At 41.5% G+C, this 55,850-nt stretch overlaps 2 protein-coding genes across 2 annotated transcripts; one reads left to right on the plus strand and one right to left on the minus strand.

Annotated features, from left to right (window-relative positions):
* The first annotated feature begins 5,769 nt into the window (after positions 1 to 5,769).
* Positions 5,770 to 29,065, plus strand: LOC149309703 (CKLF-like MARVEL transmembrane domain-containing protein 6). The gene is made up of 4 exons (XM_089532881.1): positions 5,770 to 6,017; positions 17,440 to 17,616; positions 19,275 to 19,373; positions 23,650 to 29,065. The coding sequence occupies exons 1-4, from the start codon at positions 5,883 to 5,885 to the stop codon at positions 23,800 to 23,802; spliced, it is 564 nt and encodes a 187-aa protein (XP_089389007.1). The 5' UTR covers positions 5,770 to 5,882; the 3' UTR covers positions 23,803 to 29,065.
* Positions 29,066 to 30,460: 1,395 nt separating this feature from the next.
* LOC149309704 (CKLF-like MARVEL transmembrane domain-containing protein 7) lies at positions 30,461 to 52,866 on the minus strand. The gene is given in 7 exon segments (XM_089532883.1): positions 30,461 to 30,538; positions 30,540 to 30,704; positions 30,706 to 30,740; positions 35,609 to 35,690; positions 37,707 to 37,805; positions 38,603 to 38,776; positions 52,717 to 52,866. Coding segments are annotated over 7 exon segments (783 nt in total).
* Positions 52,867 to 55,850: the final 2,984 nt, after the last annotated feature.

Consider the following 55,850-nt stretch of genomic DNA (forward strand, 5'->3'; position numbering starts at 1 on the left):
CCATAAAGAGATACATAGAAATCTCAGTGTCTGAGCACATTACTTTCATTGCATTAGACTGCATGCAAGGCATAATACATTCAATCCATTACAGTATATGACAGGTAAGATGCTACACTTCTGTAAGTCTTGAACCTTTGTACCATCTCCATCTCTTTAGCAGAAACTATGCTATCTCTAAACAGGCATCTTTGGTCACACAGGTGCACCGAGAGGGTTAATATCCATGGGCAGTGCTATATCTAGCAGCATCCATTATATCTATAAACATCCATAACAGGCATCCATTATTCATAATAAGCATATCTATGTAGCACAGGCTAGTTGAGAGCAAATATTCTCTCTCTTACCAGCATGGTCTGTATCAGAATAATCTGGGTAGTTGTCAGCTAGCAACAGTCCATCTTTGAGGTTACATAGAAGCCTTCTCTCTGATAGAGGTGGATGCTCAGTTGCCTCTTGTCTGTCTCTTCTCAACTTGTTTTGTATCTTCCTAGCCTACCAGCTGACATATCCTGTCCAATAAGATAAAAGATGTCCATTGTAATCCATTTCTGAAAATATTAGTCTCTTCCTTAAAGTTAATGTAATGCTGGGTAACTTGGATCTTGGCTGTCTTTCATTAGATTACATCAGCCATCTGCACCAGCCTTTACGCTTTAATGCAGCACCTGTCTTGGGTTCATTATCAATCGATTAACTGTTGGTGTTTCTTAGTGTTTTTAGTTATGCTGGTTATGCCACTTCCCTGAGTTTGTGGGGACCTGAGCCAGGGCTGTTGAGGACAGGGTAACTTAGAGGTCTCTCTTTCATAGGATTGCCAGAAGTCGACTCGATAATGGCTAACAACAAATGCCTAGAATTAGCTAGTGTATTAGTAACACACATATCCCACCCTCCCACAATATGTAAGGCTTTCTGCTTTACATTTTATGCTTTTTAAACTCATTGTTTTATCTTCTAGGTTATGAATTTCACAAATTCGGATCCAAATCAATGCACATCCTATATCAGCTTGAATCCAGATCTACCATCTCCAAGAGTTCAACACTCACACAACTCTAAAACAGCAAAAGAATCTCGTGGCACCTTTCTGACATACAAGTTTTATTTCCCATAAACATAAACCTGACTACCAGATTGGACATGTCCACTACATCAAAGCGCTCAACAGTGCTGCTGTGGATCCACCATACGCCTTTAAACACACTAGATCTTATCTGGTTATAGAAGACAAGCATTGTCAGGCCTGGTTGGTACCTGGATAGGAAACTACCAGGAATCATCTCTAAGGATTTGTTTAAAAATAATCCTGTCTAAAACCCTGGAGAGCTGCTACCAGTGACAGTTGACATTACTGAGCTGGGTCAATGTTCTGATTTTGTACAAAGTGAGCGCCTATTAATTTCTACAGACAGTATTTTGAATGTTAATACAACACTGAAAGTGGAAGGTGAGGCCACTTAAAAGTGTCACTTCCAATTTCTGGCATTCCCTGATGTTAATATTTGTTAAGTGCCAACATGTCATAATGTGAATGTAATTGACCTGGACAGCTGGCCTTCTATATTGCTAAGTGGTATTGAGAATTCTTTCAGACCTCCATACCTGATCTGAATTTCAGAAAAGCAGCTGTGTGACCATTTTATTCTATGCCGCAAAATATTTATTTCAATGCTATTGTTGCTTTCCCAGCCTCATTCCTGCAATGAAACAGGAAAAATAACATAATCCAATGGCCACAAATACTCCACATCAAAATTATCCCAGCAATTAGTAAATTGCTATATTTGTCCCACTTTACCCATTGTGTTCAAGCAAACTATTAGGTGTTTCCCAAAGCACAACTGTACACTAATTTCAAATTAAATGCAATTTCTAACCAGTTACTTTTCCAGCCATACACTAGAATCTTACAGATTTTCATCTGCTTTCTATTCTTAACCAGTCTACCTCTTAAAAGGCCATCTCTGTAGATAATTTTAAAATCACTTTTTACATGTTCTCATGTGTGCATCTCAAATATAAAAGTTACACTGGCTAGAATGGCCTTTACATGAACAACATCTTGACCCCTTGTATCACGGTTGTCTGCCTGCAGCTGTTTCATGCATGCTGGCAAACAGAAAGGCCATAATAAAGTGAGATGCTTATCGTGTTTGAGCGCCCTTTCACATCACAGAGTTTGCATATCATGACTCTTCTTCTGCCATGGCAACATCCTGTGGTTTGTAGTGGGGGGGGGGGGGGCACTAGAGCTCTCTGGCTGACAATTCTAAATGCCCCTCCCTAAACTGCAAATCCCAGGATTTCACAGAATGTTGCCAAAGTAACAGAAAGTTGCACTATGATTTCATAATTTGATAGGGCACTGAGTTTGATAATTTGTTGCTAGGCAGTATATAGTATCCAGAATTGAAGCTGTTGTTGTTTTGGTGGAAAGCTGACCTATATATGGTTGAGGTGGAGGTTAAATTGCAAACAGGAGGCTCAAGATTGCTTCAAGCTGCAAAACACAGCAGCCAAACCGGTGTCAGGTGTGCAGGAAGACCAGATGTCATAACCACAAAAGGAGGAGAAGGCACTGCAAATGTAAGACGTTCAAGAAAAATTTAGGACATTGCAAAATAAAAGCTAGCAATACTAATATAAATATAAATTCTTTTCTTACAGTTTATTTTACATCTATATTACATATACTGCATTTTATTATGTACTTAACCATATTTTTCTGATGAACAATCGACCTCATGTATAAGCCAAGGCGGGTTTGGGGGCCACAGTTATGGATTTTGATATGACCTGTGGATGTTGAGAGTAAACCTAGGGGTATGTAACAATGGATGTAAAGTACAAAGTAAAAGAAAATACCAAAAATCATACAAAATTCCAATGAGCATAACTATTTGTGCTTACACTAAAGGCTGGACGGATCAGGATGAATCCACGGTGAATGTGCAATGTATGGGGGGAGGTGACCAGGCACAAGTGGGGCTAAGAAAATGCACATGTGTAAAAAAAAGCATGAAAAGGCAAAGCAAAGGAAACAGTGACTTTGTTAGTAGTAATCATAGACTTTAATTTTAATGTGATAACTTTGGCTGATTTTAACCCAGAAAAATGACAAATGTCTTATTCAGATCCTTAAAAGTCCAATTCATCTTGCAGCTCCTTTAAGGATTTTCCTGGCCAGGCATTCCAAAAAGTCAAAAGTGGCACCTTGACAGAGAAAGTAGAGGGGGTCAGTGCTTCTTTTGGGTGGACCTGGGATGGACTACGCTTTTGACACTCTAGTCAGAGAAGGAGATGATTCCTTTTTTTAAAATAAGAGTTAAAGTACAGTGCTTACATTGACTCATGGATAAGTCGATCCAGGGTTTTTGGGGGTCAAATTTTTGACTAAAATTTCTAGCCTTATCTTGAGTTTATACAGTATCTGCATTAAAATGCCTTACTGGCTTGCAACATAGTTATAAAAACCTGAGCAAGACAAATGCTTAAAATGTTTAAAATTGTACTTTACTAGCAACAAACCCAACTGAGTCTACATTTAAATTATTCCTTTCATTTGTCCATTGTGCTGAAATGAAGGGGGGAAAACCCTTTGCATTGTATCCCCAAGCAGCCCATTGCCGAACATGTTAGCTGTCCTTTTCCTCTCCAAGAAGCAAACACACCCTGAGCTCTGGGTGCAAGTCTTGTCAGCTGCGGCTCCTAGGAAAAATGAACTTTATCCTCCTATTTGCAGTGAGGACAGGCTGCCAAGTAGAGACATTTCTCAAAGGGGAACAGCAAAGGTGGTGCTAGTCAATGGGCTTCTTAGGTCCAAAAAATACTGCAGAAATAATCCAGTTTGAGACCACTTTAACTGTTTTGGCTCAATGCTAGGGAATTCTGGAAACAGTAGTTATGAGACATTTAGCCTTTTCTGTTAGAGAGCTCTGGTGCCCCAATAAACTACAATTCCCAGTATTTCCTAGCACTCAGCCAGGGCAGTTAAAGTGGTCTCAAACTGGATTATTTCTGCAGTGTGTTTTGGGCCTTAAGACGCATGCTCAACATGGAGGGCATTTGGGAATTTTTCCTGGACAGAAGGTTGAAATGTAAGCAAGGTGGCCAGATGTCCTTACTACAAAGGAGGACCAGGCACCGCAAAATGGAGATCATTTAAGAAAAATGGAGGACACTACCCCCCCAAAAAAAGTTAAAAACACTCATATAAATGTAAATTAATGCTGCTTAATCATGCTCAAAATGGAGGCCATTTTGATATTCCTCCTGAAGGTGGTTGAAATGTAGGACATGTCCTGGAAAAGGAGGACATCTGGTCACCCTGCAGGCGTGCAGTTTAGAAATCCTATAACACATATCCTGCAAAGAATGACACTGGCTTCCAGTTTGCTTCTGAGCACAATTCAAGGCGCTGGTGTTGACCTACAAAGCCCCAAAAGCTTTGGCCAAAGATGTCCAGATGACATCTCCTCCACTATGATAAATATTTGAGATGTTCAGAGATCTGAAATTAGGTTGGTGGGTGCACATAACAGCCATGCTCAAGGAAGTTAGGCAGGCCCCATCACTTTTTATTTATATTTAATTTTTATTTGATTTATTTCATTTCTATGTTGCCTTTCTCCCCAAAATGGACCCAACCCAAACCAGTTCTGTTCTGCATGACATTCAGCTTTTGAAATGGCTGTTTTAACTGTTTCAGAACTGGATTCTAAGAGGACTGCTTTTAGGGGCTTTTAAAAAGGAGTATTTTAATGTTTTCGTATCGTTTTAATAGGCTTCTAATTGAGAGGCGATATGCGGCCTAGTGGTTTGAGAGTTGGGCTACAACTCTGGTGACCACAGTTCGAGTCCCGCTGACTATGTGACCTTGGTCAGGTCACACTCTCTCAGCCTCAGGGGGAGGCAATGGCAAGCCTCTTCTGAACAAATCTTGCTGAGAAAACCCCACGAGAGGGTCGACATAAGCCGGAAATGACTTGAAGGTACAAAACAAACAATGCATTTTTGATTTGTTTATCACCTCAGAGGAGCTCTGGTGGCCTGAGAGGTGATAAACAAACACTTAAATAAACAAATTGTAACACAGGCTGCGCAACCTTTCTTTAGGAATGCGCCTGAGCCAGCTGCCCTGTTAGGTTTCCCCTCAGGCCCGAGGAGAAACTCTGTGGAAAATAACCATGGTGCTAAGGGACTCTGGGAGTTGTAGTCCATTCCTTTGGGCCCAGAGATTGGATTACAACTCCCAGAATCCCCCAGCCACTATGGTCACAGGTCATAAGGGCTAAGGGACTCTGGGAGTTGTCCATTCCATAGGGCCCAGAGGCTGAAGTATAACTTTGTGGAGAAAGGGCCTGTTCTTTTTTTTCTTCTCCTTCTATTTTTCTCCTCCTCCTCCTTTTTCTTCTCCTTCTGTTTCTTCTTTTTTCTCTTTGTCCTCCTCCTGCTTCTTTTTCTCCTTCTTTTTCTCTTTGTCCTTCTCTTCCTTTTTCCCTTCTTCTTTTTTCTCCTCCTCCTTGTTCTCCTTCTCCTTTTTCTTCTTTCTTCTTTTTCTCCTCCTCCTCCTGCTTCTTCTCCTTCTTGTTCTCCTCCTTGTACCCCTTCTCCTTCTCCTCCTCCTTCTTTTTCTCCTCCTCCTCCTCCTCCTACTTTTCCTTCTTTTCCTCCTCCTCCTTTTTCTCCTTCTCTTCCTCCTTCCTGGAGGCTTTCTTTCTCTCCTTCCCAGGGCCCTCCCTCTTCTCCCCGGGGCAGTCCTCTCCTCTCTTCCTCTTCCTTGGGACTGAGGCGGGGCTGCCCTTCTTCTCTTTCGCTTTCTTGCAGGACCTGCTGCTGCTGCTTCTCCTCCTCCTCCTGGCTCTCCCTGGGCGGCCATGAACGGCGGAGGGCAGGTCTACGAGGGCACCACCATCCCTGCCGAGCAGCCCCCGGGGAAGGGCACCCTCTTGGGCGGCTGCACCACCGCCCGCCTCGGCCCTTGGCGACTCCTCCTCAAGGCTGCCCAGCTGGTAGGTCAGGGGCACTCGGGGAGACCAGGGATGCATCCACACTGGAGCAATAACCCGGTTTGGCACCGCTTTAACTCTTTGTCTGGCTGAAGGCTATGGAATTCTGGGAGTTGGAGTTTGTTGTGGGGTCCAGAGCGGAGCTCTGCTCCGCTCTGGACCCCACAACAAACTCCAACTCCCAGAATTCCATAGCCTTCAGCCAAGACACATTTAAAGCTGTGCCAAACCGGGTTATTGCTCCAGTGTGGATGCCACCTGAATCCCTTTCTCTTTTTCTTTCCTCTTGTGGGGTTTCTTCTCACTCAAGAGAGACCACACTGCAGAAATAATCCAGTTCGACACCGCTTTAAACTGCCCCGGCTCCATGCTATGCAATTCTGGGGACTTTAATTAAGAGCTCTGCCTCGTCTACTGAGCAATAAAAGCCAATATTCATTAAAAGCCAATATTCTTACAAAATGTATTAGGAAAATACAAAGGGAAAAGGAAAGGGAAAGAGAAAGAGAAACAAAGCTCTTAATCTCTATTTACCAGAGATCTCAGATGCACAAGAACTTTCAGGTTGCATCTGCACTGTAGAAATAATCCAATTTGACACCACCTTAACTGTCACGGTTCTGTGCTATGGGATTCTGGGAATAGTAGCTTTGGCAGAGAAACAAATCCCCACAGGTATCTCTGCACAGAATCTCCTAAAATACTTCGGGATACGCAGTACCAAGTCGAAAATGCACAAAAGACTCTCCTCTCTGTTTTTCTCCCAGACCAGATTTGCCAAGGCTGCATCTGCACTGCAGAAATAATCCAATCTTGACACCACTTTATCCGCCATGGCTCAGTGCTATGGAATTTTGGGAAGTGTAGTTTGGTGTGGCGCCACAGCTCTCTGACAGAGAGGGTTACATGTCTTACAAAACTACAGTTTCCAGAATTGCATAGCATGGAGCCATGGCAGTTAAAGCAGTGTCAAACCAGATTATTTCTGCAGTGCGGATGAAGCCTGAGCGGGCTAATCCCTCTACTTTTGGGAATCCAAATATCTAGTTTACTCATTCCCAACAGGTTGGGCTGAATGAAGAAGGTGGCCTCTGAACCAGACATTTCTATTTCTGTTAGCGTATTTAGCTTTTCTTTAGGTCATGTCCCCCCTTTTTCTGGCATGTCCTCCATTTTGCGGCACCTGGTCCTCCTTTGTGGTGAGGACATCTGGCCACCCTGCCTCTGAGCAGTCTTCCACAACTGGCCATTGGTTTGGGGATTTAGTGTTGGAAGTCCAATAAGGCTGTCCCAATAAATGTGGTTGCCTGAGGCAGAACAGCAAATGTTGACCTTGCCTCTATGCACCCTCTCCACCAGTCAGGGAGTGTTTCAGAGGTTGTCTTGGTGTTGGAATACATCTTCTAGAGTCTCCCAGCCACCATGGCCACTGACCATGCTGGCGAAGGGACTCTGGAATTTGTAGTCCAATCTTTGAGGGCATGCTGGCTAAAAGATCCTGGGGGTTTTTCATTTCAAGACGGCAAGGATTGAACCTGGGATTATTTGTATGCAGAGCATATTCTCTACTGCTGAGCCAATGGCTTTTTGTTTTGCAAATAGAAAGTCTGTAAAGTTGTGGCCTTTCACACTGAGAAGTGCTTTGAGCTCCCTGTGTGCATTTTTGAGCCCAGGTAATGCAGCACAAAATGTCTGAGAATGGGGTGTTGATTCTGCCTAGGAAGGTGGATGCAAATCTGTATTTTTATTTAAATCCTATTTGTTTGAATATTTTTCACATGGCTGGATGGAAGTGCAGTGGGATCATGTTGACAAGCTCTTTCCTACACACAGATGTCGCTACTTGTGTCTAAACTACATGTGTTGGGCAGTACGGTTGGCCCTCCACATTTATGGCTTTGACTTTTACAGATTTGATTATTTGCGGACTTTGTTAATACAGTGGCGCCTCCGCATACGCTGTCTTTTTTTTGCGCGGCTTTGAGCATATGCGCTCAAAGCCGCGGGCGCGCGCGGGGCAGTGCGTCCCATTCAATTGAATGGGCGTGCACGCCCGTTGCACCCTGTGTGCCGCCGCGCCGCCCACGCACGAGCCCCATTGGAAACAATGGGGCTCGAGCATCGGCGGAATTCGCCTTACGTGGAGGGATCCGGAACGGATCCCCCGCGTAAGGCGAGGACGGGCTGTATGTTCTTTCTAGGAATCGCTGGGTCCTCCAGAGAAATTCTGCTTGAAGTTGGCCATAGAGTCGTGCTGGAAAACCAAAAGATTCCTAAGAAAACACTTCTCTAGGCATTTGCAGGCCCCCCAACACGATGTGATCAAATTCTGGTGGATTGTTACCATAGAGTTGTGCCAGAGGACCTAGAGAATGGGTTAAAAATAGTTTTGGCTTTCACAAGGGTCCTGTGTCCCTCACCGCCATGAATGTGGAGGGCCCACTGTATTCCAAATTTCCCAACCATGATTGCAGTGAATGGGATGGAGATTGGAGATGGGACATATTGACCTCCTTTCTCCATCTATATGTTTACAGTTTACGTTATAATAGTCCTGTGAATGTGACCATGCTGCCTGAAGCACTTTACTGATTTCCTGTTAGTGAGAAAAATAGATTGCATGACTTAGCTGAGCACCGATGACTCACTGAACATTTGCATATGAAAAAGTGATTTCCCCAGTTGCTTGTGGGTCTCCCCTTTTGCACAATTGACTGTTCACACACTTAATAGCTACACTGATCCTCCAAAATAGGAAAGATTAAGCATGTGATTGGACCAATTCTTGGTTAGAAAGCTGAGTGCCAGGTGAAATTCCTCCGCTGGCTATGCTTGAGAGCGACAAATGGGAGATCTGAATCCTGGAACACCTCTCCACCAGGTGAAAAAAAGGTTGTATCCAGTGTGAGTCTTTTGTACAATATTTGCATGGTACACATATGAGGTGCGGAGATCTAAATAGCTGACATACCAAAATGCAGTAGTATTATAATCCAGTCCTCTGATTCTATGTCTGCTCAGGCCAAATCCCACTTGAGCTTGTATAGGATTGAAGCATTAGTCTACAACTGATTCCCAAAAGGTGGAGTGTCCTTTAAAGCTCATTTTGACGAACAGGAAGGCAGAACAGCAGCACCACATACCAGTATTTTTCCTTATGGAAAATAATCCCTGGTATTTTCTTTTTTAAAAAGAAAAACACAATAATTTGAAAAGGGAGTAGCAATGTTAAGTCTGTTGCAAAAAAAGTGAATCTTGTGGCACTTTAAAGACTAACACGTTTTATTTAAATTTAAGCTCTTTGGAGGGCCATCTCAAAAGCATCAGATAGATGAAGTGGACTGGGAAGAAGTGGGGTTGCTTGTTTTTAAGGTGCCACAAGCTTCCTTGTTGCTTTTCCTTCATATGTAGGAAGGCCTGTGAAAGCGAGCATTAAATCCCACTCCTTCATGTTTAACTACTCTCTTCCATAAGGGAACAGAGGAAATATTGGGAGGGCTATTGTTCTGCTACAGTTATGTTTCTCTCCATAGCAAGGCCACTCTCAATATCATTACTTGGGAGGGTGGGGATTAGATGGTGCCACTAGGGTTTTCTGTATGATCTGTGTTTGTGCTTTCCAGCTTCTGTTGATATGCTGGTATATTTCATTACTGTTAGCAACACAAATGAAACAATAGCAGGGATTTTCGATCTTTATGAAAGAAAACAGGTTTACATGTATTTTTTTTTCTAAATAGTGAACTGCTGTGTACTCTAAAGCCAGACAAACTATGGCAAGTCACATCTCATGTATTTCTTAAGAAAGACTGGATCTTATAATGGCAGAGGTCTGTAGATGAGGTTTTGCTTTCTGGCTACAGGAAGAGATCATTGGGTGGTTGGGAGGCTTGGATTAGCGCAAAGTTTTCAACCAGTTGGCTCAATGTGTAGTGATTTGAATACTGGACTATGACTCTGGAGGCCAGGGTTTGAATCCCCTGCTCAGCCATAGAAACCCACTTGGTCACGTCACACTTTCTTAGCCTCACCCTCTTTGAGGTACACCCTCTTTGAACTAATATTGCCAAGAAAACTCTCTTTAGCCTTATCTTAGAGTCACCTTACGGTGCCTATGAATGATTGGCTTGTCTTAGGGTCGCTAAGAGTCAGGAATGATTTAAAGGCACACAACAACAACTAGGGTTATTGCTTGTTAGTTGGCTTTCTGAAGAGCTGATTTATTTATATCTGTCGAAATTAATCTAGTCACACACTCACATGTCTTACAATGCCTCTTAGTAAGACCCATGTGGGGAGCATTTCTTGAAACACACTGATATTCAATTCTGTAGGAAAAGAGGAAGGTTGCATTACAGATGCCTAGGATGGCAGGGTGATTTGGAGGTCTCTCACTCACAGGGTTGGCATAAGTTGAAGTTGACTTGATGGCAGCTAAGAACAACCTGCTTTTGGGTCTCACCACTTCTTTATGCAGTATATTTGTATCAAGGTGGAAATCCTTGGCACTCTAGATGTTGGACTGCAGCTCCCAACATTCTTCATCATTGACTAGGCTGACAAAGTCCACTGAGAGTTGTCTCTGCCAACACCTGGAGGGACACACTATTTTAAATGTTTTGCTGAAAACAAACTTGTACTCTGTATGTATGTGTGTCCTTACTGTCAGAATAATCTGTGTAATAGACGTACACCCTACAAGAAGATACCTAATATCAGAATTAGGACCTGCAACTCAGGAGCTGCTTCATGTCCATTGACAATCACCAGAATCCTGTGGCACCTTACATATGCTATTGTTTATCTTGGCATGTTTATGGAATCTAGAATTCACCACTAGTTCATGAAAGCTTATGCTAGAAATAATTTGTTATGGTGTCACAAGAATCTTGGTTCTTTTTGCAGGAAGGACTGACATGACTGCCTCTCTGCATGTGAACAGTATTTCCTACAAATGATGTACATGATTGGAGGGACTTTCCCCCAAGTAGCCGTGAACTGTTCTGATGTAGTGCCAGAGACAGTGCTTAACTTGGCTTTGTGGTTTCTGTGAATATTTCCTGAGTTGAATCACTTTTGCAAGCCATTTAAAAGCAAATGCAACTTCTTCCCACAACACCCAGCTTGCAAGTATTTTACCTGCCCTCTCATATTCCTTTGCAAGTTATTCTTTGTAATAGCTGCTGTTTTTAAAGCCAATATAATTCTAAGCCTCCTGCAGAGCATCTGGTTCACTGGCTCCATAGTTGTAGTTCTCAAGTGATAAGTGAATATCTTCACCATTGTACCAGGTGGTTGTTTGGCTTATATATCTTTGATGTAACCACGTTGCTGTAGAAAAGCATCTCTCTCATTCAGTAAAAATTCTGGAACCTTATTGAAAAATTTATCAGTTTTCTATTAAGAGGTTTTAGCAAGATCATTATGTATGGCAAGCAGCCTTGATCCCAACTCTGAAAAGAAAGCATCTATCTGGTCTATCTGGAATCTAAAAGGTGATAGGGGTTTCTAAAGATTTAGGACCACTTATTCAATTCTAAAGGTGGCTATTAAGGTACAGTTTATTGCCAATGAATGTGAAATATTTCTGGAGTTCTGTTTTGTCCATTACAGATTGTTTATTGATAAACAGCATTTTCACACAGTTCATTTCATTTTGCACATATCAGACAACCTCAAGGGAGGTTCACATTTGTGTTTTCTGACTAAGTCCCTTGCAAAACACATCCTTCCTACCCTGTCTTCACCTCCTGATATTGCTTAATGTTTTTTGTTACCATGCTGCTATAGTATTTCTGCACTTGTCATTCTTTGTTTTGTATTGTCAGCCTATTTTTGACAGTAAGTAGAATGCCAATAATATGCAGCGTTTCATTCTCAATAGAATTGTGTTGCCAGGTATAGCAGAAATGGTTAGCAATAAATAGGATTGTGATAGTTTGAAGACATTTACCATGCTCACCTGATTTACTCAACATGCTGAAATGATTTACTCAACAAATTGTTACCATTTCAGTTAAGATAAAGCTGGTTTGGGTAATTTGCAGGAGCAAGGCCCAATTTTTGGCTCGTACCCTCCTTCCCCAAGTTGGCCCAACACTTGCCAAGAATCAGGCTTAGAAATCACTGTCAGTGCAACTTCTTTTAGGAACAGGATCATACTGCTCTCTGTTTAGAGACAGAGGAGTTTATGGGGAAATGGTCCCCTTTCCAGGATTTTGTGTGATATCCTTTTTTGAAACTAGATATTGAAAGGATAAATATTTCTTTTTTGCAAAAAACTTGGAGAGATCCAGTCTGGGCAAGACTACAACGTGTCTTCTATCCCACCTGTTATCAGAGGATTTCAGGAGGACATGCAACCAAATCAATTGAAACAAATTAAAATGTAAAATACTAAGCAAGCAAGCAAGAAAACCATTTGGCCAGGTGTTCTTATTGTTATCCTGACCTGTGTATATATTATTTAATTTGGCAGCATAATTTTAAAATTTTATTGATTGATTGATATTGGTTAGGTCTGTTGTTGGGTCTCCCACACTTGTGGGATTATGTCACTGCCTCCAGGGTTGAGGCAGTGGACTGGTAACTTAGTAGCGGCTTTACAATAACAATATTTAAAACATTCCTCCCCTTATAAATTCAGTTGATAAAGAAAGTTTGGAGGTACAGCCAGACTGGAAGTGTTATTTTTTTAGACTGCAGATAGCTAACTTTTCTAAAGACTGCCAAAACAGGATTTTTGTTCAAAAGGATTATTTATTCAGTTCTGTTACTGAAAACACATTTTAAGATTGATTTGTGTTGATAACAGAGTTTGGGAAACATTATCTTTTAACGGTGTTGCCCAAATGCCTCACCTGGCATGGCTACTGGGCATGTTTGCTGACTAGATTCTGGAAGCCATAATCCAAAGAAGATGCTTTTCAAAGTCATACCTTCTTCCTTAAGTCTAAAAATATGTACACCACCACCTGAGTTGTCAGTGTGCTCCTGACTCTGAAGCTGGTGAATCCTAGGCTTCTAATAACACCCCCCCACACACACACACACACAAACCTCACATGTAAACAGTCTGCATAAGTGGTTTATTTTCATCAGACCTTCTTCTGAAAGATGACAACACTTCTCTGATCAAGTGGGTGCCCCTCCATTCATGAAAAAAGTGTGTAGATAAAAGTGCAAAGACCTGTGGGTGGGTTGCCACACCAAAGCAGTGCAGTGAGCCCCTGGATTGCATTGTGCCTACTTTTCTGATCTGGCAAGTGGTGGAAAATTCAAATAATGGAAAATACAAATCAGTCTTTCCCCCGTTCCCTGCAGGTAGGTGAGAAATAAAGTAGTATTTGAAAAATAGGCCGTGTTAGATTATAATGAGGAATCAGATAGTCATAAACCAAAACAAAATGGTATAATTTAAGCCACAGTTTCTAGACATTGCCATACATTTTTGTACAGTAAACAGAAAGCCAAATCCCAATGGCTTCAGACAGTATTTTTTGTTGTCGGTTATTGCTGATAGGTTCTTGGTAAATAGCTTCTTTAATATTGTTCTGCTTCCACAAACAATTTTTTTTTCTTAGATTAATAGAAGATAATGCCATCAATGGCAAATTGACTGTGTCTACAGTGTCATCACTTCTCAGATGACATGCAGTCATTGATTCTGAGTGTACATTCTTGGACTTATTATAGACATTGCATTGGAAATAGCTGCAACTTACTGTAACCACTTTCATAACCAATAGTGTTTGCATAGAAAAAGGCATTGCATCATACAGGCAACATGTACTAATGCTTGGTCATGTCACTATCCTCTACCTTGCGTATGCAGCATTAAAAAAAGTAACTGAACTTCTCACTAGCCTTTCCCAAACTGAAAGAGGCCAAGTACGGTACTGGTTTGCCAGTGTAATATCGGGGGAACGCATTCTGTTGCGTCAGGCTATTAGCCCATCTAGCTTCATATTGTTTACACTGCTTGGCAGCGGGGTCTCCACATTTTTCAGACAAGAGCTTTTCTGGTACCTGTCTGAGCATGTCAATCCTAGGCTCCTTTTGCATGCAAAGCCTGTGTGTTGCCAATAAGCCATGGCCTTTCCTGAAGGTACAGCTTTGAGGCTGGCTGAACTATGCAAACGATGCGTCCAGGGCCAGCCATATAACACCGGTTTTAAAAAACCTCCATTGGCTGCCCATTCGCTTCCGGGCGCAATATAAGGTGCTGGTGATGACCTATAAAGTCCTAAATGGCTTGGGCCCAGGATACCTGAAGGACCGCCTCTCCCCATACATTCCGCCTCACACCCTCAGAACATCTGGGCAGCAACTCCTTAGGGTTCCTGGGACGAGATTATCCTCCACTTCTAGGAGGTCCTTTTCCATCGCCGCCCCGGCCCTTTGGAATACGCTGCCCATAGAGCTCCGCTCAGTTACCTCCCTGGCCCAATTCAAATGGGATTTGAAGACCTACCTGTTTCAAATGGCATTCCCCGATTAAGTCCTCATAGGCCCCCCTGCCGCACAGGCCATGGTTTGGCTAACCCGGGGGCTTTTGTTTTTGCTTTTGTTCTTGTTTTTGTTTCTGTTTTTGTGTGATTTATGTAATTTTTGATATGGTTTTAACTTGAATTTTGTGTATTTTTAACTGCTGTAAACCGCCCTGATCTTATGGAAGGGCGGTATACAAATAAAATGTTTATTTATTTATTTATTATGTATTGGTTTGGGAGAGCATGACAGGAGCTTTTGAGCTTTTCACAAACTATAACTGAGATTAATGTTAATGGGATGTTTTAATGGCCTCCAGATATGCTACTGTCTGGATGACTGGTACTGAAACAGGCATACCTGTTTTAATCTAATTGAATCTACATTTGGTTGTGGGTTCTAGAGACCAAAAAAGTCACTTTTCAAAGCTGTGAGAGTAGTTGATTGCAATCTTCCATCAGTGGTTAGAGAAAGAAATCTTCTGGTAGCTTCAAGCATTGCAGCACTAATAAATTCAGGCCTGCAAAAAAATTATTTAGTCCCATGGAAGATAAGCTCATTTTCATATTGACTAGTTCCTAGAAACTTGGTGCCTGTTACTATTGATGTGAGATAGTTTTCAAGCACTTCTGAGTGCCATTTGAAATATGTTCTAAAGAGCATTGGCTCACAGTAGAATTTTACCAGTTTCTGGATTTCTCAGTGCATTTCTCAGGAAACTGATGGACTTCTATAGTAGTTCAGACTTAATGACTGCTAGTGAATCTGTTTTGAAGTGGAGTCACAGAGCAGTTTATATGTTGCTCCTTTTGTTTTTGTGCAGCAGTTCAAAAGCTGAAAGCAAAACAAAGCATGAGTCACATTGCCCTACTAGGTCACACATACAGTGATAAGGCAGAAGACTTATAACAAAGTAGTCTGCAATGAATTTGACAATAAGAGTGATGTTGGGAAAAATATTATTTAATTGAGATTGTATATTTCTTACATTTTTAAACAGCCCAATGACCATAGTTTACTGGGTAGTAAACAAATCGATTAAAGTGATGGAATTAGGATGATAACAAAACAAAAGAAACAAGCATTATAAAATTAAAAGAAACATCCAAGGATAAAACTTTGCAAGGTCTAAAAGTACTTAGATTTCTAAAATGTCTGAGGAAATAGAAGACTACGGAAAGATACCTAGCACTCAAAAGAGTATAGCATAGGGGCCAAGTGAGCCTCCTTAGAGAGTATATTCCAAAGGCATGATTATTGTTGTGTGCCTTAAATAGTTCCATTATGGCCATGACACTATCATGGGGGTTTCTTGTCAAGATTTGTTCAGAGAAGTTTTGCATTTGTCCACTGAGGCTGAGAGAGTGTGACTCACGTGAGGTCAGCTAGTAGGTTTCCATGGCTGATCTCCAAAGTCATAGCCCAGTGCGCAAACCATTACACATCACTGGCGGGACAACACCACTAAAAAGACTCATGCTGAAGAAAGATATGAGAATGTGGAGTAGAAGCAGCAGCTTGGTCTGCTTGGAATTACAAAAGTGAAAATAAAATATGCTTTGTCTTAGATATATTAAAACAACATATAATAGTGAAGTGAAGACACTCCTTCAGCTTAGTAACATTGTTAGTTCAAGATATGAGGCATGTTTTTGTGTAAGAATTGCCTGAAGTGGAACTTCCTATTCCAAAGAAATGACACTGGGCAGCTGACTAGTAATAACATGCTACAGTATCTATTTTTCTGCAGCTTTGAGGTACTTTCAGGCTTGCCATTAAAGCTGCAGAGGAGATGAAAGCTTGGAAACTCCCTAATAGCTATATGTACCTTTATAACTGAGCAACATTTATAGACGAGAACAGCAACATTCTTCCAGTTGGGCATTTCCCCCCTTCTTTCTCGATTAATCTGTTACTTTCAACTTTCTGTTTTTTTCTCTATGGGTTGTCCTTGGCTGCATCCACACTGCAGAAATAATCCAGTTTGACACTGCTTTAACTGACATGGCTTAATGCTGTGGAATTCTGGGATTTGTAGTTTAGTGAGACATTTAGCCTTCTGTCAGAGCACTTTGGAGCCACAACAAAATACAAATCCCAGGATTCCATCACATGGAGCAGTGGCTTGAAAGTGATGTCAAACTGCATTAATCCTGCAGTGCAAATATAGCCTTTAAATATCCATCACATGAAGGGAGCAACACCCAGAAAATCAGTCTTTTTCTTGCCCACTCTCTGATAGGACATTGTTGTTCCCTTCCAGCCTTTTCTATAGTTGCTCCAGCCATTTTCTTTTTATCGTTCCAGACCTTGTTTCCTGCTCTGTCTCTTCCTCCTTCCTAAAAAAAATAAAATTAAAAAATTACCACTTTCTTCCTTATTTAGGATTCTAAAGCCTAGCATCTAAACCTCTAGTTTGCTTCCCATTCCCCCACTTCCTCTTACTTCTCTGGAAGCACAAAGAAGGATCTCAAGGGAATATACCAAAGAAGAATTAAAATGCAAAGAGCTCCTAGGGTGGGTGAGAGTTTCTCCAGCCTTGGTGGTGATTTCTCCCTTCTGAATCTGCACAGGACACGGCTTTAGAAAGCTTCAGAGCAACACAGGAGCCACAGTGATGGTCTCCAACCTGATGCCTTCCATTCCAAATGTATTGGATCACAACACCCACCTCTCCCCTTATTCCCAAATGGTCATATTGCTTATGGCTGTTCAGAACTATAGTGCAGTACATCTGCAACATGGCTGGTTGGGTGAGTCTGTGTGACTATGATTGTAGAAAGCATTGTAAAACAACTGACACACCAGAACACTTTTATTTATCTTACATTTTCATAAGCATGCAACTTGAGTAGGGAAAATTAATGCTGTGCAGCTTGTTGACTACTCCAGTTGAAAAGCCAGTGATCTTTTTCTTTTTTTCCTTTTCCAACAGGGGCTGTCCTTCCTAGCCTTCGTCCTTGAAGAAGTTGTGACGGAGTGCACCCGATGCAGTGGGCTTTACTTCTTCGAGTTTGTCAGCTGCAGTGCCTTCCTCTTGTGCATCCCAATCCTTGTCATATATTGCACTTCTTTATATGAGAAGACAGGAAAGGAAAAATTAGAGCAATTGGTAAAGAGAGCTTCTTTTTTCATCTCTTCGTTTTTTAAACATTCCTGTGTGTGTTGAAGCTCACTCAGCCTAGCCTTGCTTTGATGTTTTTCCTTAAAGGGCCCAGGAAGTGTTGTGGTTTGGACAGTCCAAACATGCAGCATAAACTGAAAATACTTCATGTTAATAGGCTGAGAGAATTTTATCTGGGAGCTATAGAACTTGTCCAGCAAGGAACAGTTATGGTACCTTATTTTAAGGCGTTTCTCCCTCTGCATTAGCAGAACTTCCTCATCTATATTTCAAATTTCATAGTTCCTAACCTTGTGGAATCGGTCACACACTTAATGGATGAATGGCATGTTAATCAGGTTGCCTAATCAGCCTCTATTAGTAAAACTACTGGGCAGAATTGGGAGACATGTATGCTTTTTGTACCCAACATGTTTTTCTGGTCCAGCTTCTTTATGCCAATTAGTACTAGTTGATTGATGAGAGACATGTTTAAGAAACAGGAATGTGTGGGAAATATGCAAGAAATCATAGTCTGTCATGTTTTACTATTTGCATTGGTTTATAAAGGCATTTTATTTACACAGGTGATGGGTCAAATTACATTTAAAACAACTGTGTCCAAGACCTGTTTTATTATCCTGTATTCCAAGTGCAGATTCTTGACATCTACATTTCCTGTTGACAATTATTTAGGCAACTTTTGCCAAAAACAACAACAGCAGTGAAGGTGTCTAGCAGCTGTTAAAATAGACAAAGGCGTTTTTTAAAAAAGAAATCGATATAATAATATTATAATATAGAACTTTTTGTAACAATGAGAAATCATTGGGCTAATCACTGTTTTTATGTACAGTTAAAATCATTAAGGGAGAAAGAAGGGCTTTACTTTAATGAAAAAGCATGATGAAGTAGTTAGAGAATTCATCTTTCAGCTAGAACAACTGAAGTTTCAAGCTTAGCTCAGCGCCCTACCGCATTACACTATTACAGTGCTATATTCCACTTTGATTGCCATGGCAACATCCTGTGGAATCCTGGGATTTGTAGTTTAGTGAGGGGCATTTAGAATTCCTATCTAGAGAGTTCTTAGGCCTCCCTAAATTGTAAGTCCCAGGACTCCATAGGATGTTGCCATGGTATTTAAAGTGGAACATCACATTATACCAGTGTTGTGTGATAGGGGACTCAGCCACGGACTTGCTGAGTTGCTTGGGGCAAATTATTGTTCCACAGCTTCACCATCTGTAAAATGGGTATTGTATATGATCTCTCTCATAGGCCTTTCTGAGGACAAACAATGCAAAGATTGAAGTATTTTGTGCATCAATTTGCTCTAGAGGATAGAGTTATTTGTATTGTTGTACTTACTACAGTGTGCCTGCGTCATATGCGGGCGCACTATACGCGGCTTCAGCATACACTGAAATCCGCGAGGGAGCCCGCGGGAGTTAATGGGATGCGTGCTTGTAGCGCACACGTGCCGCCGTGCCACGCATGAGCCCGAGCCCCATTACTTTTAATGGGGCTAGAGCATACGCTTTTTTTACGCAGGGAGGTGGAACGGATCCCCCGCGTAAAAAAAGGGCACACTGTATATGCATTTTACTATGAAGAGTAAAAAAGTGACAGTTCTGATATTAACCTCATTTCCCCTTCATTTGTAGGACTTTTGGGTCACTTTAATAGTAGGATTAATTTTCCTACTTGCTTCCATTGTGTTTTCTGCTACCAGTGACAAAACTGCAGTTGAAACTGTTGCTCTTGTAAGTATATGGCATGTTCTCTTCATTCTGTACCTTCCTCTAAACCAAAGTGGGCAATTGTAAAAGACTAGGGGCTTGCAGTAGCTCCTCAGGAGACCTTGGAGGATTAGACTCCCCACTGCATCTGTTCTCATAAAATAAAATACTTTGTTTTTGTTTTTGCTTCCAAACACCCTCTAAGGGACATGAGGAGAATTCTCAACCTTGTTTTGGGGCCTTCCTGGGTACCTTGGAAACTTTTGAGGGACTATCACAACCCCCTTTCAGCCAGCGTGAGTTTTAGTTTGAGAACTGTAGTTCAGAAAAGGAACTTCGCCAAACTCTGACAGGACGTTGTTACTACTGAGGTCTTATGGTGTACAGAAAATCTTTGCAATATAATAACTTAAGGCCAGATTAAAACACCCACTTTTCTCACATTGATGCTTCTTCCTCCCATGAAGTTTCCTACTTTTGGTCCATATATAGGGTTGACGTATTCCAGTCCCTCATGTTGGGCATCTAATTTGCCTTTTATGCAAATAATTATAATTATGTATATTATTAATTTGCATTCTGTTTATGCAAATTCAGCACATTAATTTTTCTACCATTATGTTTCAACCTCAGTACAGAACCAAGTTAAGAGCTCTTTTCTCTCCCCCGCCCCCTCCCCCCCCCCCCCCCGCTAGTGTGAAGAGAGAATAGCTTCGAAGCAGTCCCAGAGAATAAAGGTACTCCCTTTATTCTCTTGAGGCTGTTTGGAAGTGAGGTTCCACCATGCTGTCTAACCTAGGCTCAAGCCACCGACACAATCACAACACAAGGCCATCTCTGCATCTCTGCTTGCCCCCTTTCCTGCCTTCTGGGCCTGTCTGGGGAAGCAGGGAGAGAATGGAAGAATAAGGTAGCAGTGCTACACCAGTGTACAGTACTAACAACTGGAACCTGCAGGGAGGGATGAGGCTCCCCCACCCCAGTGCCAGTCTTCTTGCATGGTTTTCTGCTTCATCACCACTGCCACATTTGAACCTATGCATCAGCCTGCAATAAAGGAGGAATCTGGGATTTACTGCTTCAACTGACCCAGCTAGCTGGGACATTTTTTAGTCCCTTCAATCCAGGATTTCCCCGGTTTTCTGGGACAAATGGCAACTATCCATGTATGATGGGGGCAGAGTGTGATCCATGGATCCCATGTGGCATTCTTTTGATATTTTGTTTTGAAAAACTTGTTTTGAGGTGGATCACTTCCTACTGTAAAACAGGCCTCTCCTGGACCTAAAAGTAAAGGGGGTGTATCTGTAGAAACATGATGAAAGTCTCCCATACCACTAGAGGTCACTTGGGTGCAAAAAATTGAAAACATTTTGTAGCGGGGGGAAGCAGCCCTCTGAGGTCTCTTGAGCGGTCATTGGGGGCTCCCCACTCCAATATTTGTACATCATTATTTAGAAGGGGAAAATTTGGTGCATCCTGACTTTCTCAATAGTTGGATCTCTCCTGATTGCATAGAATGTTTTTGCTGTCTGCATTCTTTCTTTCTATGAGACTATTAAAAACAAAAGTATATCTGGCTCAGGTAATTCCATATTATCCTGGCTGACAACTTACAAGCTTATCGCATGAACTTTAAAACTGGCTCAAGCTTCCTGGGCTGCAGCCGGGATGCAGGATGGAGGCGAGGATTATCACATGCTAAATTGCTGCCTAATCGCTAGCTGCCATCAGCCTGGGTCCAAACTGCATCCTGGCCTCACTCTGCCAGCACTTTTTAGAAGTCAGAAGCTTTCCAGATTCTAAAAAGTGCTGGCAGAGTGCAGCTGGGACCCAGGCTGGTGGCAGCTGACGATTAGGCGATGATTTAGCATGCGATAATCCCACTTCCATCTCATGTCCTGGCTGCACCCCAGAAGGCTTTAGCCAGTTTTAAAGTTCATGCAATAAGCTCCTTAAACTGAAGCTACAATTACTTAAAGTGTCCTAGAGCTAAATCCAGTTTTAGTTCTCCTTAGAGCAGATACATTGAAAGCCCACATCAGTTTTTCCTGGGGTTATGGGATCTCTGCAGTTCCTTGAATGGCCACACACTCTTCTGCCTTGCAACCCTATTTTGCACGGCATTTTTCACCATCCTCAAAGATTAAAGTGCCTCTGCTAAGATTGGCAGGAAGCTCTAACATGCTCTGGTACCTTGGTGTAGTGGTTTGAGCTTTGGACTATTTCTCTCAAATCCCAGCTCAGCCATGAAACCCACTGGGTGACCCTGGGCAAGTCAAACTCTCTCAGCCTCAGAGGAAGGCAATGGTAAACCACCTCTGAAAAACTTGCTAAGAAAACCCTGTAATAGATTCACCTTAGGGTCGTCATAAGTTGGAAATGACTTGAAGGCAAACAGCAACAACCTTTTGCTCTACACCTTTTTGCCTTTGGCCATAGGAATGTGGCCCCAAGAACTCCTGAGAAGCTGAGTTGTGCCATTATTTCAGTAGGTCTACTGTTAATAAGACTAATATCAGATTTAGTCCCATTAGGATTTTTTTGACTCTGGAGTACATGTGGACAACTCATAGATAGCACACAGCCTTCAAAGATATCTGTACTGCTTGCCACACATGCCCAAGTCAACTGCCAACATCCTCAACACTAAATTCCCCACCAGGCATGCTTCTATAGAAGGTGGCACATCAGGAGTATCATTCTGACATATGCTCCTTCCTGGTACAGTCACATTTCTGTCACCCCTCCAAGCTACTGTTTGGGTGGTCTGCCAAGAGGAAAATTTCTTTGGGAACAGGGCATTCAAGAATGGGTCTCCTCACACACCATTTCTCCCAACTAAGTTTGATAGTGTGATGGGAGCACAATTTAGATGGGGAAGATGATGAATGGGAAGAGTCATTCCAATCTGCAGTTTTTCCCATTTAAATTTCATACTTTACTCTCAGTACCTAGATGGTTGCTGCCAGAGAGAGAAGACACACACTGAACTTGGGAAAGGGAAGGTTTCAGCTTTCATTTCCTTGCATTTTGGGAACTGTGTGTGTGTGTGTGTGTGTGTGAGAGAGAGAGAGAGAGAGAGAGAGAGAGGAGAAGTGTGTGTGTGTTTGCATGTGCATGCCTGTGCTGTATTCATAGGTAAGTCTTTTGATCCTCTGCTCATCACTGCAAATGGTCCTCTGGGCAGAGAACAATGGTTGCCTAAAGGTACAGTCACACTAGTTCATCTTTGCACAGTAAATACCACTGTTTGCTTTTTACAGTCTGTACCAAACTATATGCCCTCTTGGATTATTTATCAGGAAGCAAGCGTAAATGTTAAAATTAAAGAAGTTGTAAAATTAGACCAATGTTATATACAGTCATCTGGAGACAGAGTGTAGAAGAAAAGAGGGGAAGAAAGGAAGAACCTTTAAAAGACAAATGGATATGACAGATGTAATTTTTGGGAAAAAAATGTTAAGAACTGATAAAGAGGGAACAGGAGAGATAGGCAATGAGCCAGGGGCAAAAAAAGAGAAACACTATTGTAGAAAGGTTAGGACCTGTTCTCTAAAGTCTCCATGTTATCACCAAAGCTTAGAGCAGCCTAAAATTTGTTACATGGGGAGAATACGCATTCGCACTGTGGAGGAGATTCAGTGGCTGCGTGATGGCTGCTTTGTGGTGATAAAAGAAGCTAAAGGAAATAACATGGTGAAGGGGAAATGGGCTGGTGCTGACACAGAATGCACATGCAAAAATGATAATCAGCCATTCTGCTGTAGCAAAAGAAGGGTTTTCAGTGCATTTCAAGTTAAAAAAAAAAGATTTACTGTACTGGTGATGAGCTACAAGAAAGTAGAATGCGTAACTTGAGTAGCTTGGGTGGCATCATGGAGTGGAGATGGTGTTACAGCTGCAACTGCTGCAAGTTTTACTGGGAAGAAAAGAAAGGATTCAATATAAGAGGGAGTCTCTAAATCAGAACTTTTTATCAGAATAAAGTACAATTTTATTCAGCTAGGATTTCCGCTCTTCTCATTAGTGTAAATCTCACATAACTACCCTTTTCCTGCGCTCTGTTCTTCCACTGCCTGCAGGCCACAGCCAAAAGTTCACTACTCACAAGTCACAGAGTGCCTTTCAGGGTATGAGCCATTGTCAAGTGTTGCCTGCCTACCATCCTTCCTTCTTGCTCTTGCTCTCTCACACACACATATCCCCCCCCCCCCCATGCATGCTAATATTATAACACAGTTTTTACATTCCTTTGAATTTCATGGACATTTATGCTTAGATTTCTTTCATTTAACAGATATTTGGATACCTTGCAAGTTTCGCCTTTCTTGTGGATGCTGGCCTTATGTTTCGTAAGAAGCGGAAAACAAGACAAGAAAGGCAACCAGAAAACACAGCCAACACGATAAATGCAACAGAGAACCAGCCTCTGAATAACCAGCAAGCCTAAACTCTAAACCACAGCAGCTGCTTCTTGTTGGATGTTAAGTGATGTGGAAAAGAGCCTGCCTTTTAAGGTGTCAGATTGCTACATTTTATTTGTTTTTGTTTTGTTTTTAAAAATTCACTCTCCTCATGCCTGATCTTTGCACAGTTCCTGTTCATGTACAATTCCTAAATTGTGGGTTTCCCCTATCCACCCCCAGGAGAACACTGGATTTGCATAGTGGCACCCATTCAATTTTGTATATGTTAATATACCAGAAATAAATAGGATGCAATATGTTACAAAAGGAAGGAATCCTGAAATGAGCTTCTGTAGTCCTGAGATAAATTTATAGAATATGTGTAGAGTCAAAGAAAGAAAGAAAGAAAGAAAGAAAGAAAGAAAGAAAGAAAGAAAGAGTAGCTGTCTACAGTGGTACCAGTTGAGAATAAAATTAGCTTAATAATGAATGAGAGATGTTTGGAATGAAAGGGAGGCATTTCTCCAGATTTACTGTGAGAGAGCCTTTTTGCACACATCTCTACCACATAGGATTAGAAAATAGAGAAAACCATCTGTGATGGTATGATCTATGCAGCTTCCCCATGCACACCATGTTTTTGTTTCGTTTTGTTTAAAAAGGCTGATTTGGACACAAATTGGTTCCTCCCCCCCCTTATGTTACTCCAGTCATCTCCCTGACCACAAACATAGGCCCAATACAGACAGGCCAAAATGAAACTGCTTCAGGTCACTTTGGAGGTATGCTGTTTAAATGATGCATGCATCCTAAGAGTACAGAAGCCATGCCAAAGCCACAACCCAGTCTTAAGGACTGGAGCGCAGCTTTGCCACAGCTTTGACCCGAAGCAGCTTTATTTTGACAGTCTGTATGGGGCCATAGATAAACTTGTAAGGGTTTGCTGTTAGTTTTTTCAGCAACAAACTTTTAAAGATATAAGTGGAACCTTCAACCAAAAGTTGCTGTGTGAGGGGTTCCTTGTTCAGGAATCCAGCCAATCTATTCCCTTCCCTCTCCCCCCCCCCCCCCCACTTCTATAACCACTAAGCGTGTTCATTCTCTTGCTAGGGATGTTCCTAAAATGTTTTTTATATTTCTGTATACTGTGCAGATACTGCTCCATTGTGCATGGACATTTTGCTACATGAGGACTTGGAAAACTGAGATCATTATAAATATATATTAGGAGTAGGGAATCTTTGGCCCTTCAGTTGTTTCATCCTAAAAATTCCCACCAGTATAGCCAATTATATGATATTATGGGAGTTGTTTGTCCAAAGCATTGGGTGGTTCAGAAGCTTTCAGCCTTAATAGATATGTTTATTTAGGATAGATACAATAGATAATGTCCATATTCTGTCTCTTAATATTTTGTAAATTGGCCAACTAGATAAAACTTCCTTTGATTTATTAAAATTCTAGTTGGAATGATGATATACAATGAAATCTGCATTGCCATAATTTGGGGCCCTGAAAATAATATATATGAAAAAGCAGTCTTTTCCACCCTCTCTAATCTTGCTTTGTAAAAAGTTTTAAATTATGATTCTGTCACATTATTTCATTTGTGAAGTTGGTTATTTCTGTAATTTCTTTTGTTGATCAATGAAATAATGAGAATAGTAGACACTAGTATTCTGGTATACGATTTTGAGTCATAAATCCAAATGTATGATATTGATTATAATAAATGATTGTTGAAACATCTTGACATAGTAGCCTGGGTGGCTACAAAGGACACAGCTGATAAGTAGAAGGAATAATGGCCATGCTCAACCATTAATACTTAAAGCCTAAAAATAAAACTCCATGTCGAGCACTACACAGCAGGCTGTTCTATCAATCCCATATAGAAATAGGTAGAGCCTCAAAAAGTTACTGTTTTAGATTAATATTTCTGTGCTGGCTGTGAATTCTGGAAGCTGGAGTTCATGATTCTAGACTCAACTACAATAGACGTGTTGAATCAATGGAACGTATCTAAGTGTTGATTTATCAAGTTTACACTGATTGAGTCATGGGACAAAATAGGATTTTTACTCCCAAAAGTAATTTTTCCAGTCTCTGGAACAGATATGCAGCAGGACATTTGTATGGTTCTCAGGGTTGTTTTTTTTACAGATAAAAAGCAAAATAGTCATTGTCAGGTGTTGTGAGATACTATCATGGTTTTCCCAATATTTCCCAGGATTTACCTGCCCACCTTTGGAGCTGTAATAAAATTAGAAAAGAGATGCAGCTTCTATTGTTTGTCCTGGAAGAAAATTAGGAAGTGGAGCATATTAGTGGGATTTGGGATAGAATAGGGAACTTTTCTTCACCAATTTATCTGTTTTAAAGGGAGCAGCTCAGGCAGCAGAGTGAAACCTATGCTATAGTAATTTCCATTATTAGTTAATTGAAATTGTTCTTAGACAGTTTTAAGTGACTAGTGTTAAACTTCATTCCTCGTACAGAATTTTCTTTTGGGGATTTCTGTTACCAGAGTTGAAGGTCAAGGTGGTTTATTTTTCAAGCGTGTTAGCTTACAAGCATTTATTAATGAAGGATATTTGGAAGAGATGTGAAAGCTGCTGAGAGATTATTTCTCTTGAGCCATGCAAGGTGGGACCAAGGCTATACTCCTGTGCATTCTTTGTAAGGAGCAAACCTCATTGAACACTGTGGGCCTTAATTCTGAGTAAACATGCATAGGATTGTGCTATAAAGTTTAGTCTACTGTTAGAGTAATTTTGTGTGTTAAAACTGTGAAATACGACTTGTGACCCTAACTCCAAAGTCAAATAATAGTAGTCATGGGTTTCTCCTCCCTCCACTCAGTTGGGGTGATATTAGGCAATACCTCTGCTTATAGCAGAGTGGGAATCATGTGGCTTTCCAGCTTTTGTTTTATTCCATATTCCTAGTCATTGGTTATGCTAGTGAGGGCTTCTGGGAGTTGTAGTCAAACAACATCTGGAAGGCTGCATGATTCTCACAAGTGGCTTAGAGTTTCTTTCTTTGTTCATGTTAAAATCAAAGGCATGCAGAGGTGAAGCGGTATTCACTGAACTCTGCAGACTTCCAAATGCCCACTTGACTAGCTGTCCATGAAGAGGAAGGATAATCTCTAGGTCAGTGGTTCCCAATCTGTGGGTCGGGACCCCTTTGGGGGTCGAATGACCCTTTCATGAGGGTTGCCTAAGACCATTGGAAAACACCTATTTAATTACAGTTATGAAGTAGCAACAAAAATAATTTCATAGGTTTGGGTCACCACAATATGAGGAACTGTATTAAAGGGTCGCGGCATTAAGAAGGTTGGGAACCACTGCTCTAGGTGAACTGGCAGGGAAGCTGTTGTAAATCTGAAGCAAATTATATTTATTTTTTTTACAAGGTGTAAGTGTTTTAACATGCTGGGTTTGCAGGGTATTTATTGAGATGGCTTTCCCCCTCACTTGTATCAACACAAAATATGCTTGTTTTTTTTTTTTTTTTGGGCCGTACAAAATTTGTTTGTTATCTCAGATTTTTGAAAAGTCATTGTTAATTTTGTTGTTGCTTAATTCATTTTGTGAGTACTCCAGATGTTCTGCTCATTGAAGGTGTCTCTGCCCAAATTCAGGGTATACTCTTCCATCCTGAGCCACACCACATCCCATTCAGTGGGGTCCTGCTACCGTTTGCATAGCATTTTGCCATCAGCCCAGTTGATATGCTTAAATATCAACCCAGTGTACTGGATATATAGGAATCTTGTCGACTGTAATGAACTTAGTGGGTCTTACTTCTGAGTAAACACAGTCACATTTGTGCTGCCAAACAGAATACTACGGATTGCTTTTATTTCCAGAATGCTATATATAGTTGGACAGTTAAGATGCTGGTTCTGACTGCAAGATCGGCAGATCAGCAGTTTGAGGCCCAATTGCCACGTGACAGAGTCAGCTCCTGTCACTAGTCCCAGCTTTTGCCAGCCTAGCAGTTTGAAAGCATGTTAAGTACAAGTAGGTAAATAGGTACCACTTCGGTGGGAAGGTAATAGCATTCTGTGCAGTCATGTTGGCCACATGATCACAGAGCTGACTTTAACAACGCTGGCTCTTCAGCTTAGTAATGGAGATGAGCACTGCCTCCTACAGACTTGACAGCCTTGTCTAAGACAACCTTGTCAAAGGGAAAACATTCACCTTTAGTTGGACTATTACTCTGGAGGGTTTGAATCCCCGCTTGCCATGAAACCAACTGGGTGACCCTGGGCAGGTCATACTCTCTCAGCCTCAGAGGATGGTAATAGCAAACTCCCACTGAAGAAACATGCCAAGAAAACCCCATGATAGATTTGACTTAGGATTGCAATAAATCAGAAATGATTTGAACAACAACAAGGTGTGCTGGAATAAAATTAGGATTATCAGCTTTTGCACAAATATTCTTTCAATTTCTACTTTTCAGCTAATGCTAATTTAGAATACTATATTGTTGTTTTAGGTCTTTACCTGTCAACAAGTAAGTCAGGTGCCCACACCTTTGAAAATGTCACCCCAGTAAATGTTAATGGCTCAAATTTCATATCAATGAGTACTCGTTTTAGAGACTTAAGATGCAAGTTTTGAATGTAATGGATTGGATCCAGACTTGAGTCACTCATGCAATAGACCAGGGGTGTTTGGAGCAGGGATGGGAATCATGCAGCTCTACCTATGTAAGTGAAGAGTATTCCTGACTGTGTAGGACTGCTGAGACTCTCAGTCCAGCATCTGGAGCACTGCACAATTCCCACATCTGTGGTAGACCTCATGAAATTAATCATTACTAATTATTACTAAGGCAAAGCCAAACCCCTGTGAACAAATCTTGCTGAGAAAACCCTGTGATAGGGCCACCTTAGAGTTGCCATAAATCAGAAATGACTTGAAGGCACACAGCAAAAACATTACAAGCAGAGACAAAAGTGAAGGTAGGAAGATAAATGTGTAGTTTGAAAAATAAATAAATAATAGGATTTCAGAGTCGGGGAGCCATAGATTATAGAATAGAGATGTATGCTTTGTGAAAATTTCTGAACTGGCACAGGTCTGAGTTGGGATGCTTTGTAACAATGTATTTGGAGATGTATGATATGGAAAACCTTTTCCATAACCTGTATTACTTGTCAGCTTATTAACAGTTGCCCTTCTTTCTACTTTTATGACCTAGCCTCTTAAGGATCTTTTATTGCCTCCTTTTAATGTCACTCGAATCATTTTGTAATTGTTTTTTTATTAAAAATTGTAGAAGGCATGTTGCTCTGCATTGTGTCTTATTTCTGCTATCACTAATTTGGTAGCTAGGATCCATTTGTGGGTATTACTCCTACAGTGCAGGTGTTTCTCTATGCATAATAGAGGATAATAACAGTGATTGCTACTAGATTCTATCTTGGATACATCACAGGTAGGAAAAACATGGGTGATTCCTAAACAAGTTAGATGAGTAAAAACAATCTTGACAAAAGCCATCTGCTGTTCATATTTCCAAGGATACAAGATAAAGATCTGCTCTGCTTCTACCTCTGCTGTGTACCCTAATTCCTGTGGTATTTCTGTTACTAATTCTGCAATGAATGGGCTTTTTCTTCTTTTTACATTGTATTCTTATTCTTCTCCACCAGACTGGAATATAGTATTTCTGTTGCCCACTCTGCAGTATCTTTCACTTATTTATATTTGTATTCCTCTGTTCCTCCAAGGAATATACATCCTACTCCCTGTTCCTTTATACTCACAGAAACCCTGTGGGATAGAAGAGACTAAAAGATATTGACAGGTGCTAAACTAGGATTTGAAGCTGAGAGTCCATCCTGATGCTACATTACACTCTCTGATAGATTTATTTACACATGGTTGTGTGTCATATTGCTTGTTAATTTTTATGTGCATTAATTGTATTACATACCAGGCCCATGTATGAAAGCAATAGCCATATAAATTGGGCAGCTGCACATGTGAAATACTAGTATCTCTCATTTTGTGTATGGTGGAAAGGAATTGGTATGTTATCATTCTACACACACATGAATTATTCTTGCTGCCTATTAGAACCAGGTTACCTGTTCTTTGAATTGAGCAAATATTGATAGTTTTTGCATTTTCGCTGTGAGGAAAAGTACTTATTATGCAAGGTTTGACTCTTGTTTTGCTCCATCTTCCCTCACATAAGAAATGGCAATTCTTCACTGTCACTCTACTTACTGTTAAAAATATCTGTAATAGAAAAGTTAGATGCTCATGTTCATCTTAGGGAATTAAATATCTTATAAGCTTGGTCATATGGTTCATTGTTTGAATAAATTATAGGAAACCATTTTATGGTTGCAAAAGGCTCTCGCCCTCAGCTCAGGATTATCTACACTAATTGGTCTATAGGGTGTTTGGGCAAAAGTTTTCCCATATCCTGCTGCATTATAAAACTGGAGATGTCAAGAATTTAACTTGGGACCTTCTGAGTGCCCCTTATTATCAAACTACACTCTTCCAACACAACAGCCTGGTAGAAAATGAGACATGAAAACAGAAAAAAACCCCATAAAACAACAGCTAGGGAGAGCTTTTGCCATTGTCCAGTCACTTTTGTCTGCTTTCCTGATTTATCACTGCCACTTCTAGAGCAAGAAGAGAAAAACGCCTAAAATGCCCTTCAGTGTAAATAAGTTTGCCACCATAGAGGGTTGTGGTAATATGAACTGAAGCTAATGCAAATAATTAAGAAACTTGTTATCAGCCTTGTCCATGAAACATTCTACTGTTGCTATAGAGTGCAAAGTAATTATAGTACATTGCCATTTAGGTAGTTTGAATGAATTTTCCACAGCTGCTACTAGCAGATATACTCCCACGCACACTGTATGTAGGTTAATTTTGGCATGCCTCCTTGAATCAGGAGAATTGTGGGGGATTTGAAAAGCCTCCTGAGAACACTATAGAACATAATCAAACTGTAAAAACACTTGGGCTAGTTTGCTGTTTCCAAAACACAACTCCAGAACACTGTTTATGTTTTTCAAATATATCAAAGCAAAGAATAAGGTGCAAGAGTATTTGAACTTAGTTTTGATGATGAAAAATAGCTCTCAAGAGACTGATGTTATGATCCGTTCATGAAGTCATAGTAAGAGTTGCATGGTGGAGCATGTCCAAAATGTCACATGGCCTTAGAGAAAACCTGAAAAAGTCTCCAGTTAATTGTTAGAACCATTAAATCTAAGGATGAGTATCTGTTCTTTTGAGTATTCCCTAACTAACATATGCTTTAGATACATGGAGCTGCTATGATTTTTAAAAGGATAACTGGGCAATATTAGAATGGAAGTATCATGCAACATCTTGGATCTTTTGCGCTAAAGTGGGGGGAAATCGCTTATTGGTGAGAGCCCCCTAATATCTTAACAAGGCAAGATTCTGTCTGAGGCTTGATTCCAATTCTCGGTAATTGACAATACTTGTTAATATACCTCCTCTTTACTGCTCTCCTGTACTTTGTTTCTGTTCTTCTGTGCCAAGTGTGGTGTGATGATTTGAGAGTTGGACTACAACTCTGGAGACCAGGGTTCAATTTCCACTCGGCCATGAAACTAGGTAACCTTGGACAAGTCACATGTTCTCAGCCTCTAGGGAAGGCAATGGTAATCTTCCTCGGAGCAAATCTTGCCGAGAAAGCCCTATGATAGGGTCACCTTAGGGTTGCCATAAGTTGGAAAATACTTGAAGGCACAGAACAACAACCTAACTATATCACTGTCATCTTTTACTACATTTAATACTGGTTTAAAATTCTCTGTTGTTTCCATTGTTAATACATCTTAATGCATCTTAATTTAAAAGATGCACCAAAATTAGGACAAATTACATCCTTGCTTGTTTAAAAAAGGGTTGGGGCAGGGTCGTCTACCCCCCACCTTGTTTTTGCTTACGGCTTGCGAAGTTGAAGTGTGCCAAGACCATAATTGCTTTGCTGTCATGCGTGATAAACTGCTGCGTATGCAATATTAATGAAGGTTTTCCCCAAGTCTGGCAGTAATGGCCTCAGCTCTTGAGCCCTTGGCCTGGCCTCTCATCATGCAAAAGCAAATCACTGACAAAGAGCGCCTCACATGAACCATCTCTGGTTGATTACAGCCTTTTGGAGTGGAGTGTCCCTCTTGTAATGCAGTGCTCCATTTTATGCAGTAAAAGTGCTAACACAACTCTTATTTGACAATGATGAGGGTAAAGCTGAAATGACAGCACTGATCTATATGAACTTTGCAGAGGAAGATTTTACTTCTTATATTTTTTGTTTTTCCAGTCTATTTTCCAGTCTTTCTATTTTTCTAATAGAACAGCTTGTGGGATGTTGTTGTACAAAGGAAACAAGTGTTCTTTCCCCCAAATACAATGATAAATTTTAAAAGATGCATATTAACTCTGTAGCAAACTGAAGTGAAAACATAGTGCAGAATGTAAATCTATGAAGAATATTACTTGGAACTGGTGTTTTTCCCTGCAACCTTTTTTTGGTTTTTGATTTTTTTCAGGTTTGGCTTAAGGGGTGACTAAATACTTCTGCTGTACCCTGAAAAAGCATGCAGCTCTTTAATAAGTTCAGCATCAGCAGTATTTTGAACACAATTTGTGGGACCCAAAAATGCAGCCACATTCTACATTGTGCAATGGAATCTGTAGTGACAAAACAACTGAATTCTAAACATCAAGCAAACGAGATCCCAGAAAGGAAAAATATACATAATAATAATAATTATTTTTATCCCGCCCCTCTGTGCATAGTAATCAGGGCGGCTTACAGCATTAAAATACACAATCCATATTCCCCAATCCTACCCCCCTTAAAATCCCATTAAAGAATCTGCAGTATAAAACATAACTTAAAATAATACAGAATAAAATAATAGTACATACAGCAAAAGATCAGGTCCAATAATTAGATATTCTTCTTGGTAGCCGGATATCTGTTCAGGAAAGATCTGCCAGAAGAGATCCATCTTAACAGCTTTTTAAAAGCTGTTTAAGGTGGTTATATGACGGATCTCATCTGGCAGGCCGTTCCATAATCTGGGAGCGGTTGCTGAAAAGGTCCTCTGGGAGGTTGCAGCCAATCTAGTTTTTATAGGTTGCAGCATTCCTCCCAGAGGACCTGAGTATGCAGGGTGGATTATAACGGAAGGAGACAGTCCTAAGGATAGGTTGGACCCAAGCCGTTTAGGGCTTTAAAGGTTGTACCGCACCTGGAAACTAATGGGCAGCCAGTGGAGTGATCTTAGGATCAGTATTATATGGTCTCATCTAGTTGTCCCAGAGACCAATCTGGCTGCCATATTCTGTACTAATTGCAGTTTCCTGATCAAGCACAAAGGTAGCCCCATGTAGAGTGCATTACAGAAATCAAGATGCGAGGTTACCAGTGCATGCACTACACTTTCAAGGTCCCTGACTTCCAGGAAGGGGCACAGCTAGTGTATCAGCCGGAGCTGATAACAGGCACTCCTGACCATTGCATTTACCATTTGGAGTGACAGATCTAGGAGCACCCCCAGAGACTGAGAATACAGAACTTAAGAGGAGTGTGACCCCATCCAGGACTGGAGGTTGTATCCCGATACCTGGGTTCATTTTGTCTGGATTCAGTTTTAATCTGTTTTTCCTCATCCAGTCTATTACTGCTTTAAGACAATCATTGAGAGAAGAGACACCATCTCAAAGTTGACGACTGAGGCATTAAGAAATATATCTGGGTGTCATCAGCATACTGATAACACCCCGCCCATGCCTTCAGATGATGTCTCCCATTGGCTTCATATATATATTGAATAGTATCAGGGATAGGATAGCGCCATGTGGGACACCACAATTACACTCTTTTCTTGGAGAGCAACTGTCCCCAAGCATCACCCTTTGGAATCTGCCCAAGAGGAATGAACTGAAACACTGCAATGCAGTACCTCCAATTCGTAGCCTTCTCAGGCTTCTTTTATAACAGCTGTCACAGGAACAGGCCACAATCATTAACTGCTCATTTTTAAAAATAGAAGATTATTGAACTCAATATTTCTAGAGTCTTTTACACCAAATGAGCCACTTGTCTCAAAGGTGCAAATCTCAATGCTGATGATCCCTGAAATACACATCAAATCCATCAGAAAATGATGTAAATGGCAGAATGAGGTGTGATAACTGCATTTAAAATTTTGTCATGAATAAAATACTGACAATGAACTAAAAAGGCCCTCAAAATACAAAGGGAACATAGGTTCATTTCTGAGGAAATATTCACATTACGCAAGTTAAAAATGCAATTTATAAAACACTCTTTCTGGCAATAGGTGCCAAAGCTAGGAGAGGCAGTCATAAGAAGCCGACATGTCCATTTCTACTAAGGATGTCATGGTTTGTGCTTCATTGTGGATTTTTTTTTAGCAATTCCTTGCCATAGATGAAGAGAAGCAGAGTACATTTACAACCTTCAATGTTTTAGGCAGCTGCTAATTCACATTTTCTTCCCAGGTGGTTTTAAAGAAAGCGGAGCTAGCTCAGAGCAGGAATAAAATCCTGGCATTTATATTCCAACGATGGTAGTTTCTCTCCTTGTTGAAGGGGGAAAATACACCAGGATACTTAAGTATGACATTTCAGAATTTGTGGAATCCAAAAATGTTGGCTGACAGACTGTAAGCACCAGGCATTAAGCAGTGTAGAGATTATGGTTGTGGCTCCCAATCTGGTAAAGGAGGATGGAAAAAGTCCCAGGAGAAAGCACTCTGGTAGTCAGTCAACTTAAGAAAAGGCTTGGAGAGCCAAGAAGAAGCAGATCACCAATACAATGTTCAATCATGCATATCCCTGCTATCTCTTATCTTAGTATGGAACCTCCATGATTTGGTGCACATGCCATGCCCAGCAAAAGACTCACACAGCAGCATCTAAAAGACAAACAAAACAAAAAAAGAGAAGGGGAGAAGAAATTAGGATCAACTTGCCACCAAATAAATAAATAAATAACACCAGGTAATTGATTTTCAAAGAAAGCTTTGGAAATTTTTGGGACATGAAGATTCTGATGTCAATCTATATCTCTTCCATCACATAGTTGACAGGCGATGGCACCATCCAATACTATGTTTACACTGACATCTGTCATGATGATGGCAATGTCCCATTGCACTATATGTGTTAAATTAAACTTTGGATCGAAGATACTGTTTTAAAAATGTATGTGAAAATTTTTGAGGTATTTGGGAACCTCTGCCTCTTCACTTTCACTCCACTTACCCTTTAAAAATACTTTGGGTAGAGATTGGCAGAATTACGTCCACCTCCAATGAATGTTACTAGAAGTCACATTATATTCTTCCCTGGTGGACTCCCCACTTGATAAGGTATCAAATAGGTTGAGCAAATAGACTGTAATAAGGTCAGTTTTCTCTGTAGGCAAACTATTGATCATCTAAAGTTAAATAATGTGAGTCAAAGTGTGTGGTGTAGACTTAGGGTTTATTCACAACTAAACTGCACAACTAGAACAGGTTCATCCCTCTTTAAATGTCATGCTTCATCCTATGGAATCCTGGGATTTGCGGTTTTATGAAAGTAACTCAGAATCTCTATGCTAGATATTTTTTTTAATAGTACACTCTCCTGAATTACAGCATTAAAGCTTTCTGGCATAGAATGCAAAGTCCCTCACAAAACTATAAATCCCAGGATTCCACAGGATGCAGCCATGACAAGTGGATAGACCTGCAGTACTTATGCAGTGTGGATACACCCAATGTTGGTGCAATTCAATACTCACCTGTTGACTGAGTGACACAAGAGACTTTGTAGGACAGCCATATGCTCAAGATGCATAGGAATGATGCTAAGAAGCCAAAAGCCTGTTTAAAAGGACACAACAGCAAAAGCTATACATTACTTATGTCATCAAGTATATTTAAAATGTATCAACTATGTAAATTTGCATCCACCAAACTGGCATAAAATCTCTTGAACATGAATAAAACTATTTAACCATGCTGTTTTATGAACACTCCAAATGCTGAATTAATGAACATTCACGTACTTCATGAACTAGTTATGACCCAGAAGCTTTGAAATCTTGACTGCAGGGTTGCCATGCTATGACCATCCAGGGTGGGATCTGGCAGCAGAGGCATAATTTTGGTGAACGTATTTTCATTTTAAATGGCTATTGCATACACCTTACACCTCTCACACTATGGGGGAAAGTCTGGCAGTAAAGGACCCTGAACATTAGCCACTGGGAATGTTTTCTGGAGCTTCTATTTAAATTAAGAACACAAAACTCTATTTAAATTAATAAGATATCAAGCATATGGTTGGAATCATTAGCTTGATGAGCTAATCATTTGGTGAAAAGACCAGAGGCTACACTTGGTTCTTTTACAGCAAAGGAACAGACTTGATCAAAAGCAAAGCTTGTGATTGTGAGAAAAAGCACAAGAGTTACTGCATTTGGTTTGTGGAAATGCAGAGCTCCGGGTTCCGGTTTGGACTCCACTAAAAGAAATAAGCAGAGGAAGATAACTAGACAAGTTATTCCAGGTGAGGTTGACCAAAGCAGAATAGAGTGGTACTATTACGTGTCTTAATCTAAACCAGTGGTTCCCAAACTGTGCTCTTTAAGAGATTTTGGACTTCAGCTCCCAGAAGCCTCAGTCATCTTGGCCAATAGTCTGGGATTCTGGGAGCTGAAGTCCAAAATCCCCCTAAAGAGCACAGTTTGGGGACCACTGATCTAGACACTATACTCCTACTGATGCAGCCTAGAATTGCACTGGCTTTGTTAGCTGCTGCCCCACATTGCAACTCACGTTATTATTTATTTATTTATACCCTGCTCTTCAGCCACAAAGTCTCTCACATTCAGTCTCTGGTCCACAAAGGTCCAAAACACACTGCAGAAATAATCCAATTTGAGACTACTTTAACTGCCCTGGGAATCTTGGGAATTTTGGTTTATTGTGGCACCAGAGTTCTCTGACAGAGAAGGCTAAATGTCTCACAAAACGACAGTTCCCAGAATTCCCGAGCAGAGCCAGGGCAGTTAAAGTGGTCTCAAACTTGATTATTTCTGCAATGTTTTTGATCTAAGGCTCCTAGATCCTTCTTGCATGTACTGCTGTTGAGCCAGGTAGGACCCATCCTATATTTGTGTATTTTATTTTACTGCCTAAGTGCAGTACCTTACATTTCTCCCTGTTGAAATGCATTTTGTTAGTTTGGGCCCAGTTTTCTAATCTGCTAAGGTCACTTTGAATTCTGATCCTGTCCTCTGAGGTATTAGCTAACCCTCCTAATTTTATGTCATCTGGAAATTTCATAAGCATGCCCTATATTCCTTATCCAAGTCATTGATAAAGATGAATAGCACTGGGTCCAGGACAGAACCCTGTAGAATCCCACTGGTTATTTTTCTCCAGAATGAAGAGGAGTCATTGCTGAGCATCCTTTGGTTTCAGCCAGTCAACCAAGTACGAATCTACCTAACAATAGCACTGTCTAACCCGCATTTTACTAGTGTGTTTGCAAGGGTATCATGAGGGGCCTTGTCAAAGGCCTTACTGAAATCATGATATGCTACATCCACAGCATTCCCTTCATCTACCATGTTAGCAAACTTTATGTTGTCAGAAACCCATTACACCTAGCATAAGCCGCCAAGACAGTTCCAGTCAAGGTCGTATGCAAGACCTCCCCACACATTAACCAAAAATTTAGGGGTTTATGATACAAGCGATATACTATCACCTTATATGTGTGTAAAGAGCAGCTTATATGAAAAAAATTAGGCACCCTTCTCCACAAACCAAAGGCACCTGTGACCAGATGAAAGTAAATTCCTTAAAGCACTGTCAAGCAAACAGCCTCACCGCTCCAGCTGCAAGTCCTGCTGAATTGGAACTTTTTGCTGCTGCCACAATAGATGCAATGAGAAGCAAGATGGTACCTATTAGGTAATGGAGAAATTCCTGAAAATAAACATGCATAATCCAGTTTAGAAGTAACATTTCTGTGTGAATCATTTAAAGGCAACCCAGCCAAAGTGTTCTCATACTTGGAAACAAATTGTGGAAAGATGGAAACCCAAAACGATTCACTTTGGATAATATTTCCTGGATGAAAGGCAGGATCCAAAGATACTGCTGGATCCTCTCTACCTCAATCAGTTATGCATCAGGCACACAGTCAGAGGTTTGGACTTCTGCCTATCAGATGAGTGGTCTATGCTGTTCTTCTGCCTCTGGCCCCCTGGTGAGACCAAAGAGAAATGTCTAGGTAAAGTCCACTGGTAAAGGGCCAAAGTAACATTTCCAAGCTCTACCATCAACTGATAACAGGATCAGAATGGAAATCAAGCAGCAGGAACAACACCCAGGGATCTCCCTTCAACAAGCTAATTGCAGAGAATTTCACAAACCATCTCCCAAACAATCCAGATTCATGGGAATCTTGCTATATTTAAAAAAAATAACCAAGTTAAATCAAGGAAAGGGAGCAACACAAGGGTCCTTTTTACATCTTGATGTTATCTTTCTATGAGTACTGCCATCATGAACTGGCTGTCAGTAGTGAGTCATGTAGATTTAATTTTGTATGCCCTTGAATTTCATATAGAAATGTGATGCCTATGGATCACTTTTTTTGTCCAAGTGTTTACTATTTTATTTTAAAAGTTTGGGTTGTTTTTAGAAGAGTCAAAGCACAATTTGTGATACAGTACTACGCTTCTTAAATCCGACAAAAGTAATTTTGACTAAAAACATACTGCCAGTGGCCAGTTGATGCAGGTCAGTGTTCGGTAGATTCTGAAGATGTAGACAATGTAGAAGATGAGAATCATAACCAAGTCACAGATGGAGACAATTTCAAAAAAGCTGTAAGTACTGTGATCTGTCCACCAGGAGGCTCTGATGCAGATGAATCCTATCAGCAGCAATAACTGAAAGTCAATTGGCAAAGAAAGGGCTGTGTGAGGAATGCAAAAAGAAACAAGTTCCAAATGAAATAAAATGTTCAAAGTTAAAGTAGGAATTCTTGAAAAGTCAAATGAAAACCATTTCAATTAAAGGAAGATGACAAAACTTAAGAGCTGAGAGTGAGGACATATTGGCATAAGCCTAAGCAAATTTACTATATATGGCCTGGACCCTGTTAGTGACATACCCTTGGTTATACCCGTGTTAAGTACTTCAAAGGAATTTGCTGAAGGCAATATGGAATGCCATTACTACACATCCACAACAGTAGCAACTTCTCATCTGCAGGGATGTGTTCGAGGTCATTCTAACTGCCTTATACCTGGGGAAATAGGAACAACTTACATTGGGAGCAGAGGTGGCCATACCTTCCCCAGGTGTGTAACAGCAAACATAATACACCCAAGTGCACCCCTGTTGCTGAGCAGTAGCCTGGAAATGAAAGTGCAACTAGCGGCTCATTCCCACTGGCAGAATAACAGATCCACTCCGTGTTTGTAACGGATTTCAAAAGATCCCTCATTCTCACTATAAAAGGGGATTATTATTTTTTCCCTATTTGAATCAGTTTTCTTTTTTTCATCCCCATTTGTGCTGCTTCAAGCTGGGAATGGGGGAAGCTGGTGATGGAGCACAAGCCAGCGAGGGGAGAGAGCCAAGGCCAGGGACAGCGAGGAGGCACTGGGAAAGCCAAGCGGGGAAGGAAGGAAGGCACCAGGGGGATGGAGGAGGAGGATGAAGGGGAGGACGATGGGGTTTTTATAAATTAAAAAATAAAATTTGATTTTGCAATTACTTGCCTTGCAAATAGTTACAAAATCAAACAATCACATATTCTATCAATCACATATTTTATCAATTTAATTTTTTTAAAGAACACAAAAACACAGGCAGCACTGCAAGGGGGGGATGGTGGATCTGTCAAAACGTCACCTCTCTGCCATTTGTCCCTCCCCTCAGAAGAACCTTAAAATAACAGCTACCAAAAACCCTGGGCATTTTTGCTTTTGCTGTGCTTTATTTCCCCTGGAATCAATCAAATGAGGATCAGGATCAATTTCCAGTGGGAACTAAGGGCATATAGCTCGAATCAGGATTCTGAGCTTTTCATAGTGGAATGATTCCTAGGAACCCTCTGGCTGGAGGAAGTGGTGACAGAAGAGCAGCTTCTGCATTGCATCCTTTGATGGGTGTAAGTATGCTAGCAGGGACTTCAGCTTTGCCAATTATTGGATCTGACCCTGTAAGTCAATATGAATTCAATAAGACTTAAGAAGCCTGAATCCAGTTGTTAGTGATAACCAGAGCTGACCTACTGAACTAATTGGGGAATGTCAGGTCAAGATCTATGTAAATCCCAGTTTCAGTGAATCAGTTCTAGGCGTTGTTCCCACTACTGTTTAAACTGGATCTCAATTCGGTTTAAACCACAATGGTTCAGTGATTCGGAAAGGGGGCCCATGGTTTTTACCCATTTTTACCCATTCAACCCGCATCAAAAAGACGCAGGTAAAATGGGATTTTTTTAAGGCTGAATCAATTTATTTGGAAATAAATCTAATCAGCCCAAGTGGGAACCAGACGAAATAGAATCGGATTTGAAACTGTCTTGGTTCCCACTGGCAGCAGCTTTTTGGCCCATACCTCCATGCTGCGTCCTCAGTCCTCCCGGCCTGCCTCTCTCCTTCTGCTCCAGCCTCTCCTCCACCCCCAGTATGGCCAGGAGGACGTAGGGAGACATGGTGGGGAAACCACGTCTGACGCTTCCTGCACTGATTCTTGAAACTGGTGCAAACATAGTGAGAACCACACTGTTTGCTGAACCGGTTTCAGGAATCGGTGCGGGAAGCAAATCAAGAGGTAAGTGGGAATGAGGCCCTAGTTAGGACTAGCCATTGGATTTAGGTCAGGGTGGAAATCATGTATCCCTCCAGATATTGTTGAACTGTAACTTCCATCATCCCTCACCAATGGCAATGCAGGCCAGGGCTGCAGGCAGTCATCATTCAACAATATCTAGAGTGTATCAAAAGTGCCACCCTTAGGTCACAATATAAATACAGATATATTTGGTGCTACCAAGACTAAGGAGAAGGGTTAAAGATAGATGCAGGTGCATTTTTTTCCTACATGAAGACTTATGACATCAGGCACCATGTCAAATTTTGTTTCCTACCATACTGTCACATTCTGGATTACAGGAGAAGGACCTCATATTAAAAAAAAAATACAAACATGTTATGTGATTATGTTTAAAAAGAATTTTTTAACTTTTTAATAAGAAAGCATATACATACAAAGGCATCAACAAGCAATGGTACAAAGCCATTGTTGTTTTGTACGATCAACAAGTAGTCTTGCTAATGTTTGCTAAACATCTTATGAAAAGAAACAGATCCTGGATATTTACCTCTACATCAGAGGTACTCAAACTTTTTACCCTTGGCACCCTGCTTTACATTTACATGCAAACGTCGCTTCCCCCACTTGACATAGTATATGAAAAAAACTATTTAGTGTACATATTTTCATTTGCACATTCCTATATATTCACATTTTAACATTTTATAAGGAAATAACTTCATATAAATTAGAACAGTTTAAATTCTATATTTAACTCAATGCATGTGTAAATTTTACACATAAAAAAGTTTGGGAAGAGGGGTCAGAGCCTCCAAGCCTAGTGTCTGCCTTGCACAACTCTTGCATACCCCTGGGAGTTCTGTCCCACCATTTGAGAACCAGTGCTCTATGATATTTGCCATGCATAGCACTACTTTAAATACAGCAATGTAAATTATTATTTGGATTACAGTACTGAGATAATGGATTTATGGTATAGAAAGACACTTAAAAACACCACAAAGCAGACATCTAATTTTTGAAGAACACTAGTCATTATTATTATTGCGGGGCAATTTATATGTTAAGTTCTTAATGTGACAGAGGCAGCAGACATTTGGGATAGGGAAATGCTGCCTGAATCATGACATTATTTATCAAGTATACCCTAAAGGCACCAGATCCTGTCTGATCTTGGAAGCGAAGAAGGGTCAGCCTTGATTAGAAAACCCAAATACCAGGTGCTGTAGGTTATATTTCAGAGGAACAAACTGACAAAACTAGCTGTGAGTATTCCTTCCCTGGGAAAACACTAAAATTCAAGGGGCTGACACAAGTCCCCAGGCAACTTGAAGACATATACAGTCCCATTTCAAAGCCAATGATTGCATTCAGATGAAACATAAACTATGGTTCCTCACTCTGAAAATGAGCCTATGTAAACCCCCTTCTCCTTGTGGCATGCTAGAGTGAAGAATCGTTTTTTAATTTATTTCGTATGAATTATATTTTGTTAGTTGATCTGAATCGGGACAACAGCAGTCTGCTTTAACTAGAGTCTACAGAAATAAATAAAATTTGCTTGTTCTAATAAATTATGGTTAATATTAACAATCATTTATGGTTCAGCTGTAACCCTAAACAGGGGGTAGGATTCATGAAGCCCTCCAGATGTTGTTGAACTGCAGCTCCCAACATATTGGAGATTATCGCACTGCGTTCTGAGAACGTTCCTATCATCACGTGATGAGAACGTTCCTGGAACAGATATTACTGCATTAGTAAACTAGAACGTGATCAGAACGTGATCAGAACTGCATTTTACCGCACAGCGATTCCTGAAACCGTTCCGAGAACATATTCCACCAAGGCCGCCTCCGTCTCCTGATTGGCTGAAAGAATGACAGGCAGGGAGGCAGTGAAGCAGGCAGGCGAGCGACTGCAGTGAGGGAAGGGGTGTGTGTGAGAGAGAGGGGGGGGGAAGGAGGAGGGAGGGAAGGGAGGGAAGAAGGAGGGATCGGGAGGAAGGCAGGGAGAAAGAGAAATGAGGAGAGATGAGCCTTGCAGGTTACATCCCAAACCTCCTTTGCAAGGCTGGGAAGAAGGAGGAGCTCCATGCAGGTCTCTTCAAGCCGAAGAAAAGCAAGTTGCCAGGGAGGGGACTGGGCCAAGGGCAGAGCCCCGGCAGCCATAGCAGCTCTTTAAACCGGTTAGAAAAGAAGAGTCCTCTGCTGTCATCCCAATTCCCCATTTTGGCTGCTTGTCAGCCTTTTGCCTCCTGTGTGTGTGCGCATGTAATGTGTGCCTTCATAGAATCATAGAATTGGAAGAGACCACAAGGGCCATCCAGTCCAACCCCATTCTGCCATGCAGGAAATCACAATCAAAGCATCCCCAACAGATGGCCATCCAGCCTCTGCTTAAAGACCTCCAAGGAAGGAGACTCCACTACACTCTGAGGAAAGAGTGTGTTCCACTGTCGAACAGCCCTTACTCTCAGGAAGTTCCTCCTAATATTGAAGTGGGATCTCTTTTCCTGGAGCTTGCATCCATTGGTCCGGGTCCTAGTCTCTGGAGCAGCAGAAAACAAGCTTGCTCCCTCATCAATGTGACATCCCTTCAAATATTTAAACAGGGCTATCATATCACCTCTTAATCTTCTCTTCTCCAGGCTAAACATCCCCAGCTCCTTAAGTCGTTCCTTATAGGGCATGGTTTCCAGACCTTTCACCATTTTAGTCGCCCTCCTTTGGACACGCTCCTTTTTGAATTGTGGTGCCCAGAACTGGACACAATATTCCAGGTGGGGCCTGTGAGCTTCCCTCCCCGCTTTAATTCTTGTCTGGCTCTTTGCTATGGAATTCTGGGAGTTGTTTGCTTGCTTTTGTGTGTTGCTCCAAACAGAGGAGCTTTTGTGGGTTCCTTCCTGGAGGGAAGGAGGAGAAGGTCCTGGGCATCCCTGCCATCCTTGCCTCCTGCAGGCTGCCAGCACAGGAGCCCCGCTGGACATGACACTAGAGGCCCCCGCAGAAGCAGCCAGACCCTCTCCCTCTTGCTCTCTGCTCTGGCCCCTCTGTTTCCCTCTCTCTTTCTCTCTCTTTCCCTTCTTTCCTCTTCTCTCACTTGTCCCAACTTTCCTCCCTTCCCTCCCTCCTTCTTTCCCCCCTCACACACACACACCTTCCCTCATTGCAGTCGCTCGCCTGCCTGCCTCCCTCCCTGCCTGTCATTCTTTCAGCCAATCAGGAGACGGAGGAATGAGAGAACGGATTTGAGAACAGATAAGAATACCACACACACCTCTGTTGGAACGTTCTCATCACGTTTCAGCTCTCTGGGAACACATTCATATCTGTACCCTCCTGGAACACATTTGGAACACATTTAAGCGTTTTGAGAACCCAATTGGAACACATACGTGCGGTATACTCAAATGCGTTCTGTTCTCATCACGTGATGAGAACAGTCTCAGAACGCAGTGCGATAATCTCCATTGTTAAGGAAAATGCAACATGGGATATACAGTGAATGAAATAAAACTTGTATGTGAGAGTCAGGGTGATTCAGCAGAAGCAATTAGAAGCCACACAGGTGTAAAAGGTAATGCAATTAGCAAGTCCTGAATGCCAAGGACAGAAATGCAAAGTGGATAATTGAACACACCTGAGAATTGTTAAATGGTCAAGGCTGAGATGATGAAATCATTAATTCTGGGTAGAAACAAGAGAACCAATGAGAATGGATGTACACGCCCACTGGGTGGATACTGACAAGAGTGGGTGGTATGATCCAAGGACTATAATAATGGCTATGAATCCTAATGTATTTTGTGGGTAGTAGTGGATAGTAGTGAGGAGTTGTATTGGATAGTTTTGGAGCTGTATATAGTAGAATAAAGTAGATCTTTTATATAAGACTACTGAGTTGTCTGGTGTCTTGGGTGAAGATACAAGAGCCAGCTGGATCCTGAAGAAGTGGGAAGACTTCTGTGGAAGCAAGAGTGAGAAGGCTTGGAGAGTTTGTCAGGGTCTTCAGCCTATTCTCTGTAACTCTGCTGCTTTAGAGCAAAGCTTTAACCACTGACCAAAACTGGTCAGCGCCGGTGCGTAACAAGGTGGTGAGTTCGAGCCAGAGGTGAAGAGCTACAACTCCCATCATCCCTGACACATATAGCACCTTTGGCTGTTCTAACTAAGGTATCTGGAAGTCTAGTAACATCTGGAAGGCCATATAATTTCTATCTAAGACTTAAACCATTAATCAAAAAAGGTTGCAGAAGCTTCTCACTTCCTCCTTATAGCTATAGAAAGAGGCTGAGAAAGGTGAGGAAGTGAATGAGCCAAGATTCACCTAACATCATTGCCATAAAGAGAAATCATAGCTTGTTCTTGCAGCTGGATGAGACCAACATGTACAGCAAAATTGGATGGAGAAAGGTAAAATGACCAAACATGTTTAGCAGAGATCAAAAACATCCTGCCTTTTACTATTTCCTTATCTTACTGGTTTGTTTGAGGAACATACTTTGTTACTATTAAGATTCCAATAAAACTGAGCAGTTGACTGTTCTACTACATTGCACATGTTTAATGTGTGTCATTAGCAATGATTATGAACACTAGACATAAAAGTACAATGGGAGTCGTGTATTTTCACCTCTGCATTATAACTAGTATGCTTAGAGTGTCATTTACCTGTATTCTAGGAGCATTTGAATAACTTTTTTTAAATGCCAGAATCCTTTATGACCTTTTTCATAATGTAACTTTGCTTATACCTAGCTAAGTAGCAGCGGTGCTAAAAATCTGGTTGCTGAATTGTGAAGATGTGTAATGGGACCCTGGCAAGAGTGCCTGATATGCATTGGTGCTCAATACATACTATAACTGATGTAATGCACTTCAGGACAGATGTGATGTGCACTGGGACCCATGCAGTCAGTCCTGTTGTGCACACTGGGCCAGCTCTACTACATACTGTAGTATGTAATAGTGGCCCTCTACTGAATATGGATGTTGTGCAACTGTGCAAGTCTAATTCCTGCAGACCTAAATCCACTTATTAAGATGCGATGCTCCAATAAGATTGCAGCAAAATACTTTTTTAAAAAAAAAAAACCAAACTTCAGTATGAGACAAAGATAGAATTAAAGTCCAGTTATTGTACCTGATCTAATAAAGGCCAGAAGCACATGAATGAATATCTCCAGATTATGTGTGAATTTGAGAAAGGGACCTCATGAGAACACTTGGTGGGGCAAATTAGGCCCATAGGCCAAAGCTTCCATCTTGCTGCTTTACAGGGGACTCGTGGCTTTTGCTGACCCCTTCCTCCTCATGATAAATAATGGCAATAATACACAACATGATAGTACACTGTCTAGTATCACTACAGCTTGCTCTGTTTTACTTCAAGCTGCTTGTATGGCTTGACAAAATAAGGAACACAAGGTTACATCTTGTAAACCTTCAGCTAGGGACAGGTGAGTGTGGGACTTTGAGAGCTGTAGCCCAAAAAGTTAATCATGAGAGAGAGAGAGAGAGAGAAAAGAAAACAACCAACAGTAAAGCTGATCTTTCTACTAAAAAAACTATGAAAGCTTGCACATTTCCAAAGCACATCATAGATGTAATTTTTTAAAATTTTCTGGACAAAAAAGTTTTATTTCAGAGAGGTGGAGGCAATTTAAATCCTAAAAAGAAAAAAGTGAGCCTCAAAATTATTTCCCCCAGCAACATCTGGAATCCAGCCATCAGCAATATACACCTATATGAATATGAAAGACAAGAATTGCAACAAAACAGACTGCAACATGATACTTAGCACTTGAGCACAATGCCATGTTTAAACCTCTAAATATAAGGGTCACTATTTCCAACAGTATGTTACTTTGAACTTTTGACTGTTGCATGTTTAGCAGAACTAGCTGACAGTAAAACACCTCAACTTCCAGTTTGCTTCTACACAGGAAGCACACTGTTGGGAGTTCCTGTTTTAGAGATGACTCTGGGGAGTATTCTAGAACATCACCAGTGATTTCAAGAATGCCATGCAAATCATTGCAACTCTCCTAATATTTATACAGTCTGTCTTTCGAAAAACTCCTACTCAATATGTTTCTTGTATAAAAGTTTTAACAGGAAAATCAAGAACAGATTTCTGCTTTGGGAAAGGGTTGTCCTTTATGTCCTTCCTAATGCAAGCACTTGAGAGATTTTAAATGCAGAAGGTTTCAAATGTTGCTAAAGTAAACCTCCATTAAAAAAACAAAATACAGCCTAGCCACATGGAAGACAGATGGGGGCTTCATAGGTGCTCTTTAGTAGGAAGCCAGTTCTACTCATCGAAGGAGGTGTTTCTAGAAAACCACTGCAAGAGGAAAGTGATGCCACATCCATATATGTACTTGTTTACATTACTATTTTTTGATAAAAAATTGCACAGTTTCTGTCAAGACTTTCTAAGGAGCCATTCAAGTTTATGTGCTACTGCAAATGCTCCTCTTTCAAGATTTTTTAATGCAGGGGTTGGCAAATGAGTAGGGACCAAGAGCCAATTCCCCTCTATATTTTCTTCTGCAGCCCCTCTCAAAATGGTGATAGCAAATGTCAGCATTTTGATGGGGGCTGCAGAGGAAAATAGAGGCATAGCATAGAGTTCTGATATGCCATTGGGCTGGAGGTACTTTCACATGTTTTTATATATTTAGCAGATTTTCCGTCTGATTTTGGCACAAAAACTGTGAGAAAATCACACCAATTTTTGAGCCGGCGGCATTAGGGGACTGGAAAGGGGCTTCAGAGGCAATATATATATGGGGGCTATGTTTCATGCCACCTGCATTATGCCTATTCCTGTAGTAGAGCAATATTCCCCATCGAATAACTTCCAGCTGCATTGTACTACAACCCCATCACCCCCAGGCAGCATAGCTACAACTAAGGTGCCACACTAGATTTTATAAGCCATAACATTAACTTTCCTCATTCATCACTTCACATACAAATTGCACCCTGATATGTTGTGCTGCAGACACTGTAAGACAACTTCTGCTGGTTGTTGCACAAGAGCTCACTTAACAACACTACTAGAATTTGTGACTTTCTACTGTTGGCTCTTTGAATCCAAGAATGGTTCAGAGAAAGACAAAAAACAACAACAAAACCATAGAAGTTGTTTCCTGCTCTTGCTTTCTGCCCAGAGTAAGAAGACACACCAAGAGAATAGTGCCACTAGCAGCTGGCATTGAAACTGGGCACATGTACATTTGTTAATAGAAAACATATCCAGGGGTAGCCATGTAGGCCATGCAGCAAAGTATAACTTCAAAAATCCACAAAACAGTAATATTGGAGCAACCAAAATGGACAAAATATAGGTTGCAAACTTTTGAAGCTCCACTAGCTTCTTCATCAGGCAAAGATCTTAAAAATCTAATTGCTATTAGAGGCACTGTGAAAAAGATGTTTTACATTATTTTCTACATTCATGGGAACAACTTAATTATTTGCCAGAACCTTATATAATAATATTTGTCACCTTTCCTTATGAACTGCTTTGCTAGAAATAACAGGAAAGGTATCCCCAGGAAATAATAATAGTGACTTTACATATCACTGATTTCCTACATGGAAAGCATTTCCACATTGGGAAATGTATGGAGAAGCCAGTACAGATAGTCAGGTGTAATAGACCTATATGCCTATAAGTTACTTGACAATCATGCAGTTAAGGGACACTGGTCCAAAACACACTGTAGAAATAATCCAGTTTGAGACTGCCTTAACTACCCTGGCTCAGTGCTAGGGAATCCTAGGAACTGTAATTTATTGTCTCACCAGAGTTCTCTGACAGAGAAGGCTAAATGTCTCACAAAACTACAGTTCCCAGAATCTCCTAGCATTGGACCAGGGTAGTTAAAGCAGACTCAGACCAGATTATTTTTGCAGGATGTTTTCGACCTGAGAATCTTAGCCCTCTGTGGTTTGTGTCAATTACTGTACATGTAAATTATACACATACACACCTTTGGCCATGTAAATAAAAAGAGACATGCTTTGCCTAAAGACTAAAATAACTATTTTCAGGATTATCTTTTAAGTCTTTCTCTATTACATTTGATTATTATTTTGTTGATACTGCCTGAAATCCTACACCATGCTGGCAGAGCCTGCAGAGTCCCATATCCTCACCTGATTTTAGCCCCAGAAGGGCAACTGCTGCTGCTTACCAGCAGGTAGGAGAAAAAGGGGCAGAAAGCAACAGCTTGGCTTGGAGGCAGAGAAGAAACAAGGGTGCAGTCAGAGATGGAGTACATCCTACTTTTATTTCCCTTCAGAGCCAAGACCTGCGGCACTTCATCATTAGAATTGGCTCCCCCTCTTTCACCTACCCACAGCAACAACATCCCCTCCTGTGGCTTGATAGCTGTGAAGGGAGGGGGGTTGTATAGGGTGAAAAGGGTTAGAAAATACCATCTCTGTGCCATATCCAATGGTGGCATGGTGGTTTGAGTGTTGGACTATTACTTTGGAGACCAGGGTTCAATTCCCCATGCAGTCATTAAACTCACTAGGTGACCTTAGTCACATCACATGCTCTCAGCCTCAGGGGAAGGCAATGGCAAACCATCTCAGAAAAAATCTTTCCAAGAAAACCCCATGATAGGTTTGCCTTAGGGTTGCCATAAGTAAGAAATGACTTGCAGGAACACAACAACAACAGCCCTGCCTAAAAAGACACTTTTGAGTGCATATGTCACTAACAGGTGCTAACCACTCTTTTCATTTTAGCTGTATTTTTGTATTATTGGCCTGCAACCCACTCTGAGAACCACAAAATTGTTTATTAATTTTTTAGTTAAAGAATTAACTATGAGCTAATGTGGTATGGTGATCTGAGTGTTAGATTTAGACCTGGAATCAAAATCCTACTCATAGTTAATTAATAAACTGAGACTTATCACCCACCCAGCCTAGCATGGACGGGAATCTCTTCAAAGACTTGGGAGTGCTAGTGTAGTGTATGGAAAGGTGTATTGTAGCAAACGAATATTGTAGCACCTTTGAAGCTGACAGAAAGAAGGAGGTTTGTAGCATAAGCTTTCATAGACTTCAGCCTACTTCTTGAGATGCATTTGAGGAAGTAGACTGAAGTCTAGGAAAGCTTATGCTTTCTTTCTCCCAGGTGGTTTCAAAGGTGCTACAATATGCCTTTGCAAAGTAGGAGAATAAAATAGGATTAAATCCCTAGTTATCTCTTTCTCTCTCTCTCTCTCTCTCTCTCTCTCTCTCACACACACACACACACACAGGACACATGCATCTGTCTGTCTGTCTGTCTGATTGAGAACTATGAACAGAAAGATTCTAGTTAGGAAAACAACACTATGAAGCAACATCAAATAAGTGAGTGAAAGCCTGGGTAGCTTTCCTCCTATACGAGACATTGGTTGCCGCTTAGACCACTGGGACTGTGGAAAAGGGTGCAGTGGGAATAAAATTTCAGGACTTGTTTAAAGCAGGAAGGACTATGCTGTCTGCCACAGCTCCTGGATACTTGAAGGATGAAGCATTAAAGTTTTAAATGTTTTCAAGTTTAACTGTTGCATCTGACAGATTAGCACAGAGAAAAGCCAGATAACAGGGGGGAAATAGCCAAGCAGGAAATGGGTATTTCCCCCTCTCTGATGGAGTTTTTAGCAGTTGTCTTGGCTTCATTGTTCAAAATGGCTGAGATTTTCCTATGGAGACCTCATTGTGTTTTGCTGGTAACCGTGTGTGGTAAGGTAAGATGAAAGCACCAGAGCTCAGTAGAATTTATTGCAATGTGATTAAGATTAGGAATGCAGCCATGATGATCCTAACAAATTGGCTAGTATTTATTTATTATTATAGATGAAATTATGGTGTAGAATGGCACCCTTTACCATGTGTGTGTATACACCAGAGATGGACAATTGTGGGCAGACAGGAGGGGGCACTTCCAGGTTGGGCAAATTCTCAAGGATCCAACTTTTGTTGAATACACTGACACACAATCATAAACTCCTGGACTCCAAAGTTTCCCATTATAGCACTGGTTTGTGCCAGCTGAAGGCTTGTGTGAAAGGTAGGCACTCTCTTTTTAAACTGAGATTTTGAAAAGGCCGCTTCCTGTCTTGTCTATTGATCTCAGTGGTTTTGCATATGGCTGGGACGGAAAAGGGAGGGGAAAGTGGAAAAGAGAGGGAGATAAAGGATAAGCCACTATGCCAGTGGTTCGCAAACTGGGTTGGGACCCCTGGGGTGTGTGTGCTAGAGTTGCTCAAAGAGGGTGCAAGACATGGAGGATGATCCCTCCTCTTCCTCTGTCACACTCTTCTCTTTTTTTACATACTTGTATATACTCACGTCTACACAAGACAAAAGAATGAATGTTTCTACAGGACTTTGTGTGTAAGGGAGTAAATGAGTAAATGTGTAAAAGAAAGAATGAAAGAGCATTACTGAGCGTGAAACAGTATCTGTGAGCATTGATGCATGTTCTGAGTGTGGCTGTGTGAGACAGTATGTGTGAAATCTACACATGTGTTGAGTTAGGTTGGTATTGAACTTATTTAAATAACATTTTCATATGGGTCATTGAACAGATCAAGCCTGAACTGTCCCTGGGAGCCAAGTTGACCAAATGGAGGCTGTCGTACTTTGGCCATATCATGAGAAGGCATGAATCATTAGAAAAGACAGTAATACAGTTGGCCCTCCACATTTGTCGCTTTGATTTTTGTGGATTTGATTATTTGTGGTTTTCATTATACCACCTCAAGGGGAGGGTATGCAACAACTGCATGTCACCAGGAGGACCTGATGTCCTAACCACAAAGAAGGAAAAGGCACCACAAAATGTAGGACATTCAAGAAAACCATTGGACATGACCAAATAAATGCTAAAGTCACTCACAGAAATGTAAATCCATGCGTTGTAGTCATGCTCAGAATTGAGGACCTTTTGGAATTCCTCCTGGGCAGGAGGTTGAAATGGAGGGTGTGTCTAGGGAAAGGAGGAGGTGTCTCTGGTTGCCCTGCATATAGATGCAAAAGGGATCTCAGGAGTGATAACTACTCCTCTAGGCCAGTCCCATTCCCTCACAGGGAGGACTTTGGCACCAATTCCTAGAGATTGAAGGCTTGGGGCAGCAGTTCCATGTGCTTTCTGAATGTTTGATGGTTTGATATTACCCTCTGCCCAACAGAGTGGGCAGCAGTACCAAGTTTAATCAGCTGGTGAGTGGTAGAAAGAAAGAAACTCCAAACCAAGAAACTTGGTGGTGGGGTAAGCGGAGGCTAAGAGGAGTCTTATTATTGCTGCTGCTGAATGAAGCTTGTCCCTCTAGAACCCTCCTAAACAGGGTGACAGATGTCCTCCTTTTCCAGGACGTATCATCCATTCCAGCCTCCTGTCCAAGTGGAATCTCAAAAGGCCCTCTATTTTGAGCATGACAAAAAAGCATGCATTTATATCTCAAAGGTGCTACAAGATAGCTCTACATATTATTATTGCATCTAAATGCATCTGAGAAAGTAGACTGAAGTCTGGGAAAGCTTATGCTGCCAATTTCTTTCTTCCAGTGAGTCTCAAAGGTGCTACAAGATCCTACAGACTAATCTTTAAAAGAAGTTGGCAGTATGAACTTTCGTAAACTTGAGCCTACTTCCTCAGATGCCTTTCTGTTTCTATGTGTGCTTTTGGCTTTTCTTTGGTCAGATCCTGAAGCCAGTCCAGTGCCCCCGTCCCCCTCTTGCCCAGGAGTCCTCCTTTTCCAGGACGTGCCCTCCATTCCAACCTTCCCCCCAGGAGGATCTTCCTAAAGAGGGAACTCAGGAGCAGGCATTTCTGTTTCTAGGGGGAAAGTGTGGCTTTTCTCTGGCCAGCTCCTGCAGCCCCAACTCTGTCCTACATTCTGTCCAGGGAGGATTCCAAAAGGTCCTCCATTTTGAGACTGCCTCGAGCCTTGTGTGGGTGGTTGTGGCCATCCTTGCAGGTCCTCCATTGGGGGAGTGGGCTGGAGGAGTTCCCTTACCATCTGGGCCCCCTTGAGCAGGGCTGAGCGGGAGCCCGCGTAGCCTCGGTCCAGCAGCCCTGAGTCCGGCCCCGAGGAGGAGGAGAAGGAGGAGGAAGGGCCCGGGGAGCCTCCGCTGCTGGACTCGGTCCGCACCGTCCCAGGAGCCATGCCTGCCTTGCGCTGGCCCTCTGCCCTGCTCCCCCCTTCCTTCTGCTGCTGCTGCCTGCCCTTGTGGCTCCAGAGGCGGGACTGGGCAGGGCAAGCCCTAGCTCCGGGGCCTCCCAGGCACAGCTGGAGGGGCCCCCAAATGTGGTCCTCCTCCTCCTCCTCCTCAGCCCCAAGGAGGAGCAGGCAAAGGCCACAGGGGCAGGCCCTGGCCCAAGCAAAGCCCCAGACATTCCCCCAGGAGAGGAAGGCATGCTCCTTGGGCCAGGACTCAAGAAAAGTTCAAAACACTCCCAGAAAGAGAAAAACATGCTTAGTCAGGCCCACATGGGAGGACATGCCAGAAAAATAGGGGACATGATGACCAAAGACTTAGCCAAAAACACTCAGAGAAAGAGAAAGGCATGCTTCAGGCTCCAAAGGGAGGACATGACAGAAAAAAGGGAGGACACAACTAAAGAAAAGTTCAAAACACTCAGAGAAAGAGAAAGGCATGCTTCTCAGGCCCAAAAGGGAAGACATGCAAGAAAAAAGGAGGCCACGACCAAAGAAAAGCTCCATTCACAGAAGGAGAAAGAAAGGCATGCTTCTTGGGTCAGACTCCAAAGGGAGGACATGACTAAAGACAAGTTCGAAACACTCCCAGACAGAGAAAGGGATGCTTATTAGGCTCAAACTGGAGGACATGACAGAAAATGTGTGGCATGACCAAAGAATAGCCAAAAACACTCACAGAAAGAGAATGGCACGCATGCTTCTTGTCCAGGCTCAGAAGGGGGGACATTGAGGAAAAAGGGAGGACATGACTAAAGAAAAGCTGAAAACACTCATAAAAAGTGAAAGGCATGCTTCTTAGGCTCCAAAGGGAGGATGTACCAGAAAAAGGGAGGACATGAGCAAAGAAAAGTTTCAAACACTCACAGAAATAGAAACACATGCTTCTTGGTCAGGCTCCAAAGGGAGGACATGCCAGAAGAATGTGGGACATGACCCAAGAATAGCTAAAAACAGAGAAATATAAAATCTATGCTTCTTAGTCAGGCTCCAAATGGAGGACCTTTTGGAATTCCTTAAGGACAAAGGCTGAAATGGAGGACAGGATTTGGGACCCCGGAAAGCCATCCCCCCCACCCTTTCCAGAGTATATTATTCCCTTAAACTTGAGGACTTGAGCTTTCACAGGAGGCCAAGCTCCTTTGAGAACCTCTATTACTGTTGTTGTGGGCCTTTCCAACTCAAACCGCCATGGCCAGGGGCATCCTCCTTTTCCAGGACACACCTTCCATTTCAGCCATCTGTCCAAGAGGAATTCAAAAATGCCTTCTATTTTGAGCAGGACTAGGAAGCATGGATTTATATCTATATGCGTGTTTTGAGTTTTTCTTTGGTCATGTGCATCATTTTTCTCAAATGCCCTTCATTTTTGTGGTGCCTTGCCTGCTTTGGCAGTTGGGACATCTGGTTACCCTGGACTCATGGTGACCCTATCATGGATTTTTTATGGCAAGTTTCCTTAGAAGGGGTTTGTCATTGCCATCTTCTGAGGCTGAGAGAGTGTGACTTGCCCAAAATCAACCTGCTGATTTCCATGGACTCAAACCCTGTTCAACCCTGGTCTAATGCTCAAATCACTAACCCATGCTGGCTTTCCTGCTGTCAAATATTTAATGCTATTGGTAGTCTGAGAAAGGGGTTGTCAAACCTGTATTTTGCACAAGAAACTCAGAAACAACCCCAAATGAAAACCACCCACAAAGGCCAGATGTAGTGTTGGCCTTAAGGTGAGGGAATCCAAAATCTATTTGAGGGCCTTTTTAGGCCTTGACAGAAAGGCTGCAAAGAAAACAAAAATGTGCAAGTGTTCAAGTTCTCCAGAATTCTTGGTCAGGTTGCATGGGAGGAAAGGAGCAAAGGCTGTTTGGCATCAAAGCTAAACAGTCTGCATTTAGTCACAAGATGGAATGCTTAAGAAGAGATAAGAAGACATCCAAACTAGGCTGTACTACTTGCTGCAATATTGTGTGTGTGTTGTGTGCCTTCAAGTCATTTTCGACTTATGGCGACCCTAAGGCGAACATATCATGGGTTTTTCTGGGCAAGATTTGTTCAGAGGTTTGCCTTTGCTTTCCCCTGAGGCTGAGAGAGTGTGACTTGCCTAGTGGTATTCATGGCTGAGCTGGGTATCAAACCCTGGGCTCCAGAGTTGTAGCCTAACACTCAAACTACTACACCACACTGGCTCTCTGTTTGGGTGTAAAGATAGATTATGCTTATTTTATGTGTTCCTGATTGTCCTGATGGTGGGATTTGTCCAGATTTAGTTGATTTTTATTTTCTGTTTGGTCTATGAAGTAGCCTTAACATCCACCCTCCAATAAATACAGTGGGCCCTTGGTAGCTGCTTGGTTTTGGTTCCAGAACTTCTCGTTCCATTATATACACTGGTGTAGTAAAATGGCGTCTTTTATATAAAATGGAAGAATTAAGGTTTGCTTTTTGGAATTTAATACACACAATATATATACAAACTATGGATGGTTGGATCCATGGATGCCACATCCATGGATACAGAGGGCTGACTGTATTAAAATCCTATCAGTTAATCTTTTAAGATATGTGTCCTTTTCAGAGTATTATTCAAGACAGCTCTCTTAGTGAAAGCTCACTGTTAACATAAATGTAAGAGCCAGTGCGATGTCATGGTTTGAGTGTTGGACTATGACTCTGGAGAGCTCTTTGAGGATGGAGCAAGCTTGTTTTCTGCTGCTCCAGAGCAGTGTGTGTATGTATGATACGCTCTTAGCCTCAGAGGAAAGCAATGGCAAACCTCCATTGGAAATGACTTGAATGTACAGAACAAGGGATCTCTACATTCTAATATTATGAGAGGAAGAGAAACATTCTGTGCACCTTTTCACACAGAAGAAACTGACTAAATATTTTTAATACAAATGGAATAAAAACATTTGAAAATGTTTGCAGTATTT

This window comes from Sceloporus occidentalis, unplaced genomic scaffold (assembly GCF_023333645.1).
Source record: "Sceloporus occidentalis isolate IW3139 unplaced genomic scaffold, rSceOcc1.0.p SCAF_7, whole genome shotgun sequence".
NCBI classification, from domain to species: domain Eukaryota; kingdom Metazoa; phylum Chordata; class Lepidosauria; order Squamata; family Phrynosomatidae; genus Sceloporus; species Sceloporus occidentalis.

What these genes read in the sequence shown, in the direction of transcription:
- LOC149309703 (XM_089532881.1), top strand. Translation starts at nt 5,883, where the DNA reads ATGAACGGCGGAGGGCAGGTCTACGAGGGCACCACCATCCCTGCCGAG. An exon ending in TCCTCAAGGCTGCCCAGCTG is followed by an intron (nt 6,018 to 17,439) that starts GTAGGTCAGGGG and finishes CTTTTCCAACAG; the next exon opens with GGGCTGTCCTTCCTAGCCTT. An exon ending in AGGAAAAATTAGAGCAATTG is followed by an intron (nt 17,617 to 19,274) that starts GTAAAGAGAGCT and finishes CTTCATTTGTAG; the next exon opens with GACTTTTGGGTCACTTTAAT.